Here is a 72,089-nt window from a genome sequence, read left to right as displayed (position 1 = left end):
CTGTTCGTAATCACTCCAGCCAGCTGGTCTGCGCACGCTCTGAGAACGTGGCTAGGGATGCCGTCTGGGCCGGCAGTCTTGCGAAGGTGAACACTCTTAAATGTCTTACTCACGTCGGCTATGGAGAAGCACAGCCCACAGTCCTTGGTAGTGGGCCGCGTCGGTGGCACTGTGTTATCCTCATAGCGGGTGAAAAAGGTGTTTAGCTTGTCCGGAAGCAAGACGTCAGTGTCTGCTACGTGGCTGGTTTTCCCTTTGTAGTCCGTGATTGTCTGTCGTGTCTGAGACGTTGAATTGCGACTCCACTTTGTCTCTATACTGACGTTTTGCCTGTTTGATTGCCTTTTAAGGAGGGAATAACTACACTGTTTCTATTCAGTCATTTTTCACAGTTACCTTGCCAAAAAGCTTTCAGTTTTGCGCGAATGCTGCCATCTATCTATGGTTTCTGGTTAGAGTAGGTTTTAATAGTCACAGTGGGTACAACATCACCTATACACTTCCTGATAAACTCAGTCACCGTATCCCTGTATTCGTCGATGTTATTCTCAGAGACTACCCGGAACATATCCCAGTCCAAATCAAAACTATTTTGAAATGTGGATTTTGATTGGTCAGACCAGCGTTGAATAGTCCTTAGCACGGGTACTTCCTGTTTGAGTTTCTTCCTATAGGAAGGGAGGAGAAAAAAATTGAGTTGTGATCAGATTTGCCAAAGGGATGGCGGGGGAGGGCCTTGTAGGCATTTCGACAAGTTGAGTAGCAGTGGTCTAATGTTTTCTCAGAGCGAGCGCTACAGTCAATGTGTTGGTAGAACGTCGGTAGCATTTTCCTCAAATTTGCTTTGTTAAAATGCCCAGCTACAATAAATCAGAATATTTGGTTTCCAGTTTGCATAAAGTCCAGGGAAGTTCCTTGAGGGCCATTGTGGTATCGGCTGTGACTATAACCGAAGGTAATTATCTTGGAAGGTAATACGGTCGGCATTTGATTGTGAGGTATTCTAGGTCAGGTGAACAAAAGGACTTGAGTTTCTGTATGTTATCACAAACACACCGTGAGTGGTTATTCATGAAACATACACCCCTGCCTATGTTCTTCCCAGAGAATTCTTTATTCCTGTTTGCGCGATATACTAAGGACCCAGCTGGCTGTATTGACAAAGACAGTATATCCCAAGAGAGCCATTTGTCTGTGAAACAGAGTATGTTACAATCCCTGATGTCTCTCTGGAAGGAGATTCTCGCCCTACTTCATTGTCCAGAGACTCTACATTACCGAGTAATATACTCGTAAGCGGTGGATGGTGTGTGCCTCCTGAGTCAGTCAATCAATTCAATTGAGATGGGGGGTACGAACAAAGGATCCAATTCTGGAAAATCATATTCCCGGTCATAATGCTGGTGAGTTACCGACACTCTGATATCCAAAAGTTCTTCCTGGCTGTATGTAATAACACAAACAATTTCCTGGGCTAATAATGTAAGAAATAACACACAAAATAACAAAATACTGCAAAGTTGCTTAGAAGCTAGAAGCAGAGCTGCCCTGTCTGTTGGCGCCATCTTGCAATAATCAGAGGTGGAGAAAGGCTGAGTGTATGGTGGGCAGTCGCCATTGAAAGCAACAGATGGCCTCTGGGTAAAACGTGCACCATTTTGTTTAAAGGAGGTCAGCGGGGTTCTCTCTCCATTTACTGAGCACAGCAGGGCTAGAACTCTTTTCTCTTCTCCTCTACTTTTTTCTCCTCTCCTCTTTTTTCTTTATAAAGTACAAAGAGGGAATGGAAAACAAAGAACAAGACAAAGAACAAGACAATGGACAAGAAAAGGTAGTTCCTACTAACACATACAACAACAACAAAAAATTGCCCATGAGAGGGGACCAGGGTATTGATCAAATTACCTCTGGGACGACATTTGACCTCATTTCATCACTTCTCCAACCCACACAAAGTTTCCATGTGTCAAAGATACATATATAAAAATCAGAAACAATTCATGCGGTGTAGAGTCCACATCTGTGTTCACATGGATGTGCAATGCTGAGCAGCGGCCTGGAGCTCAAAAATGTGCTACCTGCAGGAGGCCAGTGGCATGACAGGTTTACTTGTGTGATTCAATTCTGCCGGTGCACTGTCTGCCAAATGTATGTTTGACCTTCCTTTCAAATGTTAATGCATGACTGCAGAAGGTCCTGAGTGTGAAGGAGAGCTCCTCACAGAGCAGGAGATGAGAAAATGTGCAGAAAGAGTGTGTGTGTGTGGATAGTGTGTGTGGATAGTGTGTGTGGATAGTGTGTGTGGATAGTGTGTGTGGATAGTGTGTGTGGATAGTGTGTGTGTGTGTGTGTGTGCGTGCATGCGTGTGGAGCGCAAGGGAGATAGTGTTACCCTGTCAGAGGAACATATTAGTGTTTCATATGTTTTCAGAGGTGGAACAGGATCAAGCCTGGGCTGTGTGTGTGCATGCGTATGTGCGTGCGTGCGTGTGTGTGCATGTGTTTGTGCGTGTGTGTGCTCATGTGTTAACCTCTCAATGAAGGGTAAGCTGAGTTCCTACAGAGAGACCCTGTGCTGAATCTCTAATGTCAGAACACCCTTTGCTAAGCCAAGTTCCAAAATCCACACCGCCTCCACTCTCTCTCTAAAGATTTCTGTTCCATAAACCTACAACCTTCAAGTCCAATCCCCATTTCCCACAGACGTGTGTTTGCCTGTCAATCTGACCATGACCCCAGAGTTACCTCTACCCGCTCCCATAAAGAATACTTAAGGTCAAAGTTTAAAGAGTTGAATCACTCAATTTACTTTTTGACTCTGAAAACAAGACCAAACAGTCCGATTAGCCCCAAGCACGAACATAATGTTTTCTCTCTACCCACAATGCAATGTAGCAGCAATTTGAACATGCTTCCTCTGATAATTTCTCAGACAGTAAAAAGATAGCCGCCCAGGACACACACTTTACAGAGCCTACATGAACACACACACATGCAAGCCTACATGAACACACACACACACACACACACACACACACACACACACACACACACACACACACACACACACACACACACACACACACACACACAGGCCTAAATGAACACAAACACACACACACACACACACAGGCCTAAATGAACACACACACAGGCCTAAATGAACACACACACTCCATACCTGAGTGAATGGATTACATTCTGCGAATGAGAATTATGGTTTAAGGCACGTTTGGCTAAAAACGAGGGCAGGTGTGATGTGTAATTTTCCCTCATCACATTTCCAAACCAGGTCCAAGCAAATGAGGAGCAATTTACTTCTCCCTCCTCAGCAGTCACCGCAAAAGAGGAAACTTACCTCAAAATTTCACACAAAATCGTAAACGACCTCCAGTCCACCATTTCCAATTCATCTGCCTGTCTCGATCTCCAATTCCTCCATCAACAGGGCAATCACTTGGGTAAACCAGCTTAGGATAATTGAATGTTTTGCTTTGACATACATCCCCTGTCATTCTTCAACTCTGAACAGGAAATGGGCTTTTTCTCAATCATCCTTGGTGTCACCGGCTTGTTCTAGCCTTGATCCAGAGTGCTGATTATAATGTCGGGGAAATGATCTCTTGATCCTGTATGGGTGATGTGACGTGATCTCCTTAATGATTTTATCAATAACAATGATCTCAACATTTCCTTTTGGAGGGCCATTAAAAGTAAGCACGATGATAAAGGCTTTATGAGGGAGCAGCTTCACCAACAGAGCTCAGCAGAAACTCTCACTGTGCAACCGTTAAAGATTCATCACAATGATGGTAGGAAAAGATGATCTTTAGAAATTGCTATCATTCAGATAACTTAATGCGAAAGTAACTGAATGTGATAAGAACAGATGTTTTTATTTATTTGACCTTTATTTAACCAGGTTAGTCTTGTTGAGATAAAAAACATATAATATAATTTTTCAAGAGAGACCTGAAATAATGGATGCATGTATGTATGCTTCATTACCATAGATGTCACAGATCTGCTCATTCTGTTCACCAGTTCCGGAGGTCGACGTCACAGGCCTTCTAGGCTGCACTGGACTGTGTCATTACGCACACCTGGTTCCAATTCCCCACTGATTGTATTTGTATAAATGTGCCCTTTCTTCCCCCATTGGGCTGTCGATTATTGTTCCCATGTCCGTTGGTCGTGTGAGTACCTATGCCTTGTCTCAGCCTGTACTGTGTGTTTTGTGCATTGTGTAGTACAGGTCTCGTCCCGTGTTATTCTACGAGGTTGACCCTCACTCTTTTGTTTTGGTACATCCCAGTGTTTTGGGTGTATTAAAAACTCAGATTATGTATTCCTGCGCCTGTCTCCAAATCCTTTATACCAGCGTGACAGAATAATAGACCCGACATATGGAGACAGCAGGGAAGGCCGAGCTTGCGACCATTGTATGGACAGTACAGCACCAAGAGGACTGTCTCTCCAGACTCGGGGTCGCCATGTACAGTGTGCTGGTAACCATCCTGCGCTTGGAGCGGAATGTGCAGTCCCTTCAGTCCCCAGCACCGATTCCGGTACCCGCTCCCACACCACGATCTACCTCTGTTCCATCGGCGCCGGTCTGCGGAATACCCCTGTAACTCCCGGAGTGCTTCGAGGGCACGCCAGCAGGATGCAAAGGGTTCCTACAATGTGACCTGTACCTCGCTCACTACGCCTAGGCTGTTTCCGGAAGCGACAGGGTTGCCATCGTCATCTCAGCACTGACCGGACGGACTCTGGACTTGGGTGCCGCGTTCTGGGAGACGGGCGGACCTGAGGTTCGAGTTCTACGAGTGCTTCACCCTCTTCTCCTCGGTGTTTGATCATCCTGTGGAGGGCCGAGGGGGGGGGGGGGGGGGGGGTGTGAGTGTCTATTCCGAATATGCCAGGGAGAAAGGAGTGCCTCGGAGTTCGCCCTGGAGTTCCGGACTATCGCGGCTTCCACCGGATAGAATGAGTTGGCTCTGGTCACCAGTTTTGCGCAGTGGACTGCGGGAGGAGGTACAGCTGGAGTTAGCCTGCCGTGATGACAACCTGTCACCCGACCAGCTCATCAGCATGGTAATCCGGTTGGACAACCTCCTGCAGTCCTGAAGTAAACCTGCGCGAACTCCGGAGCCCATGGCTACACCTGCTCTGTGGCCAGAGACGACGGAGGTGGGCTCGGCACGTTTGCCCTAGGTAGAGCATAGGAGCAAGAGTAATCTGGGCCTCTGCTTCTATTGTGGAGAATGGGGTCATTTCTCCCCGGCCTGCTCTCTATCCCCTAGGAGGCGAGATGACAAGCCAGGGTTTTCTCCTGTGTTAACTCAGGTAGGAGGCAAGGTCTCCTCACCTTGTCTGTCAAATCAACCAGTGTGTTTTTCCGTTAAATTCCCTGAGTTCTCTCGCCCTTCACTGACGTTAGCTCTGATTCTGGAGCTGCCGGGAGTTTTTTAGATAGCACACTGGCCACTGCATTACGCATCCCTTTGGTTCCCCTAAGAAACAGCAACAGTAATGTGATGTACGAGCCCTGTCCCTATTGGACGGTTATCTAAGGCTCGAACCGGAATGTTTGACCCATTCCGGTTCGAGCCTTAGATAATTGTCCAATAGGGACAGGGCTCGTACATCTCATTACTGTTGCTGTTTCTTTGCTGACCCAGGACACTCATTCCGAACAGATCACCTTCTTGATTATAGGCACCCCATTGTTTTAGGTCTCCCTGGCTGAGTTTGCATAGCTCTGTTATTTCCTGGCCCGAGAGGAGACTGCTGGGTTGCTCGCAGAAGTGTCAGGGGAGGTGTCTCGCGATGTCTGTCAACATCACTATGGTGGAAAGTCTGGACTGTGTTCGTCAAGGGGATTTACCAGAGGACAACCAGGATCTGATTTCTAAGACCCAGGCTACACGCCTGCCTCCCCATCGCCCCTGGAATTGAACATTAAATTCTCTAGCAACAGCTCTGGTGGACATTCCTGCAGTCAGCATGCCAATTGCACGCTCCCTCAAAACATGAAACATCTGTAGCATTGTCTTGTATGACAAAACTGCACATTTAGTGGCCTTTTGTTGTTCCCAGCACAAGGTGCACCTGTGTAATGATCATTCTGTTTAATCAGCTTCTTGATATGCCACAGCTTTGTGGTGGATGGATTATTTTGGCAAAGGAGACATGCTCACGAACAGGTATGTAAACAAATAAGCTTTTTGTGCATATGGAACATTTCTAGGATCTTTAATTTCCACATGAACATGGGACCAACACTTTACATTTATATTTTTGTTCAATATACAATATTTGCTTAAGGTTTACCTCAAATGAAAGGAAAATCACCTCATATTCAAGGCAGAGCTGTGACATCCACGCCCCAGTATTTATCTCCGGCTCTCACTTTAAAACCGTGCAATAACGATCAATTCACACAAAGGGGAATCTACCACACAGCCATAAATCATGAGCAGATATAAGATGGATGATTTATTGGCTTGAGTGCTAGCTAGGCTAAAACTAGGCCACCATTGACTGCTTGCTAGCTGGCATGGCCATGGTTTGTTTATGCTACGTGTGGAGGGCTGCAGGTAGGGTAAATAAGCCACTCTGAGCAGAGGGGGGACACAACACAGGCCTAGCACCTGGCAAAGGCACAACTAGAACCAGGGGTGCAGTTTGGCTCACAACACAATCCTGTTCAGAGTTAGCAGCTAGTGGTTAAACAGAAGTCCTAACCTCCCTTGTCAACACCTTGTTGAACACTGTAGTTCATCTAGTTTATCTAGCAGCAAGCTGTGTAGGGAAGCCAGACCTCTTTTGTCACTTCCTGTGTAGAAGTTGAAAGTGGAAGAGGGAGTTTTCCCCATTTTAATTAAGGTGAGAAATTCAGTGCTAAAACCAATTTTCAGCTCTTCAGTGGCGCTAGAGTCGCACGCAGAAATGTCATTGCGTTCACCACCCCCAACCCGGTTTTGTCCCTCACTCATTACCTCTCTCCCTCCTTTATCCCTATACCCTCTCTCTCTCCTCCTGGGGGGTTGAGCGTCTCTAAAATGGTGCTAAGGATATTCAGCGAGGTGTCTAAACTTAACTCCCTGTTCTCTTTTATTTTCCTGTCTCTGCAGGTACAAATAAACCATCACTTTCCACAAAGGCCCCAGAAATAAGCTGGAAAACTGATATCATCGCTGATTAGTCCACAGTAACCCTTCATTAAAATAAAATAAAAATCTCCAAGCTTAGGTCAATAACTATTACGGTTATTGTGCATTGATTGTAATAACCTTTGAGGCTTGGAGGAAACTGTCCCCATGATTGAAATGTTATGTCTCCACAGAGATCGATGTCCATTAGTATTCTCTTGCGGCTGTATCTTTGTGTGTAAAGGCGGTGGGACAGTAGCATTACATCACCAATACGGAGAGCGGGGACAAGAGTATAGAGAGGGGTAAGGCTATGGTAGTAATGCTTAGTATTCTCTCCCATGCCTTTAAGCATTTGACTCCTTAGCCATAGCGTGTTGACAGAAAGTCAAGGGAAATTTGATTTTCCCTCAACATCCCCATGTTTTCTCAGCGTAGCAACCGTATGAATAAAAACAGTTATTTGTAGTATTTTTAAACTGTTTGTGTCTGTCATTCACCAAAACCATGTTTTCCCTACTGTATTATCCTTACTCTAACATTTCAAAGAGATTTATTTCACAGTATTGGTCTTCCTTTTCCTGATCCGGGAGAGATCAAAATTGTTGTTGGGATCCGTTATGTTACACATTGGAGGAAAGTGTTTCCATTACTGCGTAAACAAAAATAACAGGGCTGAATATGGGATTTGATAAACAATCAAATGTCTGTTTTAAGACAATGGGGAAAATGACAAGGTTGCACGGTTCAACTAGTCAGCAGTTTGTTCCAGGAATAATTTAAAATGCACTAGATGGAAAATGTCAATAAGGCATCTGCCCTGACTTCTTTGAGAGAGAGTGAGATCTTTTCTATCTAACCCTGCTCGCCTGTGTGTGTTTTATCTGGGCTGACTAAATACTTATTTCTTCTCTCCCTGACCATCTCTAAAAAGCTGCTGTACTCAACTGTGTTTACTCTAATACCACATACAATAACATGGCAGGTTGAGGGAAGGAGGCTTGGCGTGCTGCTGTGGCTTACGTGTGACCTGCTCGGAAGGAGAGCAAGAACCATTCTCACCATTGACAGCCGAAATCACGGCCATGTTTGTTTCCATTTTCAGTGGTGCGTGATGTCTGAGTTCAGCATGTGGGAAAGATCGGGGTCCAGAGATCATATCCGAGTTTCCTAGTTGTAATTACAAGTTGGAGCGGCATTCATGTGCATTTTTCTCAGTAGGAAGGTCGAGTTCCTGACATGACGTAAAGTCGGTAAAAGCCTGTAGTGGAGGAAGTGGTGGTGAGAGTACAAGGGAGCTGTCTGCCTGCCTTTTTCATTTGCTTTGTCATTCTTGCTCACATTCGACAAGACTGGGTTATGCAGAATGCACAGTTACATTTAGACAATAGTTTAAAAAAACGAGACATTACATTCAATTAAAAAGATCCTAGCTTAAAATAAATCACAGTTTAAAAGTCATATTTGGTTATTAAAGTCTGATGGCGGTGGCTATGGCAGACTTGTTCTGCCTATTTGTCCCGGTGTTGATGCTGGACAGTTGGTTCTGATTTCAGGGTCCTGTCTTCTTTTCTATGTGGTAGTAGACCATGTAGAGAGGGTGGTCAGGTTGGTGCATGTCAGTGACCAATCTTACTGTTGCTTACTCTCTCCATGACTGTAGTGGTGTCAGTGGGATGTCTCTGTTTATTGTTATTATCTTGCTTCCTTTTTTCTGTACCCTGTCCAGTGCAGCTTGCTGCTTCTTTGTGTAGCCCACCAGCAACACACTGGCACACTCCAGGCAAGGTCGGATCAAAGCGGTTCTGATTTCCACAAGGTCATCAGCTGTTTCTTGCCGTCACAGTCAGGAAGTGGAGATACTTTGAAGCCTTTTTCACTGCATGGTCAATGTGTTGGTCACCCCTGAGTTGGTTGTCCAAGTGAAAGCCACAGCCTGTCCAACCAGCATTAGTGAACCTGGCTGGGGAGGATTTTTAGAGAAAGCAGATTCTTAGTTTTACAGACATTTTTCGATTAAGAAGCATGCTGCCCATTCCTCCAGTTGTTTTGCCTGCTCTTCCATTGAGACCCAACTACAGTAGGCTCAGGTTGATGCTCAATGTTAAATTCAAATCTCCCTACCATCATATCTAAGCCAATATGAAACCTTGCAAATCAACTTGATTGGAGGTACACAACACACTCCCCACATCTCGTCATGATCCGTGCAACCGTTATCGAGAAACACATACTGGATTTTTAACAGGGTTAGCATTAGAAAAAGAAGAAATAAATCTTGCCCCGACCTAGCACAAGATCTAGGCGTCGGATAAGGACACGACTACGTCATCCATAAAGTGAACGTTACACTTGCCACCTTTCAGACTGAATACGTTTGTAGGTGCAACAGTTTTGATTAAATGTATAATGTATCGCTCTCACGTGCCAATAGAGAACCAATGATGTGCTACCAATGATGTGCTACCCAGGAATTGGTCAGTTATTAGTGAGCTGTACTTAAAAAAATTCAACCTGTGGTGCCTGGCTTTAAAACACAGGATAGACCAATTTTGTCAGTGCCCAGTATGTCCTCGAAAATAAGGTGAGACGACTCCACTATATTGGACACCAGATGTTACCTCTGTCCATGAGCTGCAGCATTGGCAATACCTCTGTCCATGACCCTGCCTGCCTGCTTTACTAGGGGATTGCCTCTGGTTTGGCTGGATTCAATATAGTAGAATAAGCTACAATGCCATACAGTGGGACAATAATGGGCTGGGCATTTGGCACACATGGATGGGGGATCTGTGTGAGCTATGGAATTGTCTCTTGTAGGGTCTGGATTCAATGCAGTAGACTAGGCTACCATAGACTGGCCAAGGATTGGGATAGGCATCTGTGCAGGATGTGTCACAAAGGCAATACAATTAAGACAGGGTATCATATTCATAACAGGCTAAATGGAAACCCTGATTCCTTTTTTCATGGGGTAGGCTACTCTACTGTATATTCCTTGATCCTTTATGCCTCTAGATGGAGAATGTTAATGGAAGGGGTATTATATTTTGTCTAGCCCTCACAAAAATAAACACACACAACACAACCCGTCCGCTGATTGCAGCTCATTGAGAGTAGCTTGTCTATTATGTCCAACCTCAAAGGATGGGTTGCTGATTAGGGATTCCAATCCTCCATACCCGCTCGCATCATAACAGAGAGAGGCTCTGCCATGCATCAGGATCAAATTACCAATTCTGCTGACCAATTAAGATAAAACATGGAATCCAAGTTTACTGTAAATCAAACTGTGTGTCAGTGCATGTGAGTCTCAATTGCGTAGCACCCCCCTCCCCCCCATGATCTTTGGGGGCCACCAAACCTTCCTCCCCTTGGAGGGTGGTCCCCCCAGATAGCATATGAACATGTCATAAGCCATGAATTTCTTTGGGGGAATTACAGGAAATTAGCTCAAAAACAGCAACAATTTCTCTCAGCCTCATGGCAAAATTAGAAAAATAGCATGAGATTAGTTTTTTTTAAATCATAGAATTAGGAATTTGTAATTTAATAGGATCTCCATGTATTAAACTACAGGTTTTTCTCTCTGCCCTATGGCAAAAACATAACAATCCTGCTAAGCCACTGATGATTCAGTCTGTATGTGTGTGTGTGTGTCTGTGCATCTACTTCATGTGTCTCTCTCTCTCTCTCTCTCTCTCTCTCTCTCTCACACACACACACACACACACACACACACACACACACACACACACACACACACACACACACACACACACACACACACACACACACACACACACACACACACACACACACACACACACACACACACTCATGTTGGCACAGTGCATGGCTTTCAGTAATACTTGGATGCACATTGATGATCGGTCAGACAAGAACGCAGGAGAGACTGAACAATGGAGGCCAGGGAGACAGCCCGGTAGGTAACACACAGATTTAAGTGAAAGCTATATTTAAGTGCCTGTGTGTACACTGGACTACATTAAACATGTAAAGGTCACCCGTGTTTTAACCTATATTTCATCAGAACAGGTTCTCTATTTGTTCCGTTCCTCATTCACTCAGGGGATGTGCATACTGTACGTGGCTCCAATGTTAAATAAAGAACTTGGGCTAGCTGCCAAAGATGCACATGTTCAATGGCTTCTTCTATATGTTTAGGACAAGCCTACAGAAGGGAAGAAGAGCTTCGATTCTGAACCTTTTCTGGAGCTCAAGAACTAGAAAAAAAAAGAAACCAAGTCATGCTAAATCCAAGATGCCTGTGTTAAGAGTAGAAGTTCACCTTTGCTTCAGCAATCCTTCACACATCGGGCATTCCCAGGGCTTTGATTTCCTATCTAATCAGATAGACATTCTAAATCCATCCAGTCGGTGGTTGATATACATCCCATACTTTAAAAGATCAGAGCATATCAGCAGAACTAATTTCACCTGAACTGCCACTATGATTACCACGGCAGATTACCCAGCTTTGATTTCAACCACAGAAGCTTTTTTTTCTCCAAGTTCTTATCAGAAATCAGACACCTGATGTCATACGCTGCTGGTGGTCTGTGTATGTGTGTATACATACGTGTGTGTGCCTGCATGTGTGTGTGTGTGGATTCCAGTCAGACAGCAGATCTCACCTGACAAAGCCAAATCTATATCCTTACCATATCTTTAGATCCGAGAATGGTGGAGCTATCGAGGAAAACCTAGTTGATTGTTTAAGCTCAGTGGTTTGACAACCACCTCTGAAACAATGGGAGGTTAGACAGAGACGAGAGAAAGGGAGGCCACAGAACACACCACAACTGTCTGGATAGCCTGTATTGATCCAAAGCTCACACCTTAGCTGCAGCTACACATACAGCGCATTTGTGGCTATAATATTCGTAGCTAGTTTCTCAGAGGGGAATTGTCTTCATGAGACATAGCTAATGAACTGTCAGCAACTCTATCCACGATTTGACTTGATGTCAGTACCACAAGAAGGGCTTTCTCCATGTGAGTCGTCAGTTATAGAGATGTGGGTTATATAAAGGGATGTGACCCAATTTAATCAATTGTGAATATGGGGACAGCGCACCGCAGGTCCTTTCAGAATGTTTATGCTGTATCGTAGGTGTTTTTGTAGCTAACATTTATGTACTGTCTTCAACTGGCACTGTGTATGTGTCCATTGCCCCCAGATGGTGGTGACCATTTCAATGCATTGAGAGTCGCCTGGTTTGACTTCTGATCATGATGATGTCAAATTCATTTGGCAGCGGTAGGAAAAGATGTAGCTTTCCATATTCAGCTCGTTGCATTTTCTATGGGAGAACTTTGATCGCAAGAAAATAATTACCACAGTACAGTAAGATAATGTCATGGTTCTTTAAATAGTTATCACATGGACTTCAGGATATAACATGGATATAACGACTGTTTCCTATTAATAATGACCCCACAAAATACTAAAATAACTCAGCCACCAAAAGGACACTGGTTGTGAAGGAATGATGAATACACACCACGGGTGTTGAGTAACTCTTTGTAGGGCAAAGAAAGGTGACAGATATTTAGCCTTGAGCTTGTGTTAGAGAGACGGAGTTATGGAGAAAGAGAGAACAACGGGACGAATAAAGAGATATGTGAACTATGAGTCTGTGACCAGTGTCCCCACCAGATGAGCTGCAATAGACAGCACAAGTGTCTGAAGAATTAGTCACGGATGAGAGCGGTATTTGATTCAAATGCTTTCTGGTTTTAAATTCGAACAAAATAAATATCTGATGCAGAGACGTAGCCAATAATTCAAATTGTAATGGGTAAAGAAACACTTCATTTAAAAAAAATGTCTACCAAGAAAATCAAGGCATGTCAGTTTGGAAACATAATGAAGATACAGTACAGTTCTTGACTTGTTTGACGTATTTGGTGTCAGGGATTTTTAAATGGTGAAATAGTTGCTTATGATGGTAGACACAATTAATGGTGTATTAATAATATAATATATGCCATTTAGCAGACGCTTTTATCCAAAGCAAATTAGTCATGTTGTGATACCAGCTTACACAAGCTTGTCTGTTTCGAAACATTCATGGAAATACCACGATCATACTTCTTGGCTGAGTTCTAATTACCTCAGAATGACTACTGGCTTGGCAACAAGCTAAATATTACTATAGCTGTTGAAATGTGTAATATGATACATATTCAGACTTTGGGAGGATAAAGTCAAATTAGTCAAATTAAAACTTTTAATTTTAATTACATTTTCATTTGATTCACCATGACAAGAACAACATTTTCATGTGTGTGCTGAAATAGTTTCTGAATCGTCATCACATTCTATCAAAGTTAGAACTAAAGAGAAACTAATTATGTTGAGGTGTCACGAGGTCATTGAGGAATGGAGGGAAAAGATTGAAAGACAAAGAGAGTGGCTGAGTAAAAGGTAAACAAAGATCATAGAAGGAAGTAGTTTGCTCAGTTATCACCTATCCTTTGTTCTTACACATTCTTACTCATTCTCACCTGATTTGACCATGTCAAAGGGTGTGTGTGCGTGTGTGTGTGTCTGTGTGTGTGTGCGCACGCCTGCGTTCTTGCGTGCGTGTACATGCATGTCTGAGTTGTTACCACATCGCTCACCTAAGGCACACACTTTAAATGCATGTAGTTCTTTCCTTGAGCTGTTCTTGTCTATTAATGTTCTGTATTATGTCATGTTTTATGTTTTGTGTGGACCCCAGGAAGAGGAACTGCTACTTTCGCAACAGCTAATAGGGATCCTAATAAAATACCAAATACTTCTGGCATGGAGAACCCATTAGCTCAAGGGGAGAGAAGAGAGAGTGTTAGAGAATAGAAGAGAGGAGAAGAGAAGGAGGAATAATTTATCATGGTGGTTAGGATGCTTCTGCTCTCCTGGTGTCTTCACATTACCGTCGGCAGCCCCTGTGCTACAGTCAAACACCTGCTGACGAGCGCCAGGAGAGGCCGGCTGCAAAGTTAAAAACTCAAGTGCTCCCTGCTTCCCCAACCTGACACACTTCTGCCTTCCTCGTCCTCTCGGTGTAATCCATCACCTCTACTCCCTCTCCTCCACCTCCTCTTCTTCCTCCCTTCTTTTCCTCTCTATAACTACCACTTCCTGGTGAAAATAAGGGGAAAATCTTCATGGTTGGTGGCAGCGGTGCAAAAGCGTCACTCTGCATGCTATAAATACATACGTCTGGGCTTGTTTCAGATCCATTTCTCAACGGGATGTCTTTCTGTACTAATTTCAACATACTTTCTCACACAAAAGCCTACAAACAAAGAGCCATTTCTTGAATGCACTTGAAATATGTTCTATATTTCTCTTGGAGACTATGTACGTTCAATCATACTCTGGATCAATACAGACTTCTGACACGGCAGTGAAAGAACACGGCCTTACTAGGCAGGTTCAAATGTGTAGGGGAGAATAATATTTTACCCAGTGACAGGGGGAGGGGAGAGAGAAAGAGGGTTTTATGTAAATTAATACATTCTCCATTGGACATGCAAGATATTTGTGCCATGAATCCATAATCATCCGAAGGATGTGACGATGTCACTGATGATGTCACGTCCTCTGAGGAGCGTTCACAGAAAGAGGATGTCAGGACCCTCTGTCACTAGACGACCCATTATCAGTCGCTCCAAAGTAAAGACTCCAATGTGTGAGAATAGCAGAGCGTTCAAAGGTTTCTATTGCCGAGCCAAAGGCGTGTTAAGTCACGAACCAGACTGTTTGAAGAGCTCTATGAAGATTCAAATGGTTTTACTGTATATCTTAAACATTCACGTGCTGTAAAAGTCAATGCTCTGCTTTGATCATATACTTATCTTGAGGCTATCTATCTTGAGCATTATCATCTACTTGTGACGCCAGAAGAATATCCATAATATTCCATCAAATTAGCATCATGAGCTAATGATCGACTGTCATGCATAGCACTGTTGTTATGCATGCCATTTCATGCCTATACGATACAATTGAGTTTCCTTAAAGCCATTTAAACCCATTTGATATGGCCCACTCCAGTCCATTTTACAGTGGTTATCTGGTGGTTAGATCCTAGCCGTTAGATCCCAGCTGTGACACAGACGTTTCTCTGACGTTTCCAATTAGCCTTTGTGGCATTATATATCCAGATCTATTTTGATCCCCAGGCCCAGCGGCCCAGCGTAGTCTTCCTAGCAACCCCAGGATCTGATAGACTATTGGCAGATGAACCTCCTGGCTGAACAACGCCAACAGGAAATCATCTGGAAGGGGCTGTGATCTTACTGCACAGTACTGTACAAATAATATAGTTGATTCTTAAGAGTTTCTATAGCATTGAGTCCAGAATATAGCCTGCTGTATTTGTACAGTATACTTGCCGTTCAATCAGATTCACATTTAGACCAGGGTGTGTGGCCTCTCAAACCAATCAGTAGTGTTAGTTAAGTGTCAGGTTGGGGGAAACCATGGCAACCCTGGTATGATAGCATACATGTTGGACCCACTCTCTACCCCTCTTTGTCATACATACATGTTGAGCCCTCTCTCTGCCCCTCTTTGCCATACATACATGTTGAGCCCTCTCTCTGCCCCTCTTTGTCATACATACATGTTGAGCCCTCTCCCTGCCCCTCTTGCCACACATTCATGCATGTGTCTACACTTTCTCCTGTGACCTCTAGATTATCCTGACCTCCATCTGTTTTCCATGGGATCCTCACTACCACTGCCCTGGCTACAGTTCATCACATCCCCATCCCTCTGTCCACTCCCAGGTTCGTCTGCTGCCGGGGAAAAAAACACCATGGGGTTTTATGGGTCCAGAGTGATTATAATCAAATATGCAAGGCCCTCTGGCGAGTGTCCACCCTCGTAACCTCTCCCCATAACCTCCAAATGATGGCTCTAAAGTAAGCCGTAAATGCTGCAATATCGCGGCTCAATATTACACTCCCAAAGCCAAACTAATTACACACGCATACACACATAAAGACAAAGTGCTGGCCATGGGATGTCTGGGTGCCGGAGGAGAATAGACAAAAATAAGATTCCTGTCCAAATTGGTGAGATGCAATTGGAGCGTTGATGGCTTTGGAGGGATTTGCCGATTACTGCCTACACTGAGATCTGGTGTCGTAGAACAAATCCCATGGTCTGAAAACATGGCTGTGCAATTCCCTCTGGGAGTATTCATGGAGGAATCTGCTTTCATTACACTTTAAATGGACGGCTACAGATGTTTTGCTGGAGGAAAGGTTTTGATCTCTCTCTCTCTCTCTCTATTTCTCCCTCTCCTCCATGTCGTGTCGGAAATCCAATCAGCATATTGGACCTCCTTTGAGGATTCAATAATTTGAGTATCTTTTTACCACAACTTTCATCTTTCTAAAACATATTTAACCACGTACAATACATTTTAAAAGTAAAAATGACATTTTAGAGCTTCCTTACAATGCTGCAGTAAAACAGAGAGGAGCACAAAGTATTCCTTTTCCACAGGCCTCTGAGGCTGTGTGAACGAGAGACGTTTGTGTTGGTAATCAAGGTAAGAGTCTATTAAAGAGCAAGGGATGGAGGGTGTTCTGTGGAGAGGAGGAGAGGAGAGGTGGGTCGTTCCACCAATTTGGTGCCTTTTGAGAAGTGTATTTTTTTTTTAAATGACACCTAATTTGAACATTCAACTTTATAAAAAAACTGTTTTCCCATCTCAAGAGTTTTAAATAAAGAAATTACTATAGCATGTGCCTATAAGTGCCAAATAAAGTAGCAGGGTTGACTGTAACAGGGTTGACGATTCCGTGTCAAATCCGCCATAAATCTCCTCGTGAGAGGAGGAATGAAAGTTGTTGTGTGCAACAGGGAGTGGCAATTGAATACAAGCTTCACAACAACAAAAAAGATGAAATTGCTGGAACATTTCTAGTCTGTCTATCTATGGGTAACGTTCATAGCCAGTACGAAAATATATGCACTCACTACTGTTAATCGCTCTGGATAAGAGCGTCCGCTAAATGACTACATTTTCAAACGCTCGACCCGCTTAGTTTTCCAACACAAAACTGACCAAAAAAAACAAAGTCCAGGACACGTAACTGGATTGACCTTGAAATGAGGGACATACGTAAATAAATCACGACATGAAATAAATGTAATCTTCAGAAAAGACTGTCAAAGCAACACAATAACTAGGGGGAATGATAGTCAAACATGGAATTTTGGAGGAATAAGGGGGTTGAAATCTTCCTAATAGTGACACAGGGTTGATGGAGGGACACGGCAAACGCTGAATTTTGGCACTTTGCCGCTCCTTTATTCATAATAAAAATGTGATTTATTGAATTCTCCATGTGGTCTGTATTAAAGAACACTTCATTTAATTTAACAGGCTTTCACAATTCAATATTGGTGCACAAGTTCTCCTTAAAATATCAAAGGGATGCAAATGCAAAAGGCACTCTTTTCGTGGAATGACCCAGATGATGGAGGGACCGTGAGAATAGGAGAGCATATAAAATCAGTGTTGGGGGGCAGCGGTGTTCCCCCTCTCATCTCTTTTATTACTTTAATTGAAGTCGTTTAATAATTCTCAAACTATTTCGCCCTGAGCGTGTGCTAGCCATAAATCCCATACTCTGTACACACGCTTAAGCTACACTTAACATTCCTCGATGCCACTTCATCTTTCATCTTCTCATGTCTCCCGCTCACTCTCTCCTTTCACTCTCACCGCCTGTCGCAGTCTGTCTGTCTCTCCTTTCTCTTTTATCCGTCAAAACCCCTTTCAATCTGTCTATTTCCTTTCTTGCTGTCTGCTCCCTCTCTTTTTCTCTAATTATCTAGTCTAGTCATTCTCTCTCTCTCTCTTTTGTCTGCTCCTCCTCCTCTTCTCTCTGTGTTGCTTTCGGTCTTTCCCTCCTCCCTGTCTGTCTATCACAATATTACAGGTAGAACTAACACAAGGGCCATGCTTTTCTTTTCAAACCTGGATGAAATAGACACAGGAATGAATGTGGTTGTCTGAATGTATAATGTACATAAATGTATAGTGCATGTGTGAGTGTGTGATGTGTGAGTGTGTGATGTGTGAGTGTGTGATATGTGAGTGTGTGAGCGCCTGCATCTGTCTATCCTTGCAAGTGTGTGCCCTGAAACCGAAGCCAGACAGCAGTCTTGTTCTGGTTAATGGCACGTGCTCTCCTCCCGCTCTACTCCTGTCTTTCATTTGTGATTTTCCACATATTGTCCCTGCTCCCTCTCAGGCGGCCATGCCATCTCCTCTCCTCCTATACAGTACTGTGCCTGTGTGGTGGTGGTGGTGGTGGAGCAACGCCCTGTGTACATGGGGAATGTTATCTCCATTAGAGGAGGCAGCAGGCCCCGACCCAGACCCAGGCCCCGACACACGTCAGCTCCGAAGGAATGCTGGGCAGCTTTTGATTTGCCTGCCCTGCTCTGCCCTGACAAGGCTAACCATGCATACATACATACATACATTGCATTATAGGATATTACATTAGAGCTCAGCACACCTTCACCCCCTGCCATGCTGCCTAATAGGCAATTAGGAGGAGAGGTGGAGACTACAGATAATGTACAGCGAGGCAGATATGTACTGTATGGTACATGTAGGTGTGTTTGAGTTAGAAAGGGAGAGAGTATGTGAGAGAGTGAGAGAGTGTGCACGCCTGTGTGAGTGCGTGCATGTGTGCTTTCTTGCGCCTGTGCGCGCAACGTGCAGGTGCATGCCTATGTGATTGTGCATGTGCATACATGTGGGTAAGACAATTTATTTCCTTTCCTTCTTAGGGCACAAATCAAAGCCTTGGAGACGTGCAAGCCTGTTTCCGAGCACCCTTATCTCTTTGACACGTGCTATTAGTGCTGCTACTGCTGAAGAAAAGCACAGCGCTCTGTTTTTCTTTCTCTCTCTCTCTCTTCCAATCTTTCTGTCCCTTTCATTTCCTCTCTTTAGTGATGAGGGTGCCACTATTTTTCAGAAAAGCCGGTTGCTGACACGTCTTTAATAAGGCAGCCATTTTACATTTTAAAGTTAGCCCAGCTCTGAGACAAAGAAACAGTGTCACAAAAAGACTGTTAACTTCTTTGATATAGGGGGCAGCCTTTTCACTTTTGGATGAATTGCGTGCCCATAGTGAACTGCCTCCTACTCTGTCCCAGATGCTAATATATGCATATTATTATTACTATTGGATAGAAAACACTCTGAAGTTTCTAAAACTGTTTGAATGATGTCTGTAAGTATAACAGAACTCATATGGCAGTCAAAAACCTGAGACAAAATCCAAACAGGAAGTGAGAATTCTGAGACTGGTCGATGTTAAAGTCATCGCCTATTCAATCCCCTGTAATATATGGATCTGTTTGCACTTCCTACGCCTTCCACTAGATGTCAACAGTCTGTAGAACGCTGAATGAAGCCTCTAGTGTGATGTGGGGCCGGATGGGAGAGGTTTCAGTCATTGGTCTGGCAGATTGCCAGTTCTTGGTCATGCGCTTTCCTCATGATATCGCCTTGCGTTCCATAACTTCTACAGACATGAAGGAATGCTCCGGTTGGAACGTTATTGGATATATATGATAACAACATCCTGAAGATTGATTCTCTACTAAGTTTGACCAGTTTATTCGACTTGTAATATAACTTTTTGAAGTTTTCGTCCGACGTTTGCCTGCATCTGCACGAGCGTTTGGACACGTGTACTACACATGATAGCAAAAGTAGCTACTTGGACATAAGTAATGGACATTATCGAACAAAACAACGATTTATTGTGGAACTAGGATTCCTGGCAGTGCATTCTGATGAACATGATCAAAGGTAAGGGAATATTTATGATGCCATTTCGTATTTCTGTTGACTCCAACATGGCGGAGAAATGTAGTTAAATCTGAGCGCCGTCTCAGATTATTGCATGTTGTGTTTTTTATGTAAAGTTATTTTTAAATCTGACACAGTGGTTGCATTAAGAACAAGTGTATCTTTAATTCTGTGTAAAACATGTATCTTTCATCAAAGTTTATGATGAGTATTTCTGTTATTTGACGTGACTCTCTGCAATTACTCCGGATATTTTAGAGGCGTTTCTGAACATGGCGCCAATGTAAACCGAGATTTGTGGATATAAATATGCACATTATCGAACAAAACATAAATGTATTGTGTAACATGATGTCCTATGAGTATCATCTGATGAAGATCAAAGGTTAGTGATTAATTCTATCTCTATTTCTGCTTTTTGTGACTACTATCTTTTGCTGGGAAAATGGCTGTGTTTTTCTGTGGCTATATACTGAGCTAACATAATTGTTTGGTGTGCTTTCCCCGTAAACCCTTTTTGAAATCAGACATGCTGGCTGGATTCACAACATGTGTAGCTTTAATTTGGTGTCTTTCATGTGTGATTTCCTGAAAGATTGATTTTGGCCAAGTGGGACGCTACCGTCCCACATATCCCAGAGAAGCGAATGAACATAAACATGTTTAGCATCTCCAGGACTCCACACATACAAGCCACATATGCGCACCTTTGGAACATCTATATTTTGAAAAGTTTAATAAATCCATTTACTATACACCATAAGAATAAATCAATTTTTTATTTTATTCAGGTCTAAACAACCGTTATGATATGAAGAACATTTATTTCAGAAGAACCGAGTCTGCCTACTGTAAGTTGTCTGGCTATGCACCATGCCATTGGCTGTAGGTTTGTTAATTTAGTAGACAAGATATGCTTACAAGTACCGTGGCATTACTTTATATTATATGATTTGAAATAAGAATAAAATACAGTAATTGAATATAGCTGAATAAAACAGAAAGAATATATTTCCCATTCCAGAGCGTGTATGCATATGAAGTGGCTACGTTGAGTGTAAAAGAGAACATTTGAAACAGGTCCTATATGCTAGATTTAGAGTTATTGGGCAAAAGTAGTTGTGAATGATACAAACTTTAGAATGTCTTATAAATTAAAACAAATATGGGCTGCATGATGAGACTATAGGCTATTGACTATTTGAAAAAGTCGCTAAAAAAGCTTGCGCTCTGTTCCTTGCCCCAGGCTGCATACGCTGTTCTCTCATTAAGCGATGATATTTTCAGACTATTCTCAATTTCATCTTCTTTTTACTATTATGTCAAATGAGTTTCGATTTAAAATGTCCCATTATCAAATGGGTATTAACAGGGGCAGGGGAAAAGAAAGAACATGTCATCAATATGCACTCGAATAGCGAATGATGCTGCTTTTTCTCACAGTTTGTTTTTCAATCATGCTGGGTAGGCTACAACGGTGTTATAGCTGAGCATGTGCTTAATGAAAATTAGCAGCTGAGAAATAAATATAGTAGCAGCTGGGAACCTCTTTCTTAGTGGTAACCATCAAAAGTCTGCTTTCACACAGGATTGAATATAGAAATGTCTGGGCTAATAACAACACGTACTTCACTCGCATCAACCACGGTTTGATGAGCATGTAGTCTTTCACTGCGCCAGAGGTGATATTCTGCCCAAACTCTGTATGCCATGGGCTCTCCAACCCTGTTGCTGCAGCTATCCAGTGCTTCTTTTGGGAAACCAAGTGAAATCTGTACGGGAACATCAATAGTAACATGTTTTCACAACTAAACATATTTAATTACTGTTGACAGCCCCTATCTCTGCTCGCTCGTGAAAGGAATGAAAGAGAGAGAGGAGATAGAAACTCACAGTGGTGAGATATTCTGTACCTAAAGGTAATAACAGCCTATTAATTATGAAAATATATAAAAATTCCTTATTACTAGACTATTCAAAATCAAATTCAAATTCACTATAACTTTAGGGTAACACTGTAAGCCGCCCTGCACAATCAATGTACCAACACCATCGCCTAGGCCAATATCTTCTCTCCCAGATTCATGGATAGAGAGTTTGGAGTGTAGCATGAGGTAACTTCTTTCTTCAAACGTGTCATCAAAATTAGCTAGGTTTCCATCCAAATGACGACATATTTTCATGTGAATATTATCAAATCCGCATAAGTGCATTTTCCCACCAGTGGAGTGTTCCACCAAACTGACTTGTTGCAGATTAACATCAGTGCGTGATGACGTAGTGCACACAAAATGGTCTTTTTCACTTATGATTTCATGTACCGAATAAAAATCTAAAGGTCAACCTGTTTCTATCACATTTTCAACCGATTTTTTTTTTGTTGCAAAATGTAGCCTGAAAGAAAATATGTGCCTACTCTGGTTTTGGCACGTGAACTTCAGCCAACAGATCACAGATACAGCGCAGGTAGGTTCTGAAGGTATTTAATTTATTTTCATTTTTTATTTAACCTTTATTTAACTAGTTAAGTCAGTTAAGGACAAATTCTTATATACAATGACGGCCTACCCCGGACCAACTGTGCACCGTCCTATAGGACTCCCAACCACAGCTGGATGTGATTCAGCCTGGATTCAAACCAGGGACTGTAGTGTTAACTCTTGCACTGAGATGCAGTGCCTTAGACTGCTGTGCCACTCGGGAGCCCTAGTCTAGGCTAGTCTACATGATGAGATCATGGATAAGTGTCACATTCCTGACCTTATTTCCCTTGTTTTGTTATTTATTTAGAATGGTCAGGGCGTGAGTTGGGGTGGGTTGTCTATGTGTGTTTTTCTATGTTGGGATTTTGTGTTCGGCCTGGTATGATTCTCAATCAGAGGCAGCCGTCAATCGTTGTCCCTGATTGAGAATCATACTTAGGCAGCCGGGCTTTCACGTTTGGTTTGTGGGTGTTTGTTTCCTGTGTCAGTGTTTGTGCCACACGGGACTGTTATTGTTAGTTTGTTTGTTATTTTGTATCGTGTATGGTTTTCGTGTATATTAAATGTCATGGAAACTTACCACTCTGCACATTGGTCCTCCGATCCTTCTCGCCTCTCCTCGTCCGATGAGGAGAACAAAATAGACTGCCGTTACAATAAGAGTGTTAATGTTTTTTTTGTCAAACGGCAGTCAAGCATTGATCATTATGTCACCAGAATAAGAACCTCAAATTGTATTGGAAAGGAGCATCAAGCTCATACCATGCACTTTCACCACCCTGCGAAGTTCATCATCATGTATTTCATCTGTAGCCTAATAAACTGCATTGTTTCCTGAGTCCTAGTGGGAGGACCACACACCATGTCATCACATGACTCCAAGTTTACTTCGACATGATGGTTTTATATCAATATTTGCACATAAAGGCGTTTCCACCACCATTCCTAACAAAATGATCCTACCATGTCGAACGAACAAATAATCTGTCGGCATTTCTATAATTGTACCGTAACCTCCTGTTTCCATCACAGCCGTCATGATTTTTAAAATGTATATATATGGTATGACTTTACTCGCATAAAAACTGTGGAGGTAAAAGTAGCCTAGCGGTGAGTTTTAATAGCATCATACCGTTTTGATGATAAGTGTTTGATGTGATTTTTGATTGCATTTGCATTGATACCAGAGGGGTTAGAGGGACAACGGAGGGCTGAGTATCAGGCCATTAGGACCTGATGGTCGATAGTGAGTTGGATACTACCAACGCATGTCCAGAGTGCATAAGAGGAGATCGCCGTGACTCAACGTGGAATTGTATTGTGGTCCTGTCTCATGACTGCCGGTGTGGCGGTAATACTGTCACCGCAACAGCCCTGGGTGGAGTCAATCAGAGTCAGCGTGACTCTCAGCGTGTAGGAGGCAATTTAAGGAAGAACATAAAAAACAGGGAAAATACACAATTTCTTGATATGTTTTGTCCAAAGGCTGAGTTGTGGCTCCTTCTCACTCTGAAACCGTACAGCCCTGGGGGTTGAAACACTCTTTGTTTTATTCTGAAGTTGGGTTCCCACGTGCCAGTAGTCTGACTGTACTGTAAGGGGAAACATCTTCCTCTTATTCTACCACTGCTGCTGTCTTTCTTCTCCTACCCGGGTGTCCTTGCATCTGTGCTGCTTCTTTTAAAGAAAGGAGCAGTAGAGGACTAGGTGGCAGCATGCAGCCACCAGAGATGGCATAGACGACAGATACATCCTCCGTGTGAGAGGAGAGGTAACGGGGGCCATTCACACTGTGGTGATACTTGTTTGTGCTTTTCAGGACAAAACTTGAGAATTGACACTTTCTTTTTGCATACTCATACACTGACTTTATCTGTGGTGGCTTCATCAGCAAGTCTAGTCAGGAATAGGAACAGATTTTATCTGGACGCGTCACTGCAGAAAACCAGAGAGACAGCAAGACAGAGATGACTGCTACCTCCTCGGAGCTGAGCCTGAGTGTGTAAACAGAACCTTTAGCCCCCACACTGACCTCACTAACCAGAGCCCGACTTCCCCCTGGCTCCAAAATAGACGCTAAAAATGGAGCCTGCGTCTGTCTTATGGGACCACACCTATCCTCTGTCCTCCTCCCTCACAGAACCACCCGCTCTCAGACCAATGTGAGCCCACTCACATTGGTCTGAGAAGAGCAAGTGCGAAGGGGGAGAAAGAGAGAGACAGTCAAGGGTGGAGGGAGAGCCAGAGAGCGATGCAGAGAGGGGGAGAGAGAAGAAAGAAGTGGTGAGAAACTGAAAGAAAATGTTGGGGAAATGAGAAATAAATTATAAGAGGGAGACATGGTGTGAGGTAGAAATAATAGACAGAGTAAAAAGTGTGAAGTAGGACTGTGTTATTATGTGTGTCCATCTTGGTCTGAGAGTGTGAGAGCAGGGTGTTGCTGGGGTGTCTGTTGAGGGTTCACTTAGCCCCGGCTGAGTTAAAAGCCCAAAGTAGCACTCGGGCTAAATGTGTGTAAAGTGCAGTCATCAGTGGAAAAAGTGCCAAGAAGAAGATTAATAACTCACACTGGTCTAACATGGGTTACCCTTTTGTCCCTACTGCCACCTTCTCTGTGGAATAGTACATTGCAAGCACCTCTCCCTCTTCCAACTCTCTCTTTCCACTGTCCATCTGACACTCTGGAATAGATATTCTGCTGTCATTATTCTTTCAAATAGGCTTATGGCAGAGAATAGAGAGATACTGCAGAAATGGGACCAGTAATGCATTTGAGAGATATCTCTCTTTCACTGTGCTAATGTATTAATCCTCCTGAAAGGTCAAGTAAAATGATAACTCTTATCTAGCTATTCTATTTCTCAGAATTCTTTGTCTTGTCCTTTCACACCATATATTTGACATAAAGTCTTCCATGAAATGTCTCCTGCCCTTCCTTTGTCCCTCTCTCTCATTCCCCCCCCCCTCTCTCTCTCGCTCTGTCTCGCTCTCTCTAGAGACCCATCATTACACGGCCACCGATGTCGTTTGTGGAGCGACGAGCGTTGCAGTGTGCCAGCGGGGGGGTACAATAGGTGGCCTGCGCTGCGTACGCTGTAATCTGCCTGTAATGGCCGCCTCGCCTCGTTCACAGGGAGACCCATTAGAGACTAGTCTCCTACTCACCATGTCCCTGTGCACTCTCTCATTTAAAACACACTGAACATGGGTTTTAGCAATCCTACTGACGCCTACAACATGGCTGAGAGCGAGAGGAGGGAGAGAAAGAGAGGGATAGAGAGTGGGAGCTGGAAGAAAAGGAGAGAAAGAACGAAAGAAAAAGAGAAAGAAAGAAATGTATACATGCACGTACGTCCTGATCCGTAATCTATTTTAGTTTTTAAACTGTTTTCTATTGTATTTTCTTCTCTCTGCATCTCCCTCTCCATTCCTGCCTGTCAGTCAGTCAGTGAATGTAGATTCAGTGAAGACAGTATGTGTCAACAAAGGGTTTAGAGCAGAGATCCTAATTCCCATCTAGCTGATCCGGAGGGGAAGATAAGACCCAGCAGAGCCTCTATGTATTTATACATGGGGTGTACTCTACTACACTACTGTAATTTCCTACATGGGAAACAGACCCAGCCAGGACCCATTCACTGTGTGGGACGGATGATTGTTTTAGTTCCAGGTTATGTCCAACTCAAACTGCCCTCAGAGTAAATATTTATGTCTAGGGGTGGGGGGTCTTGCTACCCCCCCCCCCCCCCCTCCTTCCCCCGGCCAGGCCGCCCCAAGCCAAAGTTCCCTTGGCAGCTTGGGGTCAAGGGGTCACAGGGAGACTGTTTCCCAGGGATTGGGAGCGACACATCGCGTCAGCTGTGATGGGGGTGGATCAAGTCATCTGATGTTAATTCATAGTCTATCATCGCTGTTCATCAGGTGACCTGATAATATAAGCATGTTTACAATGTTGATGTAACAAACAACGCTGACTCATGCAGATAAATCAGGGACACACACAATCCTTATGTAATCTCAGTTCATCCTAAAGATTACCACTGGCTGGCATTTCAGGAAAGATAAAACATTTTGTAGCCAATGCTAGAGTGGATTTCATCAATATTCAGAGAATTACTTCGCTAGCGTGCGTGATTGCTAGACTAATATAATGTATTCTTTAAACCCGTTGTGAAGGTTGCAGGGAACTCTAGAGATGCACAGCGGAAATGCAACAGAGCTAATCAGTGTGTGAGCCCTGGGCACGCAATATGACATCTCTAACCTGTGATTACTTTAATTAGACAATGTAATTAGTCCCTGAGGAGTTAAACATAGCAAACTGTTACCAAGTCTTCCCTCTGGGATGAGACAGCATGCTCATCACTGGAGTCTGACTGCAACATCACATCAAGAATGTCAGATACACACTCATTCACACACATGCGCACACAAACACATGCCCACACACATGCACAAACACAAAAACATTTTAAGTGAAAAATGGAGCCTTTCAGTCTCAATGAACTGTAGGGGGGGTTCAGATGTGACAGTTCTCACTTATATACTACCGGTCAAAATTTTAGAACACCTACTCATTTAAGGGTTGTTCTTTATTTTTACCATTTTCTACATTGTACAATTTGCCAAGCGTGTGCAAATCAAAGGGTGGCTATTTGAATAATCTCAAATATTTGAATAATCTCAAATATTTGAATAATCTCAAATATTTGAATAATCTCAAATATTTGAATAATCTCAAAAATAAAATATATAAAATATTTTTTAACACTTTTTTGGTTACTACATGATTCCATATGTGTCATTTCATAGTTTTGATGTCTTCACTACTACTGTACAATGTAGAAAATATAAAAAATAAAGAAAAACCCTTGAATGAGTAGGTGTTCTAAAACTTTTGACCGGTAGTGAACTCTTGATTGACAAGCCGAATATGTAACCTGATCTGTTTAAAATTTGAGTCAAGACAATCCAACACCACTCTCCTCTAGGGACTTAAAGGAAAAATCCACACAAAATCACAAATTCTTATAATTTACAGGGTTAAATAACAATATTTTTTGTGAACATATGTTTCATTTTGTTGTTATAATAAGTTTGGTATCAAGTGCTATAAGTTTGTTTGTCACGGCTGTCGTAAGAAGAAGAGGACCAAGGTCCAGCGTGGTGAACGTACATACTTTTAATAGTAGATGTCGCCAACCTAAACAAAAAACAATACCAAAACAAACCGTGAAGCTTAAGGCTAAGTGCCATCAAACAAAGTCAACTTCCCACAAGACAGGTGGAAAAAAGGGATACCTAAGTATGGTTCTCAATCAGAGACAACGATAGACAGCTGCCTCTGATTGAGAACCACACCCGGCCAAACACAAAGAAATAGAAACCAAGGTGTGACATTTTTGACATGAAGTGACATAACCAGGGTGTGACATTGTTCATGAAGTGCTTTGAGAGACTAGTCAAGGACCATATCACCTCCACCCTAGACCCACTCCAATTTGCTTTCCGCCCCAATAGGTCCACAGACGAAGCAATCGCCATCACACTGCACACTGCCCTAACCCATCTGGACAAGAGGAATACCTATGTAAGAATGCTGTTCATCGATGACAGCTCAGCATTCAACACCATAGTACCCTCCACACTCGTCATTAAGCTCGAGACCCTGGGTCTCGACCCCGCCCTGTGCAACTGGGTCCTGGACTTCCTGACGGGCCGCCCCCAGGTGGTGAGGGCAGGTAACAACATTTCCACCCTGCTGATCCTCAACACTGGGTCCCCACAAGGGTGCGTTCTCAGCCCTCTCCTGTACTCCCTGTTCACCCACGACTGCGTGGCCATGCAATACCATGCAATACTCCAACTCAATCATCAAGTTTGCAGACGACACTACAGTGGTAGGCTTGATTACCAGGGAGGAGGTGAGCGCCCTCGGAGTGTGGTGTCAGGAAAATAACCTCACACTCAATGTCAACAAAACAAAGGAGATGATCGTGGACTTGAGGGAGCAGCCCCCTATCTACATTGACGGGACAGTAGTGGAGAGGGTGGAGCGTTTTAAGTTCCTCGGCGTACACATCACGGACAAACTGAATTGGTCCACCCACACAGACAACGTGGTGAAGAATCTCAGGAGGCTGAAGAAATTCGGCTTGTCCCCAAAAACACTCACAAACTTTTACAGATGCACAATCGAGAGCATCCTGTCGGGCTGTATCACCGCCTGGTATGGCAGCTGCTCCGCCCATAACCGGAAGGCTCTCCAGAGGGTAGTGAGGTCTGCACAACCCATCACCGGGTGCAAACTACCTGCCCTCCAGGACACCTACACCACCCGATGTCACAGGAAGGCCAAAAAGATCATCAAGGACAACAACCACCCGAGCCACTGCCTGATCACCCCGCTATCATCCAGAAGGCGAGGTCAGTACAGGTGCATCAAAGCGGGGACAGAGAGACTGAAAAACAGCTTCTATCTCAAGGCCATCAGACTGTTAAACAGCCATCACTAACAGAGAGGCTGCTGCCAACATACAGACTCAACTCCAGCCACTTAATAATGGAAAAATGTATGTAATCAATTTATCACTAGCCACTTTATATTATATAATGTTTACTTACCCTACATTACTCATCTCATATGTATATACTGTACGCTATACCATCTACTGCATCTTGCCATCTTGATGTAATTAAATGTATCACTAGCCACTTTAAACAATGCCACTTTATATATTGTTCTCATACCCTACATTACTCATCTCATATGTATATACTGTACTCCATACCATCTACTGCATCTTGACATCTTGATGTAATGTATCACTAGCCACTTTAAACAATGCCGCTTTATATGTTTTCACACCCTACATTACTCATCTCATATATATATACTGTATATACTGTACTCTATACCATCTACTGCATCTTGCCTATGCCGTTCGGCCTTCACTCATTGTTATATTTTTATGTACATATTTGTAATCATTCCTTTACACTTGTGTGTATAAGGTAGCTGTAGTGAACTAGAAGCACAAGCATTTCACTACACTCACATTAACACTTGCTAACCATGTGTATGTGACAAATACATTTGATTTGATTTGAACATGTGCAAATTGTTGTGGAAATCTTTTGCAACTCAAGTCGACTACAAAACTCACAATGCAATGCTCTCTTTATGGGCTGGCTAGCTAGGTTGCAAACGTATCTGCACACAATAATACCAAAGTCAATATCAGCATGCGTAGCTAGTTAGCTGTAAAATTGCCCCCCAAAAACTGCACTACCAATTTAGAGTCTATAATCTCACTGTGTTCAACATGCAGATCGATGTGCCTCCCAGAGTCTGACATTCATTACGGCCATGCAAAGGCACCATGCAATGCACCCTGGACTGAAGAGGAGGACAAATAGGCGAAAGTACACGTTTATCGAGGTAGGAATATCGCAAAATTATGCTCAATGGCTCATTCGAGGGAAGACCATCACCCGAGTTATGACATTGGCCAATATTGAAATCTGACATGTATGATAGACGTTTCTGAAATCTAAAAGTCATATTCCTATTAACTTCCAGTGTAGTTAGAGCAGCATTATCGCAATGCTACTTCATACTGGACGAATGTCTGCCTGCTGGAACAGCAATGGCTCAGAAACCCAACCCTAAAATGTTATGACCCTGGGAATCGATAGAACATCACTCAGAGATGCACAAAAACAAATTGGTGAATCTTTTTTAAATATACTGTGCAGTGGTGCCTCTAACTGTTTATTAAGACCAGCACAGTAAATATTCAGCCTAAAATTGTAATGAAAGACAAACATTAATGCCATGAGCCACTGTCATGCTTGTGTATGTTGCAGAAAAAGGAAGTAGGGAATGCGAGCCAGCCGTGTGTGTGTTAACGCGAATCAGGTTAGTTGTAATGAACATTGTGTTGGAGCAGTACATGCATAGCCTGGGGAGGGAATGGGAGAACATGTGACCAACCTCAGGGCATTCTGGGTAGTCAGTATGAAATGTGACAGGGTGACTCTGTCATCCATAACATGCACACTCACACGTGTGAACTTATGCATCCAAACACACACACACTGTCGTGTTTAACTAACCTTGTGGGGGGACACAATTATAAAAAATGTAAATCCAATTTTCCCTAATCCTTAACTCCTAACTCCAAAAACAAACCTTAATCCTAACACTGCTTCAAACTGTAACACTAATTCTAACTTAACCCTAAACCCCCTAGAAAGAGCATTTGACCTGGTGGGGACTGCTGGTCTTTACAAGTGTAGCTAAACACAACCACACGCACACAAACACACTCATTCAGCTTTTTCTTAAGTGAAACTTGTATGTTTGAGTAGCTTAGCAGTGATGAGAGAATGTCATACACTGTACTGTAGGAGGGTAAGAGAACGTCATACACTGTACCGTAGGAGGGTGAGAGAACTTCATACACTGTACTGTAGGAGGGTGAGAGAACATCATACACTGTACTGTAGGAGGGTGAGAGAACGTCATACACTGTACTGTAGGAGGGTGAGAGAACATCATACACTGTACTGTAGGAGGGTGAGAGAACATCATACACTGTACTGTAGGAGGGTGAGAGAACGTCATACACTGTACTGTAGGAGGGTGAGAGAACATCATACACTGTACTGTAGGAGGGTGAGAGAACTTCATACACTGTACTGTAGGAGGGTGAGAGAACGTCATACACTGTACTGTAGGAGGGTGAGAGAACGTCATACACTGTACTGTAGGAGGGTGAGAGAACGTCATACACTGTACTGTAGGAGGGTGAGAGAACGTCATACACTGTACTGTAGGAGGGTGAGAGAACTTCATACACTGTACTGTAGGAGGGTGAGAGAACGTCATACACTGTACTGTAGGAGGGTGAGAGAACTTCATACACTGTACTGTAGGAGGGTGAGAGAACATCATACACTGTACTGTAGGAGGGTGAGAGAACGTCATACACTGTACTGTAGGAGGGTGAGAGAACTTCATACACTGTACTGTAGGAGGGTGAGAGAACGTCATACACTGTACTGTAGGAGGGTGAGAGAACGTCATACACTGTACTGTAGGAGGGTGAGAGAACTTCATACACTGTACTGTAGGAGGGTGAGAGAACTTCATACACTGTACTGTAGGAGGGTGAGAGAACGTCATACACTGTACTGTAGGAGGGTGAGAGAACGTCATACACTGTACTGTAGGAGGGTGAGAGAACGTCAAACACTGTACTGTAGGAGGGTGAGAGAACGTCATACACTGTACTGTAGGAGGGTGAGAGAGAGAGAAAGAAGTAGAGGGGATAAGAGGGAGAGAAACTACAAACAGAGAAACAGAGGTCAGTTTCTCTTTTCTCAAACCAATCCACTCAGCTGTTTATCCCTGTCCAATCACGTCGTCAGTGTGACTCACACACACATTCACACACGCGCACACGCACACACACACGCACGCACAGAAATACTCCTTGACCTCTGTCTGTGTGGGACAAAAGCCAGCCATTTCCTGACCCCACGCACGGCCAGCCGCTCACCTCCTCCAATAAGAACCATTCAGGAAGGCCCCGGACCAATCAGGACCTAACCAGCAGTGCAATCAGCCTTTGCCCCAGAACTCTCATCTGAGTCTCCAATCTCAGCAAAATATAAAAAAGGCACATTGGCAGAGGAAGAATATGAGAGAAAATGGAGAGACGGACTGAAAGAAATGACAGTATCGATCCTTATATGTAGCACATCTCAGAGTAAAAGCCCTATATAGAAGATGGAAAAAGGGAGAAAATAGAGGTATAGACTACAGTATTGGTTATAATGAAAGGCTACATATGAAGTGGAATAAATGCTTTTTTACCAGCTTTCTCTATCTTCGTGCCCCAACCTATTCACAGCTTCCACGGTAACCCACTTGACAAACAATGGTTCTGTCTGCCAATAAGAGGCCAGCATGGGCGGGAATATAGGTTAGGGCTGCAAGTAGCTTTCAGCTCAGTGACATAGCCTCCCTGCCTCTCTCTGCCTGTATGGCCTCTTGGCTCTTTCTGACTCTTTCTGTCTGTATGGCCTCCTAGCTTTCCCTAGCTCTCTTTGCCTCTCCCTAAGTGCCCTCACAAGAGCAGGATTTTTTTCTTTCAAACCGGTTTGGTAGAAATGATATTCGTAACTATAATGTCCAGCATATTGTGCGCTGAACAACAGTGTTCTATCTCATTGGAATGTTGTATTTTGTAAAGATAGCATCTTGCTGGTGGGATACAGAAAGATAACACGTTCCTGTCACAGTAGAAAAGCAGCTACAAGTGTGAAAAACTGTATTGTTACGTTGTAATACCTTTTCATTGAGTGTCAATAACGCTCCATCCTCTAAAGCTTTGATATAACAACACATAGCTGTGTTGATACCGCTGACTTCCTCATTATCCCTGACCTGAAGAACCCACTGGACCCACTTATAGCGGTCAAGAAATGATGTCAGCTGGTTATTGTCATTCAAATACCTGTTGGTCTCGCGAAAATTGACCATTAATTAACATTAACATGTTTAGCATCTCCAGGCCTCCACACCTACAAGCTGCAGATGCGCGCTTTTGGCACATCGCCATTTTTAAAAAGTCGAATAAATCCATTTGATATAAACCATCACAATAAATGCATGATTTATTTTAGGCAGGTCTAAAGAAACGTTATTGAAATGAAGAAAATGTATTTCAGAAGAACAGAATATGATTGGGGCTGCTATATGTTATCTGGCTATGTGCCGTACCATAGGCTGTAGGCTAGTTCATTTAGTAGAATAGATATGCTGATAAGTCCCATGCCATTATTTTATATTATATGATTTTAAAGTAAGAATAATATAATTGAACTTAGCTGAATAAAATAGAAAGGATATTTTTCACATTCCGGAGCGAGTATGCATATGAAGTGGCTACAGTGCATTCAGAAAATATTCAGACCCCTTTCCTTTTTCCAGATTTTGTTAAATTACAGCCTTATTCTAAAATGGCCGCCTGGCCAAACTGAGCAATCAGGGGAGAATGGCCTTAGTCAGGGAGATGACCAAGAACCAGATGGTCACTCTGACAGAGTTCTAGAGATCCTCTGTGGAGGAACCATCTCTGGAACCATCTCTGCAGCACTCCACCAATCAGGCCTTTATGGTAGAGTGGCCAGACGGAAGCCACTCCTCAGAAAAAAGCACATGACAGCCCGCTTGGAGTTTGCCAAAAGGCACCTAATGGACTCAGACCATGAGAAACAAGATTCTCTGGTCTGATGAAACCAAGATTGAACTCTTTGGGCTGAATGCCAAGCGTCACGTCTGGAGGAAACCTGGCACCATCCCTACGGTGAAGCATGGTGGTGGCAGCATCATGCTGTACGAATGTTTTTCAGCGGCAGGGAATGAGAGACTAGTCAGGATTGAGGGAAAGAATAACAGAGCAAAGTACAGAGAAATCCTTGATGAAAACCTGCTCCAGAGCACTCAGGACCTCAGCCTGGGGCGAAGGCTCACCTTCCAACAGGATGACAACCCTAAGCACACAGCCAAGACAACACAGGAGTGGCTTTGGGCGAGACCTGAAATTAGCTGTGCAGCAATGCTCCCCATCCAACCTGACAGAGCTTGAGAGGATCTGTAGAGAAGAATAGGAGAAACTCCCCAAGCATGTAGTGTCATACCCAAGAAGACTCGAGGCTGCTTCAACAAAGTACTGAATAAATGGTCTGAATAGTTCGGGGGGGGGTATACATTTTGCGAAAATTTTAAACATACAGTTTTGCTTTGTCATTGTGGGGTATTGTGTGTAGATTGATGAGTATTTGTTTTCATCAATTTTAGATTAAGGCTGTAACATAACAAAATGTGGAAAAGGAAAGTGGTCTGAATACTTTTGGAATTCACTGTATGTTGAGTTTAAAAGTGATCATTTGAAACAGGTTCTATAGCCTATGCCTCTGCTAGAGTTATTTGGCAACTTTAGTTGTGAATGAGACAAAGCTTAGAATGTCTTATATAGATATATAGGCTGCATGATACAACAATAGGCTATTAATGATTTGAGAAAGTCCCCAAAAAGTTGCCTCGGGCTGCACACCCCGTTCTCTCATCAAGTGATCATATTTTCACCCATCAGACTATTCTCAATTCTCTTGTCTTTACTAAAATGTCAAATTAGTCTAGATTCAGAATGGCCCATTACCAAATGGGCAGGAATAGGGGCAGGGTAAAACAATACATGTAATCTGTATGCATGGAATATTGAATGAAGCCGCTTTGTTTTTCAATCATGCTGGGTAGGCTACAACGGTGTTATAGCTGAGCATGTGCTTAATGAAAACTAGCAGCTGAGAAATAAATATAGTAGCAGCTGGGAACCTCTTTCTTAGTGGTAACCATCAAAAGTCTGCTTTCACACAGGATTGAATATAGAAATGTCTGGGCTAATAACAACACGTACTTCACTCGCATCAACCACGGTTTGATGAGCATGTAGTCTTTCACTGCGCCAGAGGTGATATTCTGCCCAAACTCTGTATGCCATGGGCTCTCCAACCCTGTTGCTGCAGCTATCCAGTGCTTCATTTGGGAAACCAAGTGAAATCTGTTCCGTAACCTCGACAGTAACATGTTTTCACAACTAAACATATTTCATTCAACTGCTGACACCCCCTCTGCCAACATGCACGAGAAAGGAATGAAGGAGAGAGAGGAGGAGATGGAATTGTACAGTGATTATGCGTTTACATAAATTCAAATTTGCATTTGGGTGTTCTACATTCAACGTCTTAAATGCTTTAAATGAATCATCACCTTCGAAAGCGCTGTCCATTTCGTTGTGTTAGGCTTTGAAACAACATCCACAACGACCACGTTTTCCATTTAGTTTCCACCTGTTGCTGTACTTCTTTCTTCAAATTGATCATCACAGTGAGGTGAGTTTTAAAAGAATGACTCTGTTCTGATGATGTGTTTAATGTGATTTTAATTTGCATTGAAGTCAGAGTGGTTAGAGGGTTAATAAAACCCTGAGTACAAGGTCATTAGTGACCTGATGGTCGTTAGCGAGTTTGGTATGACTAACGCATGTCCAGAGTGTATAAGAGGAGATTACCGTGAATCAACGATCACTTGACTTGACTGGATCATGACTCATGACTGCCGGTCACCGCAACAGCCCTGGACCCACTCCAATTCGCATACCGCCCCAACCAATCCACAGATGATGAAATCTCTATTGCACTCCACATTGCCCTCTCCCACCTGGACAAGAGTAACAGCCATGTGAGAATGCTGTTCATTGACTATAGCTCAGTGTTCAACGCCATGGTCCCCTCCAAGCTCATTACTAAACTAAAGACCCTGGGACTAAACACCTCCTTCTACAACTGGATCCTGGACTTCCTGACGGGCTGCCCCCAGGTGGTGTCGGTAGTCAACAACACATCCGCCACCCTGACCCTCAACATGGGGTCCCCTCAGGTGTGTCGTGCTTGGTCCTCTAAATGTACTCCCTGTTTACCGCTTATGACTCCAACACATCACTACGTTTGCAGACGACCCGACGGTGGTAGGCCTGATCACCGACAACGATGAAACAGCCTATAGGGAGGAGGTCAGTGACCTGGTAGTGTGGTGTCAGGACAACAACCTCTCCCTCAATGTCAGCATTCCAAAGGAGCTGATCGTGGTCTACATGAAATGGAGGTCCAAGCACGCACCCATTCACATCGACGGGGTTGTACTGGAGCGGGTCGAGAGCTTCAAGTTCCTTTGTGTCCACATCACTGAGGATCGATGAATGTCCAGTTGTGTGTTTTTCATCCTCCTTTATACCAGGCGGTGTCAGAGGAAGGCCCAACATTTTTACTAAGACTCCAGCCACCCACTGTTCTCTCTGCTACTGTACGGCAAGTGGTACTGAGGCACCAAGTCTGGAACCAACAGGACCCTGAACAGCTTCTACCCCCAAGCCATAATACTGCTAAATAGTTAGTCCAGGTAGCTATTTGGATAACTATTTAACTATCTGCATTGACCCTTTTTGCACTAACTTTTTTGTTTCATTACATACACTACTGCAACTGTTTATTATCTGTCACATTATTCCTAGTTATATGTACATATCTACTTCAATTACCTCGTACTCCAGCACATCTACTCGGTACTGGTACCCTGTGTATATAGCCAAGTTAGACCCTGTACGTAAGCACTTCGCTGTTAGTGTGCACATGATGTTTACAAAGCATGTCAAAAATGCAATTTGATTTGATTTGATTTGAAAGAAATCTCTCTTTCTAGTCCAATTTAATCCTCTGATTCAGAGTGTTGATCACAAATAATAGACCTGACGGGAGACTGAGGAGAGGTCAAGCCAAACCCAGAGCTTGTGTAGACAGTGTTTCCCAGAACTGACTGATTCGGACAGATAAAGCAGTCCATCAATCTACAAGGCTTGGCTACACTGACTGTGAACAAGCAAAAGGGTCATTGCACATAGGAGAACACAAGGCCGGAAACCACCTACTGTTGATTGCGTCCCTTTGAGAGAGAAAGAGTGAAAAGGGGGGATAGAAGGGCAACTCCATTACCTTAGCATTGTTTTGTTAGTGGCTTGGTCTGTGAATGCATTATCAAGCGGCATCATTACACGACCATTTCCCCCTAAAATAAAGAGTATGATTTATGTAAACAAAAGAACAACATCTCACACCTTTACCTCGCCGGGAGAGAAAAAAACAACAAGATCTGAAGCACATCATTTACTCCGACAGGCACGATGGAGGCCAGATTATGGAACAATGATTGCTTGATTTCATTTGTTTGTTTTTTTACTTCTTTCCCCTCCCCTACTCCACTCCATATCACTCTTGTCTGGCTTCCTATTTTCATCATAAGTACTTATTGTTCTTAATGAACACAGCGATACTGACGATGGTGTTTGAAAAAAAGTCAGACCACCTACCGTCCATCCACCTTACTGGATAGTTAACAATACAAATTCCAACATAACGTTCTGACAGCGTTTTGGCAACGTTGGGGAACTTTATAAGGAACACAGTCTGAGAACAATCTGGGAGAGCCAGGCCTAGAGCCAAAGGTAGGAGATAGTAACAGACATGCCTGTGTCTGTCTGGCGCTAAACTGTTTTCTTTCACCAGCAGCAGAAAGTAAAAAGTTGATTGGGAACAGAAGTGCTTATTACAGACGGACATAATGACAGGGTTGAGTGGCGGTGTGCGCAGTGCAGTAGAAAACTCCTCTCCACAAAGCACTGCCAAGGGAGTTTCTCCTTTTGTTTGGGGTTGTATTTACTCTGGAGATGTTGGCGTTTTGTTAAACCAGCCAGGCAGTTCTTTTTGGTTTTTCTTGGCTGTCTGATATCCAGTCCATCTATCTGGCACTTCTATTTGTCGCCCTGAATGACACCCTATCTTTCCCAAGTACGATTTGTGTTGAAACCATTCCTTGGTGAGGAATTGTAATGTCATAAGCTGTGATTGAAGTGTCATAAGAATTGTGGGACAAATGGGCACCATTTGGAGAGTTTGACTGGCTGTCACTGTCTGGCGAATCGTGTGGAAGTTGGCCAGCAGCACTGTAACTCTCTCCTGCTGAAGTTTTCCTCTCGAGACAAGTAGCATCTCTCTCTCTTGCTCTCTCATTTCTCCCTCTCCTCCCTCTCCTCCCCTGTTATCTCACATTTTTCTATTGCACTGCCTCCCTGCACCATTACCTGCCTCTTCTACCGAAGCTATATCCTTATTTTCCTCCCATTTTCTCTTTCTCCCTCTGCCTTGTGTTTATCTCAATGAATGTGGCCTAGCTACCTAGCTGGCAAGGAGATATCGGTGGAAGGCATGCTGGCTGCCTGGAGGGAGGAAAGGCTTTCTCAGCCATCTGCAGCAGGAGAGCCTGTTTCAACGCAGTATTATCAGCGAACAGCACTACGCAGGGAGACTTACATTGCCATATTACATCTCATCTCCTTATCCCCACCCGTCACATCACACAAGGTGACTTTCAGCTTGCTCCAGCACTGTCATTGGATCCCGTTGCTGTGGGCAACATAAATATAAAAGGCTGCTTGCTTGCTCTCATAACTGGGATTAAGTGATGCATTAACAGGCTTCTTTATGCCTGTCTTATCACTCATATCTTGACCACTGTTATCAGAACTATTGCCAGGGTATTACTTCAGTCCGTGCTTCACCAGTGCCATTATACTACTTCTGTTAACTGGGACTAACACCACCTTCTCTACTGTAACTACAGTTACTACAGGTGTAGGATCTTAATTTGATTACCCTGTTGCAGGATATGTATTTGAGGTTTAAAAAAACGCTTCTGAAGTTTGTAATTTCAGACTTCCCTTACAAAAAATGTATCAACCCCTACAAAAATGTCCATTAATTATGATCCACATAATACTTCACATTTCCTGTTGCTGCAGGATTATTTTCCTGGTGTTGCAAACTGGCTCAAATGTTCCTGCTGTAGCAAACTGGCTCCTACATCTGTACAATACTAACACCTTGTACTAGTCACCTCTGAGCCTCTTATGAGGACTGTTGTCCGTGACCTGTCGAAGATGTTGGGCAATTGATTTGAAGGCCAGGTGTTGCCTTGTCTCTCTACAGCAAAGCCACATTCACAATACACTCAGTCATAAAATAACAAACTCAATAATCTAAGTGACAGCTCAGGCTCTACCACCATCATGCACCGGTTGTGTCTTGTCAAAGCATATTACAGGACTATTGTGCATCTCTACAATAACTGCCGTTGTCCTTCCTTCACAGGCGCGACACTGAGGTTGTAATCAGATTGCCTTTTTCTCACACAGTCGTAAAGGTGTCTGGCTGCCACTGCCTTCCACGTCTCACTGCTGCATATTGTTAAACTCCTATCACTATATCTGCTGTGACTCTAAATACGAACCATTCCATCACATTCATCTCCTCTTAGCAGCAATAAAAGTAAACTGTACAATCAAATATTTTAGGATGCCTCAACATCAATTTTGCCAAAACACGTTGTTGTGGAAATTCTTACACAGGGACACTCAAAGACAATCTTAAATGAATCATTGTTTATTTGTCAGCGCGCTGGAGAGGTTCCAACCAAATCAATGCACCATAGTACACATGTCAATCAGGAGCTCTCCTTGGGCAGACCCAGCAGTTGTCTTATATATGGCTATATACAGACAAGTTATATTTGCATGATTTAGCATAATGAATTAATCATTACTGTTTTGTTTCATTTATGTGACCGACCAATACTGGTTCATAACATGTGACAAACCAATACCTCACGTGGCTTCTTCTCTCTAAGCTGAGACTTTGAAACTGAGATATCTTTCGTTCGTTCTCAAAACAAGGTCTGGGCGTACTGCCAAATTGCAGCTACTGATAGTGAGGATTTATTCAGTCAACCACTTGCATGAACACAGAAATTGGTTTATAGAACAGCACACAAATAGAACACATGAAGTCCATTACAATGTTTAGAAGGAGGACAGGGGAAACAATGTGTTCCCAATGCCTGATTAGATTGACAGTGGAGTTTCTCCTTGTGGTGCTACCAGCAGAGAATGCCTCGCTTGGTGAGGAGTAGTTACTAGGCTGAGTTATTCACGAGTGAGCAACAATCATTTTTATCGTTATTAAAAACCATGGCGTGATTACGAGCGACTACCCACAGACAACCCATCTGCACTTCAGGTGGAAATCAATGGCACTCCAGGTACTGCGTGCTCTCATAATCTCCTCAAAGAGAGAGCAAGAGGAGAGAAAAAAAATGAAGAGAATTTATGAGGCTGCAACCTAGTATTTAACTCGTCATTTCTCTGTCTGACACTGTGAAAGAGACAGGAATTCGCCAGCGGCTTGGTTTGTGATTGTGTTGAAGGAAGCTCATCTCTAAATCGTGCTGAGTTTATAAGCCATTGAGTTTGTAAGCCATTTAAGCACCATGTAAGTAGCATGTTGTTTACTGTACTCTGTGGGACTGTTGATATGGCCGCCACTGCATCGGTAGGCTAAATGCATAACGGGTAAAACCAAAAAGGTACCACAAGACAAATCTCAGCTGGAATCTTTTGTGAGCTAAATGTAAAACATAAGAGCTATCTCAAAGTGAAACAAAACGTGATTGACATCACAATGGATACATTTTTCCACTGGCATAAATGCTGAGCAGAGAAAACATCGGAGAAACAGTTCGCACCACTGTGCTATCTCGAAGGCAGGAATAAAGAGTTGCATATGTCACAACAGAACGTCACCCGGTCGGTCTCAATGGGTTTTTAATGATTATGAAGAGGAGTTGTGTTTGTATTTCTCATGAAAACAATGTCAGTCACATCCAGGCAATGAAAATCTGTAATCCCAGGTCATATGGAGAGGACTGTTCTCAGTGCAGTGATGTACAGCTTCAACCACACCAAATTGCTTTCATTTCAGGCCAACGTGAAGTGTAAAGTGTTATGTGGAGCAGTCCTAAGAACAATAGCTGTTTTAATCTCTGTGCCAGATGACTTAATTCCAGATGTGTAATTCCACAAGTCTAGACTTCCGTCTGTATCACTGTCATTACAACAAACTCTTGGAATCACAACAGTCTGTTTCTATTTCTCTATTCCTCTCCATCACTCAATCCATCTCTCAACCTCTCTCCCTCTCTCTCCCTCTCTCTCCTCCTGAAGGAATTGATGACCCCTCTCTCTCTTGCTATCTATCCATTGGAAAATATGTAATTCTGCACTCTGGACTGTCATCATCCTATGATGTTCTGTGACTGTCTCATCCCTCCTCCTTTCCTCCCACCCTCTCTCTCTCCCACACACCTTTTCCTGACAAGTCCTGGCTCCACTTCACCAGAGGCTGCCATGGCATTGTTCTTCTGGGCCAAAAGAATAACTTTCCCCATCCTGTGGCCCTCTGGCCCGCTCTTTAATAACCTTGTTTTCTCTTTCAGGTGAAATATTTTCACACCAGTTCTGAGGCCGGAGAGATAGAGACAGACGGGCCAGAGGTGACAAGAGCTTCCGGCTTTCTAACTGCTGCTGTGTTCCCAGCACTAGGGAAGATAACAACTAAACCCTGAGGAAAACAGGTAATCGGCCAATGATGTATGAGAGAGAGAGCGAGAGAGAGCGAGAGAGAGAGAGAGATTGTCAAAGACAGCCACACGCACATGCAATGAAGTGTGTGAAAATGTCAAATACATTGTGTGTGTGTGTGTGTGTGTGTGTGTGTGTGTGTGTGTGTGTGTGTGTGTGTGTGTGTGTGTGTGTGTGTGTGTGTGTGTGTGTGTGTGTGTGTGTGTGTGTGTGTGTGTGTGTGTGTGTGTCTGTGTGTGTGTGTGTGTGTGTGTGTGTGTGTGTGTGTGTGTGTGTGTATGTGTGCACAAACCACAAATCAAAGCGCCAAAGACATGTTCGGTAAACACTCAAAGACAGTACAAAGATACAATTGTATACAGAGGTTTCTGTATCGCCCTTTCAATGTGTGAGAGAGAGAATGTGGCTATGTTTGCTGCTGTGAGTGTACTAGTTGCTTTGCCTCTGACTAACAGATCCACTAGGGGAGGTGTCAGCGTATAGCTACTTGCATTGGCCAGCCAACTCTCAGCCTGAGGTTTATGGTCACAGACAGGCAGCAGTCACAATCCCTTTAGAAATATGTCTGTTGAGCAGAAGTGAAGACTTTTGCTATTCATCTTTTATATTTTGTCAACTGTGTCTCTCTTATCGGTCTTATCTTAAACACAGCAACAGGTTTTTCTGGAAGATAAGCTATACTGGTCCATCACAGAGCTCTCTGTGTTCGGTTAGAACTACCGTATGCGAGTGTTATGTCTGCCATATGTGTCTCACATGGGAAGCATAGGATACATACAGCCAGTTTCACCCTAGTATGTTTGTGTGCGGCTGCAGGCCTACAGGTGTAGGATCTTAGTTTGAGCCAGTTTACTACAGCAGGAAAATAATCCTTCAGCAACAGGAAATCCCTAGCGTGTACTCAGAGCCTATGCAGACCAGCTGGCTGGAGTGCTTGCGGACATATTACATATTTTCTTATCCCAGTCTGTTGTCCCCACTTGCTTCAAGATGTCCACCATTGTTCCTGTACCCAAGAAAGCGAAGGTAAATCGCAAAGGTAGCTCTCACTTCTGTACTTTGAGAGGCTAGGTAGGGATCATATCACCTCCACGTTACACGAAATCCTAGACCCACTACAATTTGCATAACATCCCAACAGATCCATGGATGACGCAATTGCCATCGCACTGCCCTATCCCACCTGGACAAAAGGAATACCTATGTAAGAATGCTGTTCATCAACTATAGCTCAGCCTTCAAAACCATAGTGCCCTCCAAGCTCATCACTAAGCTTAGGGCCCTGGATCTGAACCCTGCCCTGTGCAACTGGGTCCTGGACGGGCTGACCCCGGATGGTGAAGTTAGGCAACAACACCTCCGCTACACGGAACTTCAATACGGGGGACCCACAAGGGTGTATGCTCAGTCCCCACCTGTATTCCTTGTTCACCCATGACTGCATGATCACGACGACACAACAGTAGTAGACCTGATTACCAACAACGACGAGACAGCCTACAGGGAGGAGATGAGGGCCCTGGTGGAGGGACGCCAGGAAAATAACCTTTCCCTCAACATCAACAAAATTAAGGAGCTGATCATGGAATTCAGGAGACAGCAGAGGGAGCACACCCCCATCCATTTCAACGGGGCCGCAGTGGAGAGGGTGAAAAGCTTAAAGTTCCTTGGCGTGCACATCACTGACAACCTGAAATGGTCAGTGATGAAGAAGGCGCAACAGTGCCTCTTTAACCTCAGGAGGCTGAAGAAATTCAGCTTGGCCCCTAAGACCCTCACAAACTTCTAGAGATGCACCATTGAGAGCATCCTGTTAGGCTGTATCACCGCCTGGACGGCAACTGCACCGTCCACACCCACAGGGCCTTCCAGAGGGTGGTGCAGTCAGCCTAACATATCACCGGGAGCACACTGCCTGCCCTCCAGGACATTTACATCACCCGATGTCATAGGAAGGCCAAAAAGATCACCAAGGACCTCAGCCACCCGAGCCACGGCCTATTCACCAAGCGAATCCATCTAGAAGGCTGAGACAGTACAGGTGCATCAAAGCTGGGACCAAGAGACTGAAAAACGGATTTCATCTCCAGGCCATCAGACTGTTAACCCATAAGAGTCGAAGCCCTGTCTAAGCCATGGGAGGGGTGTGGGGGGTTCTACTAATCTATATGGAATTGTATTAAGAAGGTCATACCAAGGATCATTTAGCTATAGGATTTAGAATTTTAAGACCCCTTGAAGTATATATATCTATTTTTTAAATAGTATTTTTGGCCTTACTGCTATTAGCCCATACAAACGCAATGAAAAACATATTCACTACATGGACAACAGATAGTCCCCCCAAAAAAATCTAAAGGAAGTTTGTTCTGAAGTGTCTGAGAGATTTAAGAATAATCATGAAACATTTATATTTAACACCTTACAATCAACATGTACGTGTTCGTGACAGTCTCACCTTTGCACAGAGGAGTCAAATTAATGTGTGGCCCAAACTTTTCGGACGCTACAGACAGAAGTTGGCAGATCAGCTGTACCGAATTCAGACGAGTCCAAAGAAGCTTGTGGGGGCCGTCAAGCAAAAAGGAGAACACCATCGTGTTCACGAAAGTCTCTTGTTTCCGTAGAGGGGTCAAACCGTTAGGACGCTACATACGATTTTGTGAGAAGACCGATTTTCTGGGTTTGTCTCATGGTCTGACTAACACCGCTGTACCTCTGTCACCTTTCACCGCAGATGTGGAAGTGCGACATAGGCGGATGCGGTGGATTGAGACGCATACAATACAAATATATATATATTTTCCGAACTCTGACATTGCTCATTCTAATATTTATATACTTCTTAATTATTTTCTTTTTGGGATTTGAGTGTATTATTTTAAATTGTTCGGTATTACTGGACTGTTAGAAACAAGCATTTCTCTACGCCGGCGATAACATCTGCAAAATACAGTTGAAGTCGGAAGTTTACATACACTTATGTTGGAGTCATTAAAACTCATTTTCAACCACTCCACGGGTTTCTTGTTAACAAACTATAGTTTTGGCAAGTCGGTTAGGACATCTACTTTGGGCATGACACAAGTAATTTTTCCAACAATTGTTTACAGACAGATTATTTCACTTATAATTCACTGTATCACAATTCCAGTGGGTCAGAGGTTTACATGAATTAAGTTGACTGTGCTTTTAAACAGCTTGGAAAATTCCAGAAAACGATGTCAAGGCTTTAGAAGCTTCTGATAGGCTACTTGACATCATTTGAGTCAATTGGAGGTGTACCTGTGGATGTATTTCAAGGCCTACCTTCAAATTCAGTGCCTCTATGCTTGACAAAATGGGAAAATCTAAAGAAATCAGCCAAGACCTCAGAAAAAAAATGGTGGTTCATCCTTGGGAGCAATTTCCAAATGCCTGAAAGTACCATGTTCATCTGTACAAACAATAGTACGCAAGTATAAACACCATGGGACCACGCAGCCATCATACCGCTCAGGAAGGAGATGCGTTCTGTCTCCTGGAGATGAACGTACTTTGGTGCGAAAGGTGCAAATCAATCCCAGAACAACAGCAACTAACCTTGTGAAGATGCTGGAGGAAACAGGTACAAAAGTATCTATATCCACAGTAAAACGAGTCCAATATCGACATAACCTGAAAGACCGCTCAGCAAGGAAGAAGCCACTGCTCCAATACCGCCATAAAAAAGCCAGACTACAGTTTGCAAATGCACATGGGGACAAAGATTGTACTTTTTGGAGAAATATCCTCTGGTCTGATGAAACAAAAATAGAACTGTTTGGTCATAATGACCATCGTTATGTTTGGAGGAAAAAGGGGGAGGCTTGCAAGCCGAAGAACACCATCCCAACCGTGAAGCATGGGGGTGGCAGCATCATGTTGTGGGTGTGCTTTGTTGCAGGAGGGACTGGTGCACTTCACAAAATAGATGGCATCATGAGGCAGGAAATTATGTGGATATATTGAAGCAACATCTCAAGACATCAGTCAGGAAGTTAAAGCTTGGTCGCAAATGTATCTTCCAAATGAACAATGACCCCAAGCATAGTTCCAAAGTTGTGGCAAAATGGCTTAGGACAGCAAAGTCAAGGTATTGGAGTGGCCATCACAAGCCCTGACCTCAATCCCATAGAAAATTTGTGGCAGAACTGAAAATGCGCGTGCCAGCAAGGAGGCCTACAAACCTGACTCAGTTACACCAGCTCTGTCAGGAGGAATGGGCCAAAATTCACCCAACTTATTTTTGGAAGCTTGTGGAAGGCGACCCGAAATGTTTGACCCACAATTTAAAGGCAATGCTACAAAGTACTAATTGAGTGTATGTAAACTTCTGACCCACTGGGAGTATGATGAAAGAATAAAAAGCTGAAATAAATCATTCTCTCTTCTATTATGCTGACATTTCACATTCCTAAAATAAAATGGGGATCCTAACTGACCTAAGACAGGGAATGTTTACTAGGATTAAATGTCAGGAATTGTGAAAAACTGAGTTTAAATGTATTTGGTATATGTAAACTTCCAACTATATTTTTACGCGACCAATATAAAACAACATTTTTTAAATGTGAATTATAATGTGGACTTAATTTACATTTTTTCGAGGTTGAAAAAAAATTGTAAGGGAAATTAAAACTTACAAATTTCAGAAGCCATTTTAAACCTCAAATACACCACAAGTTTTACATTTCCTGCATTTTAGGACAGTTTTCCTGAAACATTGTGATGAAATTAAGATCCTACATCTTTAAGACTGTTCAAACTGGGGCAATCCTGGGTTTCCACAATGTCTGCCTGTTTCATAAATCTCATTCTCAGGAAGCAATAATCCAGTTGAGCAACAACAGAAGTATCCATTCAGAAATTACTAATGTCTCAGATTCCTGTCTGCTACCACACAATGGAATTCCATGCTGACACTGTGTACCAACCATGCTTCAATGCTAAGTATATTGTCAGGAGGCTACCATTAGTCAACACTGGGACTCTGCTGGCTTCAATACAGACACTGACAATGCAAAGACTAAACTCTGGTGCACCTCTCACACAATACGTGCCACATACTTCACCCTGCCTATGTTTACCTTCCAACCTGGGCCTATTCATCAGAGTCCTGACACTCCAAATTATACAAAAGGTACAGCTTCATCCCAACCAGCCCAGATTAAAGGGGAGAGGTTGGTTTTCACACAACTCAATTACAAAAGAGAGCGAGAAAGAGAGAGAGGGCCTGACATCTAAATTACTGACTGAGACAAGAGATGAATCATTCATTCGTCTGCAGGTCCTCGCATGCCACTCTCTGACACACAAACACACAAGCATTTGACCCTCTCATTTTCAATAAATTTTTCTCTGAATTACTGTCAAGCTAATTGGTTGAATTATTTGGTTATAAAATGTAATTTGGCACTGCAGGCTGTTGGTCAATGATTTAAGGCTGAGAAATGTGACTGTCTGATTAAACCTAGGCCATCCCCTTTCATTTTCTGTTTCCCTAAAACATTGTCTGATTGTTTGAAGGGATAAGAGAGTGTACTTTTGTGCTAATCCAAAAACGCTAAACAAATTGCAGGGAAACTCTCTTCTGTAGCTCCATATCAAAACATCACTAAGCTATTTAGATATCTATCTAGCTAGGTGCCAAGCTAAGCTAGGAAATGTTATTTAGTGTACACGCAGAATCTTTACACAAGAGATTACATTACCACCAACAAAGAGAAAGGTAAATTGTGGAAAATTCTTCTTAAAGTAGCGTAATCATACAAAATGACTGAGACCGTTACCGAGTCCCCTGATTGCTCTGGTAGAGGGACGGAGGTCAAAGTAGCAAGGATGAGGACCCAGTTTGGATTTTAGGCTTACGAGTGTTTTCTTTCCTACAGCAGCTGGAAATGTGACATTTGTTCCAAAAAAACACCACACAGAGAGAAAAGTCGCTAAATGTGTCATTGGAGCGTTGTCGATACAGGATCAGAAGAAAGGCAGCGCTGGTCTCGAGTCAGCTTTCTCAATTCAAATATTACCCTAATGTTAGAATTATTTCACAATAATGATGACGGATCAGCTCCTAGACTTATGTTTGAGCAATAAGGCATGAGGCAGTGTGGTATATTAGCCATACACCACAAACCCCAGAGGTGCCTTATTGCTATTATAAACTGGTTACCAATGTAATTAGAGCATTAAAAATAAAATGTTTTTTCATACCCATGGAATACGGTCGGATATGCCACGGCTGTCAGCCAATCAGCATTCAGGGCTCGAACCACCCAGTATATAATGCTACCTATAGTGTTGCAAATATTGAGGTGGTTTATTCTAAATCTTACCCAATAAAAATGCACAAAATCACAGATTTGGCACATCATTGCACACACATCATAAAATATATTGAGATAAATTACAGACTACTGTAGGAAGCGAGTAGGAGTAGGAAAATATAACTAGATTTATTGAACATGAAATGTATTTCAATATGATTGAAATAGGCCTAGAGCCCTCTGTGTTTTATTTGAATGCATTCGTCTCAGTTTTCATTTGAAGCATATTGTTATATGTCGATTGTTTCGGTCAATTGCAAAGATATTGGCAACTTTTTATTTGTAGGCAACTTTGTTCTGACTATTCAGCGTTCACAGAGAGACGATAAACAATGTGATTCTAAGTTTAATGGAAAACTTCTGTGTATAAAGTGCATAGGAGGGCAAAAATGCATCTAATGACCCACTTAACTGTTCTACGAGTGGTCTGAGGCAGGCGTTAGATTACGAGAGTTTTCAAGTGCAATGTTAATAATGATGGTTTTGGGAAACAGCTCGGAGATTTAACGATGCTCCTTAGCCTTAAGATGCTTTTGGGAAACCGGGCCCTGGGCTGTCGAGCAGGTTGTTGATGCAGAGGCAGTGAAAATTCTTGAAGTTGTGAGTAGAGATGAAGAAGCTATGGCAGTGGATGCCCAGCAGCCTGTTGATGTTATTCATCAGTTGAGAGATCCTAAATCACTAATCGTGAAGTAGGTGGATTTTGTTGCATTCATTTAATTGCACAGGTGATTCATTACTTCTGTCTGAAGATGCTCCCCCCTCTCATTTGAATATGGATTTTTTTTTTTAAAGATGGCCATACTATGGATCTATAGCTATTTGATTTCGAATTTTAGGACCCCTTTAGGTATCAGAAAAATATATGCAAAAAACTTTAGAAAAAAATGTGGCCTTTACTACTATGGCTCAGAGAAATGCATTGAATAACACATTCATAAATATATATATATCTTTTTTACAGATATTTAACCTCATTTTTGGGTAGGCACAAAATTACCTTCATACTTCCAATAATTATTTTAAACTGGTACCGGTTACCTTCAGACAAGTCCGGTGACACTTGTGGGGGTCATAGAGCAAAACGGAGAACATTATCTTGTTCATGAGAATCTCCCCTTTCCACAGTGGTTGGTAGCCCAAACGGTTCAGATGCTACAGACGTTTCACAGTATATGCGGATGTGTGACATCAGCGGATGTCTTGGATTGAGACGCATCTAACACAAAGAACCTCTAGCTTAAACTGACGGATTTTGATGGGGATTTTTTACAATTATATTACTTAGATTGACACACTGGTGCGTCAATGACTCTAGGGGATTAATGTGGTAAAGAAATATAACGTCAAACTTGGAATAGCAAATCAGTCATAGTCTATAATTCCATCTACATGTACAATGTACATCTACATGTATCTTTCAAATTAGACACAGTAACAGTAGAATTGTGAAGCGTTCTGAATCAGTGAAAGCAGAAGAAGAGCCAAAATAAATGTTGCAACTAAAAGCAGTGTTGCAACCAACCACAGAGCCCACTTGCTTAACCTTCACATAAACACAGATTTGCTCAACTTGGTGGTGGATAAACCTCATCCTTATGATGGAAGACTAGACAATAAACGAGCAGATGGCTGGCATCCATTCCCCTCAGACAGACAGACAGGATGAGACGAGGCCAGACAGTCCAAATCCCAGACGGTCCCCTATTGGCCTGGTCTACCAGACAAGACAGAGAGAGTGAGATGGACAAGTTTGTCAACCTCTGTTTATCTAACTTTAATCTGCCCTGGAGAAACAAAAGTCATACTGAAGACGAGAGTACACGACCCCAGTCAAAACAAATACATTTGTCCAGTCCGCTGTTTTGTCTGCTTTGACAGTTCGTAAACTTAAATTTGAACACCTGAATGTTCTAACGTAGCAGGTAGACATTTTTACTAGACTTATGCGTGTCATTTACAGAGGATTCTCTTTTAGAGAGGATTTACAGAGGATTCTCTTTCATTTCAGGGTGACGACCGGCTGATACACTCAGAATGGAATGTTTGAACGTTTTTTACTTCACATACTACCTTGCTGACTTTAACATACTTTTAACGTTCTTTCCCTGAAAATAGTTCAATCCCTGTAGAGATCAGATGAGTTAATGTGTTACAAATCTATGGAGAAAGCTTTAAATAGCCCATGTAGTCATTGTGATGGTATGTCTAATTAATTAACTAAATCCACATTTGTCCATGTCGGAGTATGGGATTAATCATTGGCCATGTAAAAGGTTAATGAATACGCTTATCTCTCAATAAGTTATCAAATCAGGGGAGAGCTCAACGCAATCTAAATCACTAAGCACAGCAGGGCCCTGCCCTTCCGTCTCCAAACTACTGACCCATAAACACAATGAAGAGAGAGAGAGAGAGAACATAGAGAGAAAGGGAAGGGAGAGAATGAAAGAGAGAGCTCTGAAGAGATAACAACCTTTATTAAAACATGATTTAGCCTACCCTACATGTAATACATTCCAAATCAAATCAGAAAGGATCTTTAGTTCCAGTAAAATTCAAGTCCATAACTTATACTGAGTAAATTAGCTGTAGTTATTCTACATGCAAAATATCATATAACACTATAAAACATCCAATCGCTATATCACAAAATTGCTCAGTACATAAACCATCTTGCAGACTAGTGTAATTACCGAGAGACGATAGTCTACATACATAAGAAGCAGGACACCGGCCGATCTCTCCTCTCCCCTCCCACTAAGGTTTTGACATCCTTGAGGTTGTAAAGAGCCCAATAAAGAACGAGGAGAGGAGGAAAGAGTATTTTTTTTCTTTTTTAGAGACTAAACACAAGCAAACCACAGTGTGGCATGGAGAGAGGCCTAGCCCTACTGGATTTACTCAGCCATCCTTGTGTTTGGGTCTAATCTCACAACACATTAACCTGACTTCAATGGGCGGTATAGTTCTCTCCTGACAGGCTGGCTACCGCAGTAGGCCTGGCCCTGCCTACTCTTGATAACAAGTCATTCCCCCTTTTATATATTTGTTCAACCTCAAGATCAAATCAAATCAAATTGTATTTGTCACATGCGCCGAATACCTTACAGTGAAATGCTCACTTACAAGCCTTTAACCAACAATGCTTTAAGAAGTGAAGAAAAAAGTGGTAAAAAAAAGATAAACAAAATAGAAAATAAAGAATTAAACAGCAGCAGTAAAATAACAATAACGAGGATATATGCATCGGGTACCGGTACAGAGTCAATGTGTGGGGACACCGATTAGTCAAAGTAATTGAGGTAATATGTACATGTAGGTAGAGTTACAGTGACTATGCATAGATAATAAACAGAGAGTAGCAGCAGCGTAAAAGAGGGGTCTGGGTAGCCCTTTGATTAGTTGTTCAGGAGTCTTATGGCTTGGGGGTAGAAGCTGTTAAGAAGCCTTTTGGACCTAGACTTGGCACTCCGGTACTGCTTGCTGTGCGCTAGCAGAGAAAATAGTCTATAACTATGGTGGCTGGAGTCTTTGACAATTTTTAGGGCCTTCCTCTGACGTCACCTGGTATAGAGGTCCTGGATGGCAGGAAGCTTGGCCCCAGTGATGTGCTGAGGGCCCATACACACTACCCCTGTAGAGCCTTGCGGTTGGAGGCCGAGCAGTTGCCATACCAGCCAATGATGCAACCAGTCAGGATGCTCTCGATGGTGCAGCTGTAGAACCTTTTGAGGATCTGAGGACCCATGTCAAATCTTTTCAGTCTCCTGATGGGGGAATAGGCTTTGTCGTGCCCTCTTCACGACTGTCTTAGTGTGTTTGGACCGTGATAGTTTGTTGGTGATGTGGACACCAAGGAACTTGAAGCTCTCATCCTGCTCCACTGCAGCCCTGTCGATGAGAATGGGGGCGTACTCGGTCCTCCTTTTCATTTAGTCCACAATCATCTCCTTTGTCTTGATCACGTTGAGGGAGAGGTTGTTGTCCTGGCACCACACGGCCAGGTCTCTGACCTCCTCCCTATAGGCTGTCTCGTCGTTGTTGGTGATCAGGCCTACCACTGTTTTGTCATCTGCAAACTTGATGATGGCGTTGGAGTCGTGCCTGGCCATGCAGTCATGAGTGAACAGGGAATACAGGAGGGGACTGAGCACGCACCCCTGAGGGCCCCCTGTGTTGAGGATCAGCGTGGCGGATGTGTTGTTACCTACCCTAACCACCTGGGGGCGGCCCATCAGGAAGTCCAGGATCCAGTTGCAGAGGGAGGTGTTTAGTCCCAGGGTCCTTACCTTAGTGATGAGCTTTGAGGGCACTATGATGTTGAATGCTGACCTGTAGTCAATGAATAGCATTCTCACGTAGATGTTCCTTTTGTCCAGGTGGGAAAGGGCAGTGGTGAGTGCAATAGAGATTGCATCATCTGTGGATCTGTTGGGGCGGTATGCAAATTGGAGTGGGTCTAGAGTTTCTGGCATAATGGTGTTGATGTGAGCCATGACCATGGGCCAAGGAATGTCAACCACTAGCAGGTGTGGGGCTGGAACAAGTCGTTGCACATACCTCACTCTAATTATTTAACCGATCTCTCTGTATGTGGGGAAAGGGTTTAAATCTTTATTTAGTGCCGTCACACACAACAGACACGATAAAACTTCTCAAAACATGCGTACAATGTTACGAGGGCTACAAGGAAGTGCTTCTTTGTTTCTTGATAGAACAAAGAGTTGTTTTGAATGTTTGTAGTGACAGATGTATTCCAGAAAACACGTGTAGTTGTATTGAGTGTGAAAATGTTGGTATCAGCACTGTGGTGTAGAAGGAGTTCGATTTTAAGGACCACTTCTCGTTGTGCTTTCCCTCTCTGTTCCACCACTCGTTAAGAAAAGTGAAGGCCTCGCCATGCCGGTTAAAGCTTCATTTTGGCCAATGGTCTATGGAAGAAGGGGGAACTGAGTGGCAAAAAGATAAGATCCAGCCACAATGATTAAGAAAGGCTCTAGACAATGGATGCCAACCCTGCTCTACATAAAAGGGCACTTTCACCTCTCTCTCTCACACACACACACACACACACACACACACACACACACACACACACACACACACACACACACACACACACACACACACACACACACACACACACACACACACACCCACACCCACACCAACACACACACCCACACACACACACACACACACACACACCCCCCCCCCCAAGGTTATTAGAGCAACTGCAGAATCTTGCAGTCGACTGCAGTCTAAACTTTATGACCATTGATCACATGATTTTTGCAAAGTTCACTCAGTTAACATGTACTGTCGGCACAAGTCTGACTTTTTACTTTGTTTTATTATATCAACAACTTGACAAAAGTGATCTTCTCAAACGCACCCATTGAGATGAGCACGATGCAAGACTTTGCTCTCACACCATCACACAGAGTATCTGTGCATGTGCGCTTCACGCTACTACAATGTGGTAGCTACGGGACCAAAACATCAAAGTTTAGCCTCGGCTTCAACGCTCCTTGTTATTGTTAAAATTGACCTACTACATACTGTTTACTTTGTGCGTCTACGTCATCTCTACATCATCATCTTGTGTCTCTTTAAACCTATGAACTGACCCATCACCTTTAGCATTACTATCCCGCAGTGGCAAGAAATGACATCCTCAAAAACACAACTATACAAGACATAAACGGCTTCTAGCCTCCCACACAGGGAAGATCTCGATTGCATACTCATCGCATCCTTTCGCCTCATCTCCTTCTCAAAACCCAATGGAGGAGAAGGTCAGAGGGGAGGGACCTTTGGCTTTGTCATCCAATGGGTTTTAAGAAGGAGACATAGGCTGCTATCTGTCCCTAACACTAAAACTGAAACTAAATAATATAACAACAAAATATATATATTTTTATAAATATTAAACAAAACAAAATAAAAACTAGTAAAGTGAATCTAAAAACTAACTGAAATTAAACTGAATTTCAAATAAAAATCTTAACTAAATAAATAAAACCAAATATAAAAACACATGACTAAAATAATCTTGACACACACATGCACACACACCAGCCAACATCCCCACCAAAATACATTACCTAAATTCATTTTGGGCACAAATAATAAACGGTCAGTCAATAATGCTTACACAAGATATAGTACAGCAACATCATTATAAGTTATTCCAAGTATTGATGAACTCATAGTTAATTTAAAAAGCAATGTTCATCCTCCATTCTCATTTGGTTTAAACCTTCTTCATAAGAAAGACAACAACTGCATTGTCCATATTCTAAATTAACTAAACCATTAACCCAATCTTCAGCTAAAATCATTGTTTTGTGTAATTAATAGAAAATGAGGTAACAGAGACAGATAATATGGTTGGGACAAAAGAGGCTTTTGTTCGCATCTCTCACTCATGGCAGATGGGCCGTTGATATAGACCAGCACAGCTGCACTGATAGCATTCAAAAGTGGGGGGAAAAGAGTCTGCGAGGTCTAGCCAGCTAGCGTGCCTGTCGTGCCATGCCTCTGACAGATTGAAGCCATGACTATGACCATGAATGGCAATCCTGGGGAAAAAAAGAAAGTAAATCACCCTCAAGATGAAGTGCGTGTTCGGATCAATAAGTTTAAAATATGATCGGTGCCCTCATCAAACACAAAACAGTGTGAAAGATGGCCCTCTTTTGGGAGGAGTGAAAACACAGGGGCGGGCTCCTCTGACAGCTTGACGAATGCCACAGTGATATGGTTTTGAACTCTTTCTTCCTTGTTCTCATGTTCCGAGTCGGGCGCTTTTCCAAAGACGCTGAGTTGAACAGTGGTAGGGAATGACGGATGGACTAACCTGTGGCCTTCTATCTGTGGAAAACCAGGCCGTGCTGAGGCCTTATCTTGTATCACAGCAGCTTCATTAGGTGGAGTTAAACGTAGCATTATTGAATGTGGTGAGCTGGGACTTTCCACGTAGAGGCTAAATGAAGACAGAAAAATGCACTCACATCAGCACATGCCTTGATGTGAAGATACATTGGACTGATAATTGCACACATTATTACATGTTTTAATTTATTTAACCTTTATTTAACTAGGCAAGTCAGTTAATAACAAATTCTTATTTACAATGACAGCCTACCAAAAGGCCTCCTGCGGGGACAGGGGCTAAAAAAGTATATATATATACAGTTGAAGTCGGAAGTTTACATACACCTTAGCCAAATGCATTTAAACTCAGTTTTTCACAATTCCTGACATTTAATCTAAGTAAAAAGTCCCTGTCTTAGGGCAGTTAGGATCACCACTTTATTTTAAGAATGTGAAATGTCAGAATAGTAGTAGAGAAAATGATTTATTTCAGCTTTTATTTCTTTCATCACATTCCCAGTGGGTCAGAAGTTTACAAACACTCAATTCGTTTTTGGTAGCGTTGCATTTAAATTGTTTAACTTGGGTCAAACGTTTCGGGTAGCCATCCACAAGCTTCCCGCAATAAGTTGGGTGAATGTTGGCCCATTCCTCCTGACAGAGCTGGTGTAACTGAGTCAGGTTGTAGGCCTCCTTGCTCGCACACGCTTTTCAGATCAGCCCACAATTTGTCTATACGATTGCGGTCAAGACTTTGTAATGACCACTCCAATACCTTGACTTTGTTGTCCTTACGCCATTTTGCCACAACTTTGGAAGTATGCTTTGGGTCATTGTCCATTTGGAAGACCAAGGTTTAACTTCCTGACTGATGTCTTGAAATGTTGCTTCAATATATCCACATAATTTTCCTCCCTCATGATGCCATGTGTTTTGCAGGTACTATTTAATGAAACTACCAGTTGAGGACTTGTGAGGTGTCTGTTTCTCAGAACAAGAATAGACTGACAAGTTTCAGAAGAAAGTTTTATGTTTTTGGCCATTTTGAGCCTGCAATCAAACGCACAAATGCTGATGCTCCAGATACTCAACTCGTCTAAAGAAGGCCAGTTCATTGATTCGTTAATCAGAACAACAGTTTTCAGCTGTGCTAACATAATTGCAAAAGGCTTTTCTAATGATCAATAAGCTTTTTAAAATGCTAAACTTGGATTAGCTAAAACAATGTGCCATTGGAACACAGGAGTGATGGTTGCTGATAATGGGCCTCTGTACGCCTATGTAGATATTCCATTCAAAATCAGCCGTTTCCAGCTACAATAGTCATTTACAACATTAACAACGTCTACACTTTCTGATCAATGTAATGTTATTTTAGTGGACAAAAATGTTGCTTTTCTTTCAAAAACACGGACATTTCTAAGTGACCCCAAACTTTTGAATGGTTGTGTATATATATAAATATAGGACAAAACACACATCACGACAAGAGAGACAACACTACATAAAGAGAGACCTAAGAGAACAACATAGCAAGGCAGCAACACATGACAACACAGCATGGTAGCAACACAACACTGTAGCAGCACAAAACATGGTACAAACATTATTGGGCACAGACAACAGCACAAAGGGTAAGAAGGTAGAGACAACAATAACTCACTCAAAGCAGCTACAACTGCCAGTAAGAGTGTCCATGATTGAGTCTTTGAATGAAGAGATTGAGATAAAACTGTCCAGTTTGAGCATACTGTCATTTGAATATAGTGCGGGGAAAGGGAATCTGGACACAGTGGACACGGTAGACACATTTAAGCTGTTGTTTGCTGATCATTTGTATAATTAATATTTGTGCCTGATATTTGTCATTTGCACTTGGAGTAAAATAAAATAAAAGGTATGATGCTGCATTCAAGACAACTGGGAACTCGGAAGCTGAATTCGGAACTCGGAAATCTCTGACTTCCGACTTCAGTGCCTTCAAGACAACTGGGAACTCAAACAAAAACGATCTCTGACTGAAAAAATAATTTTGAACGGTCATCCAACTTGAAAGTTATTCAAGACTACTGTGAAACAGCCAGCCAGAAATTCCAGGTGACATAGCTTGTCTCTGTAAACCAGGCCTGGACTTTTTACATTGCTGAAAATTCTACTTTAACACTAATATCTGTTTACAATTTGTATCAGAGTAATAAGTCAAAAATACATAATACCGTTCGTATGCCATTCCTCTTTTGGAGTTGATTAAGTTGTTCAACGTACTCTAATTCCTACATATCACACAAGGACAAGTCATTTTAGCAACAAGAAATAGTATGGATTGTGCCTTTTAACATTGTTGGAGAGCGACAACAAAGTAGAAAGAGAAGCCATGTCTCATTAAGTGAGTGTATGTCTATGTGGGATGAGTTAAACAGAAACGTTAACATCCATTAACAGCTATAAAGACTCAAATGGAATGCATTTACAAAGAAATACATGTATTGCTAAAAATACTATTTGAATGTAACTTCAACAGAATCATCTTGTATCTCTAAAACCCAGAACTAAAGAAGTGTGTGTGTGTGTGTGTGTGTGTGTGTGTGTGTGTGTGTGTGTGTGTGTGTGTGTGTGTGTGTGTGTGTGTGTGTGTGTGTGTGTGTGTGTGTGTGTGTGTGTGTGTGTGTGTGTGTGTGTGTGTGTGTGTGTGTGTGTGTGTGCGTGTGCCAGGACACAATCCTAGAGAGGTGTGTAACATCTGGAAAGACTCCAAATGAACACTTTTTACAAAAGCAAAGACTGGAACTACACTACAAGTGTGAGATTTGGTAGATGAAGATACCATAGGTGATGAAGAGAAATAATTCAAGCCATAAACATCCTGATTTAACCTCACAGGCATGCAAGCTTATTTTTATCTCCCTTGCTTAACAGCAAAAAAACAATAGTGTTGTCTTGTTGAACAAGCATTGGCTTGCTACAAATGCACCTTATAACATAACTATACAATTGTAAATAGCTTATACAGTAGCTTCATGAGTTTACAGATATTTCTTTTATATATCTGTTGTCCAAATGTACATACTTTCAAATGTATCTAACTGCTAACACAAACTATATTTGCCAAGAAACAAACTCAGACTATGTACACAGCTTATCTTAGCCTTTTATTTCGATTTGTTTTTAGATTTTTACTTGAAATTCAGTTTAGTTTCAGTATGTTTTCAGACTTGATTAACTAGTTTTTCTTTAGTTTCAGTTTGATAAAAAGATGTATATTTAATTTCTATCAGTTTTAGTGTTAGTGATAGGGACAGACATTAGCCTATGCGTGGGAGGCTAGGAGCCGTTTATGTGTTGTAGACCTATAGTTTGTTTTTTTGGGATGTCACTTCCTGCTACTGGGGGGCAGTAATACAGGAGGTGATGGGCCACGACCATAGACTTGGATAGACATAACGTCTCTGTATCTGTGTCACGATGGCATCTGTGAGCGCATGGGCAGTGCCATTGAGGCCAGCTCCTCTTGAAATAGTACATTTTGTTCTTTACGAGTAACATTTATTTACTGATCCCTTCTGATGACCCTGCTGTCACGACTCCAACTAGGTCATCAGGTCATGCCAACCGGGTCATCAGGAGGGATCAGCCAATGAAGTTGGAAGTCTGGCCCAGTTGCCTAAATCAAAATGGCAAAAGTCTGCTAGAGGACTCCATACAACTCAATGGCCAGGACATTTGGTTAGGTTTAAATTATAAAACAATCTTAATAATGTGACTTGGATTTAAAGGACTTAAAGGATAAGCTTTGGATAAACAGTTATCCTTGCCTGCCAGAACTGGAGAGGTGACTCTGTAAACATGCTCCCCTTTACCTTTTCCAGGTATTTCCATGTTCCCCCAATTAATGCCCTGCCAGGTTGACCCTCCGACTGGACAGTGACCTCAGACACAATCTTCAACCGACTTTTTATTTATTTTAGTAATTTTTAATTTTCTGAAAATGTAAGCCATATTTCTGAACAACTGTTGTCGAGATCTTTGCTGGATTCAATGTGCTGGCATCTTTCAGAGGTCCTGCTGTTCCAAGGCTGTACTTTCTGATTTGCTGAAGTACAAAAGACTCTGCTTCCCTCATCAGTGTCTCCATCTCTGTTGAGTGATGTGTCAGAGACCCACTTGGGTCCATCAGGCAAGCTGCTGTAGGGGTTGGTTCGAAGTTGGCTGCCAGAGTATTCATTATGCATGCAAAGCGCTCACGCGATGACTTCAGGGAGACCTGTGCCAACTGTTTTGCAACAGTAGTTGACTGCAAGTGTGCCTCAAGGTTGAGATGGCATGGCACCACATCAGACAACGACTGGCTATCAGTTTGAAGTTGGTCAGTGTGGATTGCGTACGGTTCTAGCAACTTCACAAGCTGCTCTAGCTTGGCTCAGTCACTGGTCAGCCCTCAGATTTCTTCACTGTTATCTAGTGATAGCTAGTGAGTGTAATGCACAAGTTAGGCCTATTTGAAACATCGGGAATCTACTGGCAGCATTTACCTGCCAGATTCAGAAGCTCAAATACCACATTAGGAAAAGAAGCTTGGAAACTCCATTTGGTTAGAAGGAAAAACTAAAACTTTTATTTTATTTTTGTTTGTTTTACAGTCAAAGAAAATAGTTTCAGTATAGTTATTTTTTCAACTGTTTTTCACTTTTATTTTTATTTCAGTTACTGAATATTTTTTTTCAATTTTATTTTGTGTTAACTATAATAACCTTGTTCCTGCCTACCCCTCATTATCAGTAATTTGAATGGCATGTCAACATCTCTCAGAAGTAGACACACATTCTGTCATAAGGATGAGGCAATTAGTGAAGAGTAAATGTGCAGTTCATCTCTGGGTCAAGATGATGAATTAACTCAACACGGCAACCAGTAAACCACCTCTAATTCACCTGTAAATATTCAAGACATATAAGAGCAGCAGGTTGTCTTGACATTTTAAGATTATTGCATTCCTGAGAAGAAGAAAAAAACATCCTAAATACATTTCAGAAATTTTAATATTTGTGACAATTAGTCCTGAAAATAACCTTTATTACACCCATCTGAAATCCCTGATCACAACATGAACTGTAAAAGGTGGAAATGTGTTAAAATGACCTGTCTGACTCTGGCGTTGCGCCAGCGGAACTCCTCCCACATTCCACTGAAAAGGCAGAGCGCGAAATTCAAAATATATTTTTTAGAAATATTTAACTTTCACACATTAACAAGTCCAATACAGCAAATGAAAGGTACACATCTTGTGAATCCAGCCAACATGTCCGATTTTTAAAATGTTTTACAGCGAAAACAGCACATATATTTATGTTAGCTCACCACCAAATACAAAAAAGGACAGACATTTTTCACAGCACAGGTAGCATGCACAAAGCCACCCTAACTAACCAAGAACCAACCAAACTAACCAACAAACAACTTCATCAGATGACAGTCTTATAACATGTTATTCAATTAATCTATGTTTTGTTCGAAAAATTTGCATATTTCAGGTATAAATCATAGTTTACATTGCAGCTACAATCAGAAATTGCACCGGAAGCAGCCATAATAATTACAGACACCAACGTCAAATACCTAAATACTCATCATAAAACATTTCTGAAAAATACATGGTGTACAGCAAATGAAAGACAGGCATCTTGTGATTCCAGACAATATTTCTGATTTCTTAAGTGTTTTACAGCGAAAACACAATATAGCGTTATATTAGCTTACCACAATAGCCAGAAACACAAGCCGTTCCCCAGTAGTAAAAGTTAGCGATCGTGACAAACCAGCAAAAGATATATAATTTTTGACTAACCTTGATAAGCTTCATCAGATGACAGTCCTATAACATCAGGTTATACATACACTTATGTTTTGTTCGAAAATATGCATATTTAGAGCTGAAATCAGTGGTTATACATTGTGCTAACGTAGCATCTTTTTCCCACAACGTCCGGATATTTTTCTGACACTTTTTCTGACACACATATTCTGACCAAATGACTATTCATAAACATAACTAAAAAATACATGTTGTATAGGAAATGATAGATACACTAGTTGTTAATGCAATCGCCGTGTTAGAATTCTAAAAATAACTTCATTGCGACATCCAGCTTAGGTATAGCGAGAGAGTACCCAAAAGCTGGGCGGAAACAACTAGCACTACATGTTCGACAGATATATGAAATAGCATCATAAAATGGGTCCTACTTTTGCTGATCTTTCATCAGAATGTTGTACAAGGGGTCCTTTGTCGGGAACAATCGTTGTTTCGATTTAGAACGGCCTTTTTCCCTCTCGATTTAGCAAGCACACTTGCCAAGTGGCGCGAATCTCTCCATGTCAACAAACGGAAGAGAACGGAAAACGGCAAAACTCCCGAAAAAAATTCAATAATTTGATTAAACTATATTGAAAAAACATACTTTACGATGATATTGTCACATGTATCAAATAAAATCAAAGCCGGAGATATTAGTCATCCATAACGGCAGCTTATCAGAAGGCAAATCCAGGTCCCTCCTCGCGCTCTCCAGAAAACAGGAAACTGGTGACACGTCATGCCAAGAGCTATAATTCGAGTCCAGATCAAGTTACACACTCAATTTCTTCTCTCACTGCTTGTTGACATCTAGTGGAAGACGTATGAAGTGCATCTAAACTAATAAATAACAAGGACTTTAATAGGCAGCCCCTAGAAGAGTGCATCGATTTCAGATTTTCCACTTCCTGTCAGGAAGTTTGCTGCAAAAGGAGTTCTGTTTTACTCACAGATATAATTCAAACGGTTTTAGAAACTAGAGAGTGTTTTCTATCCAATAGTAATAATAATATGCATGTTGTACAAGCAAGAATTGAGTACGAGGCTGTTTATATTGGGCACGATTTTCCCCCAAAGTGAAAACAGCGCCCTCTGTCCTCAACAGGTTAAAATGAGGTCTATTCCACACATACCCAACACAATAACAACATTATTACCAATACATTAGTGTTTTATTTGCAAAAGGAGGAAAATATGATGATAATAATTCAGATTGGGGTTGTTCACATCGGTGTTCAACGGCGGACTGTGCAGTAATTTAATCCAGTTATTGTTTGCCGCTGTGGCAGGATACGAGGTGACACTGTTTGAAAGCAATTCATCAAATGTCTTCTCCTATTTTTGTGTGTGTTGTGCCTCCTCAACAGGTGTCTGTGTAGTTCCTTCATGGCTGATAATAAACTAATGTATCCCCATTATTCTTTAGTAGCTATCCCAGGAAAAGATGAAGGGATCTTATTATTGTGATGATGAGAGTCTAGGTTGTGAGCCATATAGCAACACTTGGGAGTGCATTAGCGACTGTTATTATGTATTTGTGAGAAGCCATTTGTCACAGCGAACCCAAAGTGGTGCTGTTAATAATTCCAGGTCTCGTCGGCTTTAGTTAATTACATTTAATGCACTGGCTTGCCCTGGCTCACAACATGTTATTTGGTTAAAACCTGTTGAGTAGGAGACTCATAACCGTAATGCTACATTATCTACATGATCTCTGATTTGAATTACAAATGAGCTGTAAGTAATTCAGCCTTGGAGAGGTTAACTGTGAGTCAGAGAGCTCAACCAAAGCAAAGCAACAGGTTCTGTCCAAGGTGTTGTGAAAGATACATTCAGCAAGCTTATTCTGTTTTGATGACCTGTCAGTTATCTGTCACATTAGAGATCTTCTGTGAGGTGAACTATGTAGGGGCATGCCCGCCTTGTGTTTGTGAAAAATATGTGACAAATATGAAACAGTAGCTGATTAAGTCATACGGGTACGATAGGTTACATCTGAGGGTTTGGCCCACATTTTCAAAAAAACATGAAATACAGTGGAAAATACAGGGATCTGCCAAAATAAATGAAACACTTGAGTAAATGAGGGTTATGGCGGCTATTATGGTTTGGGGTGCATTTTCCTGGCATGGTCCACTCAAACCCTTGGAGGGAAAGGTAAACGCCAACAAATACACAGCCATTCTGAGTGATCACCTTCAACCTATGGTGAATCATTTCTATCCTGATGGGAGTGGTCTATTCCAGGATGACAATGCTCCCATCCACAGGGCACGAGTGGTCACTGAATGATTTGATGAGCGTTTTCCACCACCATCAACAAAACACCAAATGATGGAATTTATTGTGGAAAAATGGTGTCGCATCCCTCCAATAGAGTTCCAGACACTTGTAGAATCTATGTCGAGGAGCATTGTAGCTGTGGCCCAACGCCCTATTAAGAAACCTTATGTTAGTGTTTCCTTTATTTCGGCAGTTACCTGTATGTCAGTCAGAGAACATTATTGTGTTTGTACACTCTGATCTGCAGATCAAAATCAGATGGGAACACAGCATAGCAATCAATTAAATGTTAGCAAAGAACAAACATCATTGACATGTATTACTAATTGTCACACAAAACATGGACCCTGTTTTGGGGAGAGGGTTGGATGGTTGGAGGAAGGGAGGGACCAAAACCCAAAATGCATACACTGTATGACTTTTCTGTTATTTCAACAGTAAAATACTGTAGAATGCACAGTAAAATACTGTAAATCTGTTTTACAGCATTAATGCTGATATTCTGATATTCTCTTACCTAATTTAAATAAGTACCACTTTGCAACCAACATCGGAGTGTAACGGCTTTCCTCCTCCTCTTCATCCAAAGAGGAGCAGGGATTGAACCAAAATGCAGCGTTGGAATATGACATACTGATTTATTGAACAAGACGAAGACGAAACGAAATACACTTGATAAACTACAAAAAACAAATAAACGATGTAGACAGACCTGGACGACGAACTTACATGAAACACGAAGAACGCATGAACAGGAAAACTGACTACATAAAACGAACAAACAAACAAAACCGAAACAGTCCCGTGTGGCGCAACGTACATAGACACAGACACAGGAGACAACCACCCACAACAAACAATGTGAAAACACCTACCTTAATATGGCTCTCAATCAGAGGAAATGAAAACCACCTGCTTCTAATTGAGAGCCATATCAGGTCACCCTTTAACCAACATAGAAACACAAAACATAGACTGCCCACCCAAACTCACGTCCTGACCAACTAACACATACAAAACTAACAGAAAACAGGTCAGGAACGTGAAATAACCCCCCCCCCCCCTTAAGGTGCGAACTCCGGGCGCACCAGCACAAAGTCTAGGGGAGGGTCTGGGTGGGCATCTGACCACGGTGGTGGCTCAGGCTCAGGGCGAGGTCCCCACCCCACCATAGTCAATCCCAGCTTACGTCTCCCCCTTAGACTGACCACCCTCATAATACACCCACTTAACTTTAATGGTAACCTTAAGATAAGAGGCAGCACCGGGACACGGGGCAGCACCGGAATAGAGAGATAGCTCAAGACAGAGAGGTAGGTCAGGATAGAGAGGTAGCTCAGGATAGAGGGGCAACTCCGGACTGAAGGGCAGCTCCGGACAGAGAGACAGCTCTGGACTGAGGGGCAGTTCTGGATTAATGACAGCTCCGGGTTGAGGGGCTGCTCATGGCTGGCTGACGGCTCTGGACGCTCATGGCTGGCTGACGGCTCTAGACGCTCATGGCTGGCTGACGGCTCTGGACTGAGGGGCTGGCTGACGGCTCTGGACGCTCATGGCTGGCTGACGGCTCTGGACGCTCATGGCTGGCTGACGGCTCTGGACGCTCATGGCTGGCTGACGGCTCTGGACGCTCATGGCTGGCTGACGGCTCTGGACGCTCATGGCTGGCTGACGGCTCTGGACGCTCATGGCTGGCTGACGGCTCTGGACGCTCATGGCTGGCTGACGGCTCTGGACGCTCATGGCTGGCTGACGGCTCTGGACGCTCATGGCTGGCTGACGGCTCTAGACGCTCATGGCTGGCTGACGGCTCTGGACGCTCATGGCTCGCTGGCGGCTCTGGACGCTCATGGCTCGCTGGCGGCTCTGGCAGATCCTGTCTGGTTGGCGGCTCTGGCAGATCCTGTCTGGTTGGCGGCTCTGGCAGATCCTGTCTGGTTGGCAGCTCTGGCAGATCCTGTCTGGTTGGCGGCTCTGGCAGATCCTGACTGACAAATGGCTCTAGCGGCTCCTGACTGACTAACAGCTCGGGACAGACGGGCGGCTCTAATGGCTCGGGACAGACGGATGACTCAGACGACACTGGGCAGACGGATGGCTCAGATGGCGCTGGGGAGACGGATGGCTCAGATGGCGCTGGGGAGATGGATGGCTCAGATGGCGCTGGGGAGACGGATGGCTCAGATGGCGCTGGGGAGACGGATGGCTCTGGCCGGATGAGGCGCACTGTAGGCCTGGTGCGTGGTGCCGGAACTGGAGGCATCGGGCTAAGGACACGCACCTTCAGGCTAGTGCGGGGAGCAGGGACAGGGCACACTGACCTCTCGAAGCGCACTATAGGCCTGGTGCGTGGTACCGGCCCTGGTGGTACCGGGCTAAGGGCACGCACCTCAGGGCGAGTGCGAGGAGAAGGAACAGTGCGTACAGGGCTCTGGAGACGCACAGGTGGCTTAGTGCGTGGTGCCGGAACTGGAGGCACTGGGCTGGAGACACGCACCATAGGGAGAGTGCGTGGAGGAGGAACAGGCCTCTGAAAACGCACTGGAAGCCTGGTGCGTGGTGTAGGCACTGGTGGTACTAGACTGGGGCGGGAAGGTGGCGCCGGAAATACCGGACCGTGTAGGCATACTGGCTCCCTTGAGCACTGAGCCTGCCAAACCTTACCTGGTTGTATGCTCCCCGTCGCCTGACCAGTGCGGGGAGGTGGAATAACCCACACCGGGCTATGTAGGCGAACCGGGGACACCATGCGTAAGGCTGGTGCCATGTAAGCCGGCCCAAGGAGACGTACTGGTGGCCAGATATGTAGAGCCGGCTTCATGGCACTTGGCTCAATGCTCAATCTAGCCCTACCAGTGCGGGGAGGTGGAATAACCCGCACCGGGCTATGCACACGTACAGGAGACACCGTGCGCTCTATTGCGTAACACGGTGTCTGCCCGTACTCCCGCTCTCCACGGTTAGCCTGAGAAGTGGGCGCAGGTCTCCTACCTGCCCTAGACCCACTACCTCTTAGCCCCCCACCCCCCCAAGACATTTTTGGGGTTTCTTCTCGGGCTTCCTTGCTAGCCGCGTACCTTCATATCTGCGGTTTTGAGCTTGATTCTCCGGCTTCCAGCCACGTCTCTTTGCTGCCTCCTCATACCACCGCTCCTGGGCTCTCGCTGCTTCCATCTCCTCACGAGCGCGGCGATATTCCCCAATGTGAGCCCAGTGTCCTTTTCCCTCCAATACTTCATCCCATGTCCAGGATTCCTGTTTCGTGGACCACAGTTCGTGGTCCCGCTGCTTGGTTCTGGTGTGGTGGGTGGTTCTGTAACGGCTTTCCTCCTCCTCTTCATCCGAAGAGGAGGAGCAGGGATTGAACCAAAATGCAGCGTTGGAATATGACATACTGATTTATTGAACAAGACAAGGACGAAACGAAATACACTTGATAAACTACAAAAAACAAATAAACGATGTAGACAGACCTGGACGACGAACTTACATAAAACACGAAGAACGCATGAACAAGAAAACTGACTACATAAAACGAACGAACAAACAAAACCGAAACAGTCCCATGTGGAGCAACGTACATAGACACAGACACAGGAGACAACCACCCACAACAAACAATGTGAAAACACCTACCTTAATATGGCTCTCAATCAGAGGAAATGAAAACCACCTGCCCCTAATTGAGAACCATATCAGGTCACCCTTTAACCAACATAGAAACACAAAACATAGACTGCCCACCCAAACTCACGTCCTGACCAACTAACACATACAAAACTAACAGAAAACAGGTCAGGAACGTGACACGGAGAAAACGTGTTTGTGAAGGGGCGTAGTTTATATTGCTAGATAGCTACTCTACCAGTGCCCAAAATTTGACTGTAGGGTGTCAGCAAATATATTTAAATGTTTACACTATTCATCTATGGCAAAGATATGTATGTCTTCCTTTTCATCTCTGCCTGGTGTTAGCTAGTCAAATCTGACGCAGTTGTCATGTCAACAATACGCCATCCCATTTGCTTTGGGCTTAGTGGGACTATCATTTGTTTTTCAACAGGACAATGACCCAACTCACCTCCAGGCTGTGTAAGGGCTATTTGACCAAGAAGGAGAGTGATGGAATGCTGCATCAGATGACCTGGCCTCCACAATCCCTCGACCTCAACCAAATTGAGATGGTTTGGAATGAGTCTGACCGCAGAGTGAAGGAAAAGTATTCCAGGTGAAGCTGGTTGAGAGAATGCCAAGAGCCTGCAAATCTGTCATCTACTTAAAGGGTGGCTATTTGAAGAACCTCAAATATAAAATAGATACTTTTTTGGTTACTACATGATTCCATATGTGTTTTTTCATTGTTTTTACATCTTCACTATTATTCTACAACGTAGAAAATAGCAAAAATTAAGAAAAACCCTTGAATGAGTAGGTGGTCTAAAACTTTTGACCGGTAATGTAGGTGTTTCAAAGAGCTGTCAGTCGAGGAGAGCTCATGAATATAAGTTACCGGCACACTCAGCCTGTCTTTTCAAAATTCCTGGTAGTTAGCCATGAGAGAAAAGTAATTTTCCAACAACCAACAAATCACCCCCCCAAAAAATGACATTTCAGTCATTTAAAAGGCTTTTTTTTTTACATGGGAATCAAAATGACTGTGCGATACCTTTAACATGTTTTGACAATACATCAAAACAGAATTACATTTACTCTCATGGGTGACCAAAATGAACTGTCTGAAAGACACGCCCCTACTAAGCCACACTTCCTGTCTTCTGATCTGACCCGGTGTATCATAGCTCAATAACCCAATTAAGTGACCCAACCGAGTCAAAAATAAGCCAACGTGTTTTCTGTCCACTATTTACCCGGCGCTGGGTTGTTTATACCCCAGCATTTTTTTGAGTGTATGTGCCGAAACCGTTTCTCAGGACTTGCTGGAGGAGAGGATGGACGGTGGGGGGGGAGGTATGAAAGGGAGGTAAGGAGGGAGGGTTGTCAGAGGTCTGGGAGGTGTACTGAAGATATGGGTCATGTCGTTCCAGAGAGAAAGGTTAGCCTCTTGCCAGAACCAACGAGAGCAATCAACGATTTATTACTTTTAATTAAAGAAGATGACTGCTGCACTGCTGGTCTCTCTCTCTCTGTCTCTCTCTCTCTATCTCTGTTTCACTCTCTCTTCATTTCTTTTCTTCCTTCCTTCCCTCTTCTTGACAAGTTTTCTCAGATCATCGTTGAGAGGAAACACAGAGAGAGAGAGAGAGAGAGAGAGAGAGAATAAATAAACATGAAAGAGAAAGGGCATTTAGCACTCATCTACCACATGAGGCGCAGAATTATCATCATCAGATTAATTACATTTCCACACTGGGGTTAGAGAGAGCGCTGAGCGTGACATTCTCAGGAGATGAGAGAGAGAGGGGGAGGTAGAAAAGAGAGAGAGGGTAGAGGTGGAGGGGGTATGGTTCCTGTCCCAACATGCCTGAGAATACACACACAGCCCCAGGAGTACGCGGCTATGCGTTATCTTATCGTTATATTAGGAAAAGCTGGAAACATTATTTCTTGCTGTGTCTATCTTTGGAAATGATGCCAGTGGCACTCCACCTCACCCTCCCATGTGTTACAATGACGAATACCATGCCAGCATAGATGTACCATCCTATAAACGAACCAACCCCAATCCCTTAAGATTCCAGTCGAACACAACAATGTGTTGTTTTTCTTCTCAACTCCGGTAGTTGATGACGACAAGACAGACATCTGTAGAGTCTCGCTTTCAGCCCGCTGAAACATTGACCTCTGACCCTGGTTTGAAGCGGTGGGTGAGGTCACACGTTGATCCCCAGGGGTCAGGACTGAATGAGGTGTGATGACGACTTTAAGCAGGAAGACAGGAAGGCTGCGTGACAAGACAGGAGGGTGAACAGACAGCATGGTTTCTGTCCTGTGTGTGTGTGTGTGTGTGTGTGTGTGTGTGTGTGTGTGTGTGTGTGTGTGTGTGTGTGTGTGTGTGTGTGTGTGTGTGTGTGTGTGTGTGTGTGTGTGTGTGTGTGTGTGTGTGTGTGTGTGTGTGTGTGTGTGTGTGTGTGTGTGTGTGTGTGTGTGTGACAGGAGGGCGGACAGACAACATGGTTTCTATCAACAGTTCCTCAGCGGTTCCTGTTGTTGATCAGTCAGATGAGAGCTGGTGCCTAAAGCAGACAGAACCAGAACAGACCTGATCAGACCATATCTGATGTCATACAGCTGAAAGGGCATAAGCATGTGGTTTACATGATGTTTGCATGTGGTTTACATGATGTTTGCATGTGGTTTACATGGTGTTTGCATGTGGTTTACACAGTGTTTGCATTTGGCTTACATGGTGTTCGCATTTGGCTTACATGGTGTTTGCATGTAGTTTACATGATGTTTGCATTTGGCTTACATGGTGTTCGCATTTGGCTTACATGGTGTTCGCATGTAGTTTACACAGTGTTTGCATGTAGTTTACATGGTGTTTGCATGTAGTTTACACAGTGTTTGCATGTAGTTTACATGGTGTTTGCATGTAGTTTACATGGTGTTCGCATGTAGTTTACACAGTGTTTGCATGTAGTTTACACAGTGTTTGCATTTGGCTTACATGGTGTACGCATTTGGCTTATATGGTGTACGCATTTGGCTTATATGGTGTACGCATTTGGCTTACATGGTATTCGCATGTAGTTTACATGATGTTTGCATGTAGTTTACATGGTGTTTGCATTTGGCTTACATGGTGTTTGCATGTAGTTTACACAGTGTTAGCATGTAGTTTACATGGTGTTTGCATATGGTTTACACAGTGTTCGCATGTGGTTTACATGGTGTTTGCATGTAGTTTACACAGTGTTTGCATGTGGTTTACACAGTGTTTGCATGTAGTTTACATGGTGTTCGCATGTGGTTTACACAGTGTTCGCATGTAGTTTACACAGTGTTTGCATGTGGTTTACATGGTGTTTGCATGTGGTTTACATGGTGTTCGCATGTGGTTTACACAGTGTTCGCATGTGGTTTACATGGTGTTTGCATGTGGTTTACATGGTGTTTGCATGTGGTTTACATGGTGTTTGCATGTAGTTTACATGGTGTTCGCATGTAGTTTACATGGTGTTTGCATGTAGTTTACATGGTGTTCGCATGTGGTTTACACAGTGTTCGCATGTGGTTTACACAGTGTTTGCATGTGGTTTACATGGTGTTTGCATGTGGTTTACACAGTGTTTGCATTTGGCTTACATGGTGTTCGCATGTAGCTTACATGGTGTTCGCATGTAGTTTACATGGTGTTCGCATATGGTTTACATGGTGTTCGCATGTAGTTTACATGGTGTTTGCATGTGGTTTACACAGTGTTCGCATGTGGTTTACATGGTGTTTGCATGTGGTTTACATGGTGTTTGCATGTGGTTTGCATGGTGTTCGCATGTGGTTTACATGGTGTTCGCATGTAGTTTACATGGTGTTTGCATGTGGTTTACATGGTGTTTGCATTTGGCTTACATGGTGTTCGCATGTAGTTTACATGGTGTTCGCATGTGGTTTACATGGTGTTCGCATGTGGTTTACACAGTGTTTGCATGTGGTTTACATGATGTTCGCATCAGCATTCTATTTTGAAAGAGATTACACATAATTTATCCACATGTGCTTGGCAATGTTTTTATTTTATTTATTTTATTTTATTTAACCTTTATTTAACCAGGTAGGCAAATTGAGAACACGTTCTCATTTACAATTGCGACCTGGCCAAGATAAAGCAAAGCAGTTCGACACATACAACACATAGTTACACATGGAGTAAAAACAAACATATAGTCAATAATACAGTGAAAAAGATAAAAAAATAAGTCTATATACAATGTGAGCAAGTGAGGTGAGATAAGGGAGGTGAAGGCAAACAGATATATGTATAAATAAATAAAAATATAAAAAGGCCATGGAGGCGAAGTGAGTACAACACAGCAAGTAAAATAAAAAACTAAAAAAAAACACTGGAATGGTTGGTTTGCATTGGAAGAAAGTGCAAAGTAGAGACAGAAATAATGGGGTGCAAAGGAGCAAAATAAATTAATAAATAAATACAGTAGGTAAAGAGGTAGTTGTTTGGGCTAAATTGTAGATGGGTTATGTACAGGTGCAGTAATCTATGAGCTGCTCTGACAGCTGGTGCTTAAAGCTAGTGAGGGAGATAGGTGTTTCCAGTTTCAGAGATTTTTTATTTTTTTTTGTAGTTCGTTCCAGTCATTGGCAGCAGAGAACTGGAAGGAGAGGCGTCCAAAGGAAGAATTGGTTTTGGGGGTGACTAGAGAGATATACCTGCTGGAGCGCGTGCTACGGGTAGGTGCTGCTATGGTGACCAGCGAGCTGAGATAAGGGGGGACTTTACCTAGCAGGGTCTTGTAGATGACCTGGAACCAATGGGTTTGGCGACGAGTATGAAGCGAGGGCCAGCCAACGAGAGTGTACAGGTCGCAGTGGTGGGTAGTATATGGGGCTTTGGTGACAAAACGGATGGCACTGTGATAGACTGCATCCAATTTATTGAGTAGGGTTTTGGAGGCTATTTTGTAAATGACATCACCGAAGTCGAGGATTGGTAGGATGGTCAGTTTTACAAGGGTATGTTTGGCAGCATGAGTAAAGGATGCTTTGTTGCGGAATAGGAAGCCAATTCTAGATTTGACTTTGGATTGGAGATGTTTGATGTGGGTCTGGAAGGAGAGTTTACAGTCTAACCAGACACCTAGGTATTTGTAGTTGTCCACATATTCTAAGTCAGAGCCGTCCAAAGTAGTGATGTTGGACAGGCGGGCAGGAGCAGGCAGCGATCGGTTGAAGAGCATGCATTTGGTTTTACTTGTATTTAAGAGCAGTTGGAGGCCACGGAAGGAGAGTTGTATGGCATTGAAGCTCGCCTGGAGGGTTGTTAACACAGTGTCAAAAGAAGGGCCAGAAGTATACAGAATAGTGTCGTCTGCGTAGAGGTGGATCAGAGAATCACCAGCAGCAAGAGCGACATCATTGATG

Source organism: Salvelinus fontinalis, chromosome 19 (assembly GCF_029448725.1).
Source record: "Salvelinus fontinalis isolate EN_2023a chromosome 19, ASM2944872v1, whole genome shotgun sequence".
NCBI lineage: Eukaryota > Metazoa > Chordata > Actinopteri > Salmoniformes > Salmonidae > Salvelinus > Salvelinus fontinalis.
The sequence above is the reverse complement of the archived record's forward strand: the minus strand, read 5'-3'. Positions refer to the sequence as shown.